This window comes from Centruroides sculpturatus, unplaced genomic scaffold (genome assembly GCF_000671375.1).
Source record: "Centruroides sculpturatus isolate CEXI.00-Female unplaced genomic scaffold, Cexi_2.0 scaffold118, whole genome shotgun sequence".
Taxonomy (NCBI): Eukaryota; Metazoa; Arthropoda; class Arachnida; order Scorpiones; family Buthidae; genus Centruroides; species Centruroides sculpturatus.
The window spans coordinates 143673-215761 of record NW_019384377.1 but is presented as its reverse complement, the minus strand read 5'-3'; the positions used below and the strand labels follow the sequence as shown (position 1 = coordinate 215761).

Here is a 72089-nt window from a genome sequence, read left to right as displayed (position 1 = left end):
AAATAATCAAAGGTACGCCTATATTAAAATATGAATTAAAAAAGAAATAAAAACAGCATAAAAATATTAAAATTTTTTTAAAAAAGATCTAAATTTATATCTAAAAAAGTAAAGCTTAAAAAAAAGAATTTCTAAAAGCAGAAATTCCTCTTAGAAGTACGAATTAAACGTGATTAAAATAACAGAATTGCATAAAAAATAAATATTATTTTAGAAAAAAAAAGCGAAAATTACTATAATAAAAGTTTAAACTAAACGTTTAAAAAAAGAAAAGAAAAAATAATCTCACTTCACTGAAGTAAGTTTGCACCGTGTGATCTTGATACATCCTTTTTTGACTTTTACAAACAGAATTAATCAACAGAACGCAGATGATTGCAATAAATAAATTAATCTTCATCCTGAAAGATATTTTAATTAATTCTTAATATATTTAACAATTTAATTAATTAATAATTTGCTCAAATTTAATTAGAATCACGCGCAAAAAATTAATAATAAATTCTTTCTTCACCCCCTTTAACAAACTCATTATTGTTATTGCTAAGTTATATCTGATCTCCCTTATCTAAGGAGAATTGATAGTACAGTAATTAAATTTTTCCAAAATATTGCAATAAGAATTTAAAAGAAGAAGAATTTAATCGGAAAAGAGGATGAGAAGATAACAGATATATTGTAAATATAATTAATTTCTATAATAATATTACTCCAATTTGATCGATAATATTATAATGCCATTAAACATAATATAAAAGATCTGAAAGTATAAAATTAAATATTTATTTAATAGAAATAGCTTTAAATATTTACCTGGCAATAATCGATATAGCAAGTAATTTTCTAGGAACGGCAGGAAGAAAACAAAAAGAAAAAAGAAAGTTGAAGATGTTGATGATAGACGGTCGCAGTTAAAAATCCTTTCAGTACTTGTCACGTGGTTACGTACAACTCATCGCATCTGAGAATATGTAAAGTATACAAATATTTATAAGTGATAAGTAAAAAGACAGTTTATAAAATAACATTTTATCGATTTATATAAAATTTTGGCACGTTTCCACCACTAAAATATATCAATATACGAGAAAATTAATTTTAAAGAAATTCTAAATGTTTTAAAATATCTTACCTTAACATAGAAGATATGATTCTTTTACGAGTTCTTCACGCAAACTGTCTGTGTGTGTAGCTTGGGTTTACGTACTGTGGTTAACGGCGCAGGTGCGTCACTTAACACGTGCTCACCTGCCATACGCTGCCTCAACTTACCTGGATAAAATTAGTATGTGGGACGAAAAACTATACTAATACAATTCTGAACATCTCTTATTGTTTATCACATGTCACTGATGTATAATTGATCATGTATGCTAATTATCTCAGCAAAAATTTTAGAATCATCTATCTAACTGTTCTGGAAAAAAATTTTTGAATTAAAATAACGTGACTTCCGGTCCAAACCGAAAGTTTATATATAATTAATCGGACCTCCGGCTCCTAAGCTTTCCCTTTTGATCTCGACTTTCATCTATCTAACTCCGTTCTTGAAATTAAAGAATATCAGACAGACAGACAGTGGGAATTGGGCCCAATTTTTAAATTGCAGCCCAATCATTTTAGTAACAACGTGTAAATCACGTGACATTTTCTGATTTTTATTAACACTTAAAGTTACGTATATGACTGTATATTAGAAAGATATTTTTTTTTTTATTAGTCATAAGAAGGTATAACGATATAGAGAGGAATATAAAAATTTGTATTACACGAAAATATTCCATTAATGTGTCGAAGAAATTCTTCTTCCAGTCTACAGGATAAACTATTTAAAAATACAGTACATTCTGTATATACAGATTTTCATCTATTGATGTTTATGCAACGAGCGCATGAAGCATTAAACATGACGAATCTTATACATTATCTAATGCATAAAAATCACAGGCTAGTCTTTAATTTTGCGACTTTTTACTAAATTTTATTANATTTCAAATTGTGAAGACCATTTCCCCCCTTCAAAAAATATCTCTATATATGCATTTGTGAACTGTTATTTACGATATTTGTAATAATTTTTGTTTAATCACTTTATTTCAACTTTTTTTTGCTAATTACGTAGTCGCTCGAACTTCGTTAAAACCTTAACTGTATCCCGAACAACAACCGAAGTTGTAGGAAGAAATTCGCGTATTTTACCGATCTAGATATCCCCCTTTTTCCAAATTTTAATATCGACTCAAAATAATTTAAAAACACAAATTACAATAAAACGGTTTATTATCCAACTATCAGAAATTTTACAACGCACCAAGGAAGAGAGGAAGGAGCAATTAAATAATTACAATTATAAAGGATTAAAATATATATATATATAAATGGGGAATATCGCACTTCTGACAATCGCTGCCAGTGTGTGAGCTAAATTTGGAGAATCCGTGCTTCTCGCATGGACAACTGTATGTAGCCGGCTCACGCGTCGAAAAACCTTCTGATTTATTCGTGTACGCACCTGACGGAAAAACAAAAAGTATCGTGTATCCACAAACACTCCAATAAATAAATAGAATTGAAACGACACTTTGAAATGTTTTTCCGATGAAAATGAATAATAATAATAAGTTTCAATAAAAATAATAAAATGTAAATTGAATTTTATCATAACGAGTTTGCTTGAATTTCCTTTCTTCTGAGATCGCAGCAATGCGCGACGGGTAAGCTAGTATATATGTATAAATGGACGTGTATGTCCCTATATGTCCTTATATTTCACTTTCTAGCCAAAACTACACATCGCACATGAATGGTGTTTGTATGTGGTAGTAGCCCCAAGTCTCCATTCGTGCACTATGGTGGTTCGATAGCTATAAGGGTGCGGGAGATATGGGCTTGAAAGTGGTTGACTTCGAAGATGTGTAACAATGGAAGTGTCAACAATGGAAGTGTTAACAATGGAAGTGTTAACAATGGAAGTGTTGAGTAACAAAGGAAGTGTTAATATAAAGCGGCATGCAAGATTTACAGGCGGTTTTTTGCGTTTTTGCGGGTCCTTGCAGCTAGATTCTAGATTACTTAGAAAAACAGTCTTTTATATATATATATAAAAACTATATTACATACAAATAAAAACCCAGCGAAGCGGGTCCTTGTAGCTAGTTGATAATATTAATAATCCAGCACAATCGTTAGAGCTTCATGGAGTTAAAAAGTAACTGTATATTAAAAAATATTACGGGAGTGTGAGACTTAATTGTAATGTAAAAAATAGTTCACATGCTAATTACAAGCTATTAATAGCCGATAAACTTTTTATATTTATTGTGTTCGTATTTACGTTATTTCGAAGTAAAGAAGAGCAGTTTAAAAAATAGTCTAGAGTGTATTGTTTAACATGGATTGTACTAAGCCAAAATTCGATTGTTTCAATAAAAGTTTGCTTCCAAGTTCTTGACAATGCCTTTTATAATATTAATCATCATCGTTACTATCACGAAAGCTGATAAACTATCAATTTTGAAGTAATGCAGCAATTTTTAAGGAATTTTTTGAAAGAGATTTGTTATTTTTAGATTATTATAACAAAGGGTAACTTTATAGATATTCTATTTGTTATAGTGAAAGTTCAAAGTATTTTCTGTAGATCGGATATCATGCAATAGATCTTATTTTCAGAAAAATATAAAGAACTAAAAAGCAAATATGTCTGGTTAGGAAACAGAAAAAAATTCTGTTCGTGATGTTGACAAAAATTGTTAAGATCAACTTTGTGAATGAAATGAATTCAAACAAGTAGACCGAGATGCTGACAATACTTTTACCAAATACTCGTGACTATTTTTCGGATAAGCTTAGAGTATGTTTTCAACAACATTTTGGCACGTTGCCCGGTACAACAAAAATTGGCAAAGTAAAAAATTTTATTCTTCTATGTTCTCTCTTTTTATTCAATACTTTATATACTAAACCTTACTTTACTTTTTTATCATTTTTGTTTTATTTTTATTTTAATGACTGCTATAAACAAAATTAAAACTTACCACTATTATCAGTATTACTATTTTAAAATCTGAATAAAATTTATTTATTTTAAAATTTACCGATTATAGAATTTTTTTCTTGTTAGAAATAAAAAGAATTCGGCTAGAAAATTTCATTATGATTGATTTTCGGGTGTAATTTTAATGTAAAAAAATGCTGGACACAAAATCGAGATAGACAAGATAACTCAAAAGTCAGTTAACCAATCATTAAATAAATAACATGCAGCTGTTATTTATTTGATGGTTTACTTGTTTCTAACGAAGAAACTGAATTGCGAACAAATCAGCATGCAGCTATATCAAACCGGTGTTTACTGTCCTTAAATTAATTTTAAAATAACCTCGGTTAAATGATTTTTGGGCCACACTATACGTATTTTGGTCTGTGTATTTGGTACATATATATCTAATGTATATGTACAGGTCTGTAATGTAAAAACAAAAGTGCTGTTTCTATTTTCCCATTTTTAGTTATAATTTAGAATGGAAAGAACAAAGATAAATTTTTATCTGTAAATGGCTTATATATTTAGAAAAATATATGAAAGACTGCACATGTTGTATATTGAGTTAACAGATATTTATGAGAATTAGGCAAGATAATGTACTGTACATAAATAATAGCTAGTAAAAAGAATGGCGATTTAGTCATTGAAAAAGAATAGATTATATAAAAAAATGTGAATATCAAAGAAAAATATTGATAGTATACGATTATGTACAAGTTAAGTATAAAAAAGTATACCCTATGCGGTATAAATGCATGGACATATTCGCCATGCCAGAATCCTCGCCTTATTAGGAGGTCTCATCTCGCTAGTGAAAGCTACGAGGCAGGAAAGCTTACGGACAGGAAGTCTCGATTAACTATATAAGAACTTCCGGTCCAGACCGGAAGTCACGTTATTTCAATTCAAAAATTTTCTCCTGAACTGAGTTAGATGGATGACAGGCATGACTCCATTGTTAACAGGAAAAGTATGATGTACAGGGGCAAGTCACTACTAAAATTGAGAGCATTGTGATGAAAAATTGCAGCCTAGCATTATGATGATATCACAATAAATAATTGCTCTTTACTAATATTTTTATTTTACACTTGTATTTATAAAATGCTTCTATAAAAATTGGGTCAGAGGCCTAAAAAGTGTTTAAAACGTCCTTGAATATAGCACCGTATGGTATTGTACAGGCTAATTTTTTTCAAAGGACTAAATATGTAGTCTACTACATAGTGACGTACAGTACAGTATATACAAATAATTTGTGCAAAATGTACATGGTTATATTCTGTGTAATTTCTATACAATGCATTTATTCAGACGATAAATATGCAACTGAAAGAATGAATTTATAATCATATATAGGTTATATATATATGTTTGTGTGTACTGTACAATAATACATGTATTTATTATTTGTATGAAAAGTTACATATAATATATTTTAGAAATGTAAATAAATTTAGCATTGTATACATAAAACACCTTATGTTTGTTGTCGTTATAGAATTTCAATAAAGCTAAAACTATCCACACGAAAAGAGAGAAACGTGTATTGCTATTAAACTGAGAGAAACTGTTTTTTTCTTAAGTTCTGTTAACAAAATAATATATAAATGTAAATAAAAATTGTTCAAAAAACTATTTTACAGCTAAAAATATACAGATTTTAGTAAAAGTATTGTTCTGTACTTAAAAAGATATTTGAATGCTTAGAATATATTTACATAATTTTATTTTTACTTTATAACAATAAAAAAATAAATTTCTTTACGTATTTTTAAAAATCGATCGAATGTAAGTGATGTAAGTGACGATGCGTACGTAACTGAATTGTCTAGATAATGTTTTTAGGTCGGAGCTGACTTGCATTACTTTTTCAATATCCTCTCTTAATGTTTCTGTTTTATTTATTTATTTAAATTTCCAAAGAAAAAATTTTTATCTTTTCTCTTTATCATGATAAAGATGTTTATGTTATATAGATGTTATCTTATTTTATTTTATTTTTTGAGGAATATATATGAGAAAATTATTATGCGCATGAAAGAATGTGATGTAAACAAATTGGATTGTACACATGTTCATATTATAAATTTTAATATTGGTTTTATGCTAAGTTGGTTTAATTCGATTATCCATTAAAGTAAGAAGTATAAAAAAAAAGTTTATATCAAGAATTTTAAATTATATTTTTGAGAGAATTTTATTAAATTTAAATTTTTCAACATTTTATCTTTTAGTATTTTGTCATTTTTTGTTTATTTATAAAAATATTACTGTTATTAATTTTTATATAAATTATCTAACAATTTAATTTGAATTTTTTAATTAGAAATTATTAAGTAAAAATAATATTATCTAAAAATTCTATCGAAAAAAGGAGCTAAACTTACAAAAATAGAAATCGATACGTCATTGAAAGGTACTAGAAAATAATTAAACTCGCTCAGAAGGAAAAGTAATTTATGAAAAAAGGGCCTCTGCATGATTAAAGAAAGACGAAACTGTATTAAAAATTATTAGATATTAATAAAAATAAAGAAAAATAATCAAAGGTACGCCTATATTAAAATATGAATTAAAAAAGAAATAAAAACAGCATAAAAATATTAAAATTTTTTTAAAAAAGATCTAAATTTATATCTAAAAAAGTAAAGCTTAAAAAAAAGAATTTCTAAAAGCAGAAATTCCTCTTAGAAGTACGAATTAAACGTGATTAAAATAACAGAATTGCATAAAAAATAAATATTATTTTAGAAAAAAAAAGCGAAAATTACTATAATAAAAGTTTAAACTAAACGTTTAAAAAAAGAAAAGAAAAAATAATCTCACTTCACTGAAGTAAGTTTGCACCGTGTGATCTTGATACATCCTTTTTTGACTTTTACAAACAGAATTAATCAACAGAACGCAGATGATTGCAATAAATAAATTAATCTTCATCCTGAAAGATATTTTAATTAATTCTTAATATATTTAACAATTTAATTAATTAATAATTTGCTCAAATTTAATTAGAATCACGCGCAAAAAATTAATAATAAATTCTTTCTTCACCCCCTTTAACAAACTCATTATTGTTATTGCTAAGTTATATCTGATCTCCCTTATCTAAGGAGAATTGATAGTACAGTAATTAAATTTTTCCAAAATATTGCAATAAGAATTTAAAAGAAGAAGAATTTAATCGGAAAAGAGGATGAGAAGATAACAGATATATTGTAAATATAATTAATTTCTATAATAATATTACTCCAATTTGATCGATAATATTATAATGCCATTAAACATAATATAAAAGATCTGAAAGTATAAAATTAAATATTTATTTAATAGAAATAGCTTTAAATATTTACCTGGCAATAATCGATATAGCAAGTAATTTTCTAGGAACGGCAGGAAGAAAACAAAAAGAAAAAAGAAAGTTGAAGATGTTGATGATAGACGGTCGCAGTTAAAAATCCTTTCAGTACTTGTCACGTGGTTACGTACAACTCATCGCATCTGAGAATATGTAAAGTATACAAATATTTATAAGTGATAAGTAAAAAGACAGTTTATAAAATAACATTTTATCGATTTATATAAAATTTTGGCACGTTTCCACCACTAAAATATATCAATATACGAGAAAATTAATTTTAAAGAAATTCTAAATGTTTTAAAATATCTTACCTTAACATAGAAGATATGATTCTTTTACGAGTTCTTCACGCAAACTGTCTGTGTGTGTAGCTTGGGTTTACGTACTGTGGTTAACGGCGCAGGTGCGTCACTTAACACGTGCTCACCTGCCATACGCTGCCTCAACTTACCTGGATAAAATTAGTATGTGGGACGAAAAACTATACTAATACAATTCTGAACATCTCTTATTGTTTATCACATGTCACTGATGTATAATTGATCATGTATGCTAATTATCTCAGCAAAAATTTTAGAATCATCTATCTAACTGTTCTGGAAAAAAATTTTTGAATTAAAATAACGTGACTTCCGGTCCAAACCGAAAGTTTATATATAATTAATCGGACCTCCGGCTCCTAAGCTTTCCCTTTTGATCTCGACTTTCATCTATCTAACTCCGTTCTTGAAATTAAAGAATATCAGACAGACAGACAGTGGGAATTGGGCCCAATTTTTAAATTGCAGCCCAATCATTTTAGTAACAACGTGTAAATCACGTGACATTTTCTGATTTTTATTAACACTTAAAGTTACGTATATGACTGTATATTAGAAAGATATTTTTTTTTTTATTAGTCATAAGAAGGTATAACGATATAGAGAGGAATATAAAAATTTGTATTACACGAAAATATTCCATTAATGTGTCGAAGAAATTCTTCTTCCAGTCTACAGGATAAACTATTTAAAAATACAGTACATTCTGTATATACAGATTTTCATCTATTGATGTTTATGCAACGAGCGCATGAAGCATTAAACATGACGAATCTTATACATTATCTAATGCATAAAAATCACAGGCTAGTCTTTAATTTTGCGACTTTTTACTAAATTTTATTAAATTTTCTATATATATTGCTCATAAAATGTTCCCAATGTAAAGCTATTTTAACGGAATTCGAGTTAAAATAAATTATTATAAAAAATGATTAGTCTACATTGTCTTTATGATAAATATTTAATAAAATCTGTAGAATAAATATAATTCTTGTTTCATATACTCTCGAAAATTCATAAAATATTCTCCTTTCTATATATTACCTGTCACAAAACATTAATGTTCTCTGTAAAAAACGGAGAACATTATATTTTAATGTTTTATGACAGCGATTCTGATCGACGATTTCTCGAATCTCTTATTAAATTAGAATAAAAATTTTTATAAATAAAAAATGTAATATCTTCTACTTAAATTAGTGGTATTATTTATTAATATTTAACTACAACATATATATTTAATTATTTAATTTAAACTAAATACCCTTATAAACATGTATATATAGCCTATATATATATATAGGTTATATATTTATTAAAATAATTAATTTTGTAAATAATCATTGTAAGTAGAAAAATCACTGAAATCGGATTAAATGAGGATATGAAAACAATTATAATAACGGATTTTAAAACATAGGCCTATATACTTTAATATAATTTTAAAATCATCATATTTAATTTAATTACAGCGTTTTCGGAGGAAAAATACCTGGGTATTATCTGTGTTTAAAAGACATTTGAACGGGTTGCGGATTATATATAGGCTAATTTTTGAATTCGATATTTTAAATAAAGATATAACTTAAAGAACGGAATGAGTGTTTATTTCGAACAAAATTCTGTAGAAAAGATGCATTAGTAACAATGCTTCGTTTCAGATAATATCAAAGAAAAGAATATTTATATCAGTTTGACAAATGAGATACAATATATTAGAAGAAAATGAATAAATGAAGCACTGTGATGAATCAAAGGCGAATAGAAGACTTTTCTGTGCTTGTATGCAGGAATAGAGAAGATAAGAGCTACCTTTTATGCTGTATCAGATATAGAAAGTGAACAGATTTACTTGAAAATAAAAAAAAGTAAAAATGGAATTGATCAGAATAAACACATTAAAGAAATCTATTCACTGATAGAAGTAAAATGTCGGGAACTAAGGAAGCGAATAGAAATCTTAAATCAGACCAATATAATATAAAATTTGTTAAATTACTAATTTAAATATCTTATTTTAGAATATAGAGAAATATCAAATACAGATTTTCTTAGATTTTTAAATATAAATAATACATTTTTAATATCTATAAATACATAAAATGATTTAGTTAATATTTAATACCGTTTCAATATATTATTTCTTAAATTCAAATGGGATTTAATTTAAAAATACTTATTATTCCTTTTCAACGTTATAAGAAATATTTTATAGTTTTGTAAATAATTGACAAACACTTGCAAAGAATATTAAGTAATATTTAACAAACTAAATGTCCGGAAATGGCAGAAAATAGACTTCAATATATGATGCCGTTCAGAATATTTATTATTTTCACTCATAACTTTTTATATTTTAATGACTTATAAAATTCTTCCAAATCAAAATTTTAATGTTCCGTTTTCAAATTTAAATTCCTTATAAAATTTCGAATATTCTAATGTCAAATATTATACTGTACACCACATTTAATAAAGGTAGAAACGTTATAAAATGTTGCTACTATAATAACATTATTGCATCACTTTCCAAATTCTTACACTAGAATATAATCGTTTTATTTTAGCACTAAATTCTTCACCCATTTCAAATGAATATCAAATGCACAGTATAAATGTTAAAAAATACTTATTTTACTGTCTCTTTAAAGCTTTCTCTCAGATAATTGCGATAATCAAATAAAATGAAGTTTTACAACTATAAAATTTATTACTTAAATAACAATTCCTCTTTCTTTATTGTTTTATGTGAAAGTTCTAAAGCAAAAGTTTCTTGATATTTACGTTATACAAATTCTAAACCATAAAATGTTCTTATATTATTTAAAATAAATCCAATTGTAAATCACCAGAAGGAACTGAAGTAAAACCAATAAGTGAGAAACCAGATTTTCGATCATGCAATCCATTTTCAACTCTAAGTAATATATTATCTGGTTTAACTTCATCAATCTTTGTTCCTTCAACAACATATTCTTTATTTACCTTCATTTCTTTATCTAAATATTCTTATTCACTCCGTTTTTATGTGTAGAATTTGTAATATTATCTCTTTCTATAGAATCACAAGCACCATTAACTAATTGAAGAATTTTACACCCTACCTCCTGAAGAATTTTACACCCTAACTCCCTTATCCATTTTTTTTTTAAAGAAAAATATCAATGATTTAAATTTAAATTATCGACAATTTTCTCCAATTTAATCCTATCTGTAAATTTAATTTGATTAATTTTTAAAAGTTATTTATATTTTCTTTAATAAAATTTTAAAAAATAATTATCGAAATCGCAGATTAAATTATCTTTAATTTCCAATTTAAAAAAAAATTTCCTGCATATTGTTTAGTTTTATAGTATCTTTATTATCTAAAATAAGTGTTTCAAACCTCTTTTGCTTGTCGATTCTTTTCTAAAATTAGATTTAATTCTTCTTTCTATATTAATGTAGAGATAAATTATAAATAGGATGAATAAAAACTCAAGTAAGAACTAATAATTTCTAGATTTAAACAACAATTTTATATCATTCCAAGTTCGTTTGTAATTCTCTGAGGCTAAGGTAGCAAAATAGTGATTCTTCTCTGATACACGACTACTCTAGCAATTTATTGACCTTCAAGTAAATTAATTGACTCCCTGGAGTTCATTCACTATTATATTGGACATCTTTGATCTATAACACATCTAACAATGTTTTAAATCATTATTTAGTGTATATCATAATTTTTGTTATCAGCTGATATAAATCCAAAATTTGCAAGATCCTGGCTCCTACAATTGAAGTTTGTTATAATTTAAAAAAACATCCATTTATTACTTTAAAAGTTATTTTAATATTTGGAGTTCATTTTTGGTCTTTTTTCCTTAATTATGCAAGAAAACACCAAAATACGTAAACATTCTATTAGAATCTATCAATTCGGACACTATTCAAAGCTTTTAGCATAAACAATTCTAAATTGAAAACAATATTCTATAATTCTAATAGCTTCCTATCGATTAAATTTCATAATTAATATCATTAAACTGGATTCTATAAACATATAACTCTCTTCCTTAAACGTTATTCCATAATCACCTGATAAGATTTTTTGACTGCTAATTCCAAAATAGCATACTAACTGAATATAAATTTAAAAAAATAATAAAATTATTCCTTATCAACATATTGATAAATTACAAAGCAAAACTTCTCTGATATGCAAATTAATGAAAAAACTAAGATCTAGTTCCTAAAAATGAATTGTTGCGCTTTTAGTCCCTACTACTATAACTCGTGTACTTCTTTTATATTCTTGATATTAATTGGCAATTCATTATGATATGTCTAAATATATCCTAATTATTGCTTTTGCTGTTTCTATTCTCTCTCTTTTCCTCATTATGCAACCTAAAACCTCTGAGTATGTTCTTACGCTTCGCTATGTATCGTTTCATATCTTCACAAAAGATTCTTAAAACGTAATTAATTCTCTCTACAAAATAATAAATTATAAAGATGTTAAGACATTGAATTATTAACAAAGATATATCAAAAACAAATACTAAATACAGTAAGACCCCGCTTAACGCTGATTCGATATAACGCAGTCTGCTCGAAACCTAAAAAAACGCTCGAAATTTTCGAAGATTCAAATTATCGCGGCATTTCATTGATTCGTATATAATACGATTATTCCCAAACACGAACCAATCAGCAAAAGGTGGCAATTCGTCGTAGCGCTGTACTTTCCTTAAATCTATGTTTGTTTTGTACAATTTTGGAAAAAAATACATCATGGATGCCATAGGCAATATCGACTTCTCTTGGAAAGAATTAACTGATAAATGCATGAACGGAGTGTGGAAGAAGTTATGGCTGGAGGTATCCAAGAATTCTCAACGAGAAGAGCCTATCGCTGTATTGTTAGGTTGACCAAATTGTCAACCTAATCAATACAGTAGGACTAGGATATGAAGACGAGCAGGATATTGAGGAGTTACTGCAGGTTTCTGGTGAGAGCCTTGCCAACGACGATCTTAAAGAACTGGCAGAACATGGAATTCGTGTAGAGCTGGAAAATAGAGATTCTGAAAACGAAGAACCCAAAGAATTTCTCTACAGATTTCCTTAGTAAAAGTTTGGTAACGATAACCGAAATCGTTGATCAAATTGTAGCGAATAATCCAGATTTTGAAAGGAGTGCAATAGCAAGACGAGGCATTTTGGATGCGATCGCCTGCTACCGACATCTGCTTAAGGAAAGAAAAAAGCGATAAATGAAACTGCACGACTTTATCGCAAAAAACAGAAGAGCCAGGACCTTCATCACAAAAAGTGAACTTTACATTTTCTGTGTATATATATTTGTGTTATTTAACATATATTATTATGCAAATTAATATAAAATAACTTAAGATTAAAGTAAAATCTGTTTATTTTTGGTCGTGTGTTCTCCTTTCCCTATTTACTCTGTGTTAAAATGACCTCGTTTAACGCTGTTTCGTTTAGCGCTTTGTCGTCTAGGAACCTATCCCCGGCGTTAAGCGGAGTCTTACTGCACATAAAATGGAAGATAATTAAAGAAAAAAATCAAAACTGAAGAAGGGTCTTGAGTTTTGATTTTTTCAAGATTTTTGACTTAAGTGCTTGAAGATATTAAGACAAAAATTATTGTAATAAATTTGTAAATTCGAAAAGAATAAAGAAAGTTTCTTAAGAAAACTGATTATCTTGCAAGATTATTTTTGTAACAATCTCAATGAAGAACGACATCGACTGTTACAATCATCTGACATAATAAAAAATCTCACAATTGGATACAATAAGTTTTCTACATGCTTGACATATTTAATATTGATATGTACAATACTTACGTTTTGTCAGTTTTTCCTTTCGAATTATCCTCTTTAAAACAGAATAATAATAAATATCTGTCATTATAAAATTGTTGTTTGTGCTTTACGTTAGAAAAAACTGTACCGCAATGCAGAAAAACTCAGAAATAAAGCCACCTTTACAGGGAATCTGAAAGTATTAATAAAAACAACTGATAGAATTTTAACTACCAGAATTCAAGTGGCAATTTCGTCAGATATATTTAAATAAAAGTATCGGAATTGTATTCATAAAATCGTGGCCACTATGCAAAAGACGATTATCCACTATTAACAGTCCAAAAAAGTAATTCCTTGCTTAAGAATAGGTTTCAAGTCATAAGGTACATGATATAATCATGAGAGCTTTATTTTCTCCTTTTTAACTATATCAATGGTAGATGCATTTTTTGAAAAAATGCCGAAAAGTTAGGTTAGATTTTATTTCTATACTACCGTTTGTGAAAATTTCAACACCTTGAAGAAATTATCCGATTACAATGAAATTTATACCACACATTACTGATATGACTGTACATAAGTGATTAAATTTTCAGAACAATACAAAAATTATTACTTAATAAAATCAGTATATTTTAAAGTCTCCGCGAGCTGCAATATGAGCTGCTACATGTCGTGACAATGAATTGAAAAAGATTTGGATGGTGTCCCGAAAACTTGTTTGCCAGGCGGCTTGTATGTGTGTTCATAGTTCATTGGTACTGACCACTGGAGGACTTCAAGGAGTCAGTCGCCGAGTGACCATATCGTGAGTGAACATGTCTATCTCAGAGTTGTTCAATAAGCGACATGTCTAGCTACGGGCAGGGCAGCAAAAAAGTGGTGTCTGCCGTGCCTCGAAGAGATCATGAACATTCCTGACAACCTTGCGGGCATTGTCTTGCTGGAATATAGCGCCTGCAATGTTCTGAAGGAAGGATATGATTTCTGCCTCTACAACTTCCCTGATATAGCGGTCGTTGTTGAGATTGCCTCAAGTCGTAGCAAACGAAATCGTGAATGGTATCCAATGACACCCCGTACTATCACACTTGACGTTCGCTAGTATGACGCTCTAAAACGCATGCTAAAAGATGACATTTTTCACAATACCTTCTATGAAGACATCATTGTAATCCAAGTTAAACCGGGACTCGTCTAAAACACGACTAAACATGAATACAGACAATTGCTTGCCAATCAGCAAACAATTGTCTGTATTCATGACCTCATAGTAGCCTGAGGCATCGATGGTTTAATGTCAAAGAATCCGTCGCAAAGGGACGCATGCAATCGGTTCGCTTCGAAGCAGTCAGCGTCAAACTCTGCTGGCAGACAAGTGTTAGCACAACAGGCACAAGGCCGTACAGTACCTGTTGTGCTAACACTTGCGATGACACAGAACAGTCCGTCACTGCCATGCAGAAAAGGTCTATCATCCCGCGATATCGACACATTTTTTTGGTTTTTCCGAATGTTCGATGCATCCGGTTTTCTTTGGTCCACTGCTTCCACACAAGCATCATTCTTGTGGTATTATGCCCAGTACGAGCAGCAATGTTGTGGTATGAAAATTCGCCTCCACGCAGGCCAATCATTCATCCATGTTCAAACTCTATCATTTGTTGATATTGGGCCCTTCGTCATTGACAAGGCCATAGTTAATCCTAAAAACACTCTTATAGCTCATTATCCACTTGTGTGGTTCCTAAACAACCATGTATTTATAACCTTAACTTGACAGCTAAGAGGGCACTACTAAGCCTAGATATGTGCAATCACTCTACAATTTGCATACCACGCCCTGATTTACGTATCCTGTAAGTTTCAAATTAATATCATGATTTTTTCATGGTGTTGCAATTTTCATAGACGGTAGTGTATTTAAATCATGCGATTATATCGATAGATTATATCTTCATCCCATAATATCGATTTATGGGATGAAGATAAAAATGAAAACTTTGAATCTGTAATTTAAATGAACTATTCCAGAATGTGTATACAAAAATTAACCTGTTATATAGCCTAAGATATTTATACTTATTTAATAAATTATCCATTCGTATATTCATAGGAATCATTAAATAATTAAAACAGTCTCGAAGTTTAAAATTACTTTCAATCAGCCTTTTATGCTGTTATTATATCCGTTTAATTGCTTTTGCTTTTAGTAAATGGAAAATACTGTAAACTCTCCCATATCCGAACGAATGTGGCTGGAGTGATTCGTATATTAGAAAAATCCGGATAAGAAATGTGGTAATTTTTAAATAAGGTTGTAACATTCTTACTATATGTATGAAAAATGTTTATTTTGACTTTGACGCTTATTTTTGACAGATATAATTCATTTTGAAAGTATTGTGTTAAAGTTGTTTGCTTTGTTCTTCTCGGTTTGTTGACGAGCTGCTACATCACGTCAATGCCTCATCATTATCATGTCAGTGGTGGTTGATACATTGTGCTCTTCTATTAACTTCAAGACAGCCTTAAAGACAGAAAAAATTAAAAATGTACACACCGCAGCATGAAAAGGTAATATTCAGAAAAGTATACACTGTACAATATTTTCGAAAATTTTTGGTTGCCGTTGATCAGTTTGGATAAGGAAGAGTCCGGATATGGGAGAATCTACTGTTCTGATGATGATATAATTGGGATGTCTTTAGTTTTCCGAATTTAATTTATTATTAATATGTTANCAGCTAGTGATAAAGGACGGGACCAACATATCTGGATCAATTCATCCATGGAAATTTCTGAATCGGCCCAAACTCCAATCTGGATTTTCCTCAGTGGCATGCTGATTTCTATACTTCCTCCTCCAATTGTCCATCTAATATATCCTATTAGAATAAATACTAAACAAACAATATTCGTTTTTGGGAAAAGAGATTCAAAATAACAGTTTCTTTTATATATATATGCATATATACAAAAGAGAAATATAGTAAAAATTATATTCCAAGGAAATAATGTACAAAATACTGTATACGAAAGCGCTTGAGACCTGTTATGTAGTTAGTTGACCAGAATTCAAATTCGATTTTATTTATGCATAGTCTTTATGAACCAAATATTTTATCAACGATTTTTGTTAGAATGAACAGTGATATTCTGGCAATAAATAATAAAAAATATATAATAAGATCCAGATTCTTTAGACAGTATTTACTTTCACATTAATTTCTATCAAATGACAGAGACGGAGATTAATGTGGAAATACCAGTAAATCCTTAATTGTTATCTCTACAAACAAATGTAGAAAAATGATCATTTACTATTAATGTTAAATAATAATTATTATGGCTTAAATAATCTGAAACAGTGTTCGTTATATAAAATACCAGTATCAAAGCATTAATCAGTTTATTTCGCCTTTCTTCATTAGGCTATTACGAAAAATATAAAAAAAAAACATTTACTTTATTTTATAATGTTGTGATTATGGCAATTCGTTGCAGTTTATAATTTTTCGGCAATTTTTCAAAAAATATGCTCACTGCTAGAATATTCGTGAGTTAGCTTTGCTTTCACACGTATTTTAAGATCGACGTCATCGTTAAACCTATCCATTCGAAAGTCCATCTGAGAATTATCCTTCCGCATATCCATTTCAAACATCGTGACATCCGAGATAAACTGTCATAATCGAATAAAATTGTCGAATCCAAGTAATTTAGTCTAAACCAGGAGAAAAGTCACAAATCGATAAATTACATCTTTCGTCTTTCTTAGCTGAGAGATCGTAAAAGATTTGTTTCGTTTTAGACTCCATCTTTTCCAATTGTTTCTTAAATTCCTCTAGTTGTTTATTCTCTGCTTCAGTGAGACGAGGTCAATATATTTTACACTCATTGATAAAAAGTTAAGAAGGAGGCTTTGGAATCGAATAAAACTTTATTATTGAGAATATTATGACTATGGTAATAAGTGATTATAATATCATAGCAAAAGAACAATTTCCTGTGACCAACGGTACAATTTAATCGAACCTATTATGCCTCGTAGGACATCTCATTCTTGGACATATGCGGCGATACGATCGGCCATAGAGGCTTACAGGCCGTATGCGAAAGAGTTACCCACAAATGTTGTAACTATCGCTTTAAATCCTGAAACTCATCCTAAAAATGCTTAATGGGAGACAGATACGGAGACCAGGCAGCCCAAGGAAGTGTAACCATATGACAGAAATATTCCCAAAAAAACCTAGCTGTGTGCGGTCGAGCATTATCTTGTTGGAAAATGCCGTTTGCCGCCCTGTCATAAAAGGCAATACATATTGCGTTTATACTACTATCAGGGGTCATACTGTCATACGAGGTGGCTACCAGGTATCAGCATTCCAGTAGTGGGAACAATGTTACACTCAATAGTAAAGGCAGGATTAAAGCGCTCACCAGTCACGGTGAGCACCCCCACAGTATCACGGTTGTCATTCGTTCCTAAAGATTCGTTGCCAGTCCGTAGAGGTGTGTGCTTCTCTGTAATGACACCATTACAAACAAAGTCGATAGTGTTGGAATGCTAATGGCAGGACGCGAAAAAGTCATTGTGCATGCAAATTTGTCTCTGATAGTCGACCGCCAATAGTCGGAAAGGTTGGTTTTGTTTGGTTTGGTTTGTGAGATACTGGCTCCAATTCAGATGTTACAGACGTGAAGAAAATCCGAAAACTTTACGGCCAGTGGTAAAATGATAAAGCGTGAACTCGTGACCAGCTATCAGTAGTCGATAGTTTTATCTAATCGGCTACTAATGGGCACGGTACGAAAAGAGACAAGGTTCTGCAATGAGGCACCCATCTGTATCTAGATGGTAGACAAAGATGTCGTTGCAGCTATCACTGCTTGTCTGGCGATTAGATGGTCTGTTTTCTGATCCTTGGTCTGATTAATCTGATTGACTCTCCTGGTCTCAGAGGTGTGGGAAGCATTTTGGGATTGGTTTGGCATAGCGCTTAAGACCCCAAGGTAATTGAATCTTGAAAAGAAAAAGTTTGTAATAAATTATTCTAAAATAAGGATTATTTCTTGGTTTAAATAAGTAAAATAGAATAATATTAAACGCACAATTTATTTACTGTTTTCATTAACGCCTCTAGAAATATTAACAAAATAACAATATCAAAAGAGCTCAGCAATTAAATAAACAGAAACAAAACACCTTTTTTGCCGAGAAATACATATAATCGTAAAAAACAATTATATATATTTCTCGTATATCTCTGTATATTATATGTTTTTTACAATTATATGTATTTCTCGGCAAAAAAGGTATTTTGTTTCTGTTTATTAACAAAATATTTGCTTTTCAATAATCTTTCATTATACAGATACAGAATCCAAGAATTTCAACAATTTATTTCTAGATAAATTGTATGAAATTTTTTATTTTCATTTTAAATCGATTTTATATTCTTCGTGTTATTTTATGATAAACTTACTGGTTAAAAGAATTTAATTCAGAATTTTTTAATGCACAAAGAAAATGCATTATCTTCAATGTAAAAGACTATACACGCAACTAGAACTAGATATATATAAATTATAGTTACAAATGAAAAATCGGTAACAAATTAATTCTAATAACAAATACTGATTAATTAGAAAAACTAAAGACAAATAAGATATATCATCAAATACTTTCAAAATATGCGTGTTTTTATATAGAGAAACCATCGATTTCTCGTAAATTTACTTTTTAAAATTCTAATTAATTTCCAGCAATCAATTAAGAATTTCAACTATTCAAAAATTTAGTTCGAGTTGCTCAATTAAATTTTCCAGATAAAGAAGGGAAAAAAGTATGTAAATTCAGCTTTTAGTAATTTTATCATTGCATAAAACCAATACATTTTTAATTATTGCTTCTATCAGCATTTCTTTCCATGCAAATTTCTTCTCACATAGATTTTCAATGAGCTTTGAAGTACACTCATCGATCGAAAACTTGACTACGATAGGCTGTTTAATGAGAAAATAACTTTGAAATTGCTAATTCTCTACCCCTGAGCAAAAACTTGTTCTTCCGGAAGAATTATTTACTTTGTTCGTGTTACTAGAAATTTTATTGCTTTCTTTCGTATATTAAATTGTATTATTTTATTGTAATATCGCGTTTATTTATAGTTACAACAGTAAGCTCTGCACGATATTTAAGAAATGGCTGCGCTAAGTTTTGTTGAATCTGAAATGACAATTTAATCATGTTTCTTGGTAGATTATATAGAAATTTTATAAATACATTACTATTATTTATCCGTTTTATGATCAAATATATAATATATTCTTTTGAATATGCAAATTAAATATTTGTTCAAATAATATTTATAATTGAACACATTTTTCTATTCTTATTAGAGTTAAAAATAAATGCTTCATCTATGCTACAGGGTGTTACAAAAGTTACTGTGTACACAGTCATTTTTACTTTCCCGGCTGTTATAACAGAGTGAAAGTATAGGGATCCGGCAAAAAATGACCCATTCCCAACTTTTTACATTTTGTACACTTTGAAACGTCAAGAAACGAAAAAAAAAATTTGAGGATAATTTCTGTGTGTATAGATGTTAATGTGTGTGTATGTATGTGTGTGGCACGATTTTGTTCATCCTCTTTGAAGCTTAATTAATAACTTGTGCTTTTTGTCGAAAATTTTTGAAACTTTGCAGGGAGGTTTGTTTATTAGGGGAATTGATGCTATTAAATTTTGGTGGGTAATGGTCGAAAAAGTGCGAGTGGACTCCGTCTCCGCTTAATGGTGGTGACCAGACCCTAAATACCGGAGTTCGATGGGGGGTTCGAGCCTCACTCGGACGAGCTGGCAGCAGGAGTTTTTTCCGGGTTTTCCTCCTTGCCAATGACCCCTGAATAGGGGCCAGCTTCCCCCAAGTCCTCCCGGAAGGCATTCTGTCTCCCTTTCTCGCGGGGGTCGGATTGGTCGTCTTCTATAAGACCGACCCCTCCAAGTCCTCCCGGAAGGCATTCTGTCTCCCTTTCTCGCGGGGGTCGTCTCTTATAAGGCCGGCTTTGGTCACTTCGTGACCTCTCTTCTGTCTTCTCGGATTGGTCGTCTTCGATAAGGCCGCCTCTTCGGTCGCTGTGCGATCGGCCCCACTGTTTCTTCCGGAGTGAAAAGCGACGAGCTGCAGCACTCCTCTATCAAAGGTTGAAGGGAAGTGAAGGTCGAAGGAGTAGGGAGATAATGGGAGTCGTGCGTATCTCCAGTAGGGTCGGACTTAATGACGATTTCACTCGTTATTACTATTAACAATTTTTTTTTTAAATATAAAAATCATTTCTACCCTAAAAATTAAACCCTACCATTTTATAATAGTTAAAAATATGCAAATTTAAAAAATAAAATATGATAACAGATGGTGCCACAAAAATTTTAAATGTTGCCGGGAAAATTGAGTAACTCTTTAATGGTTTTTTATAACAATATTTTCGAGTTAAATAAATATATATATATAACTATCTTAGCCAAACACCAACTTGGCTTACTAGATCTTGTGACCTGAGTGCATTGGATTTTTTTCTGTGGAGTACAGTCACTGGTGTAACCAGGCAGGGGCCTAGGTAGACCAGGCCGCTTCTCGTAATGAAAAAATTAACAAAAATGCTACATACAGGAAAAATAATTTAACTATGAAGGTAACTACCGACTCAGTAATTTATATATTTGTTATGATACATTATATTATGTAAGTATTAAAAGCGAAATTTTATTAAAACATGTAGTGATTCATTTTAAATTTTAACTTGGGTCCACCAGTAGCCGAGCGGTTGTCGTTCCCTAAACACCGGGAGTTCGCGCCTCGCTCGGACGGGCTGGCCACGTGGAGTTTTCCGGATTTTCTCCACGTCTGTAACGCCTAAATAGGGGTCAGTTTCCCTTAAAAAGACCTCTCGGAAGGCCTCCCCTTAGGCAGATCGCCCAAGTTTTGCGTTGCCATAATTAAACATAAAATTTAACTTGGGCCTCTATGTCTGATCATTTTACTGGGTACACTAAAAGAAAAGGTTTACGAACACGATCTACATAGTGTTGATGAACTGAAGGTAGTAACTACCACTCATATTCATCAGATCTCACTGGCCACAATACAGACTTTTTTAAAGGTCGAGGGGTGGGACCATAGGAGGGATTTTTAAAAACTCTTTCCGCCCTGTGGGCACTAAGAGGACCTCTTTAAGCAAGCCCATTATGGGTTCGGCTAGATCCACAATGGGACGGCTGGGTGGTGAGGGACGGGGCCCGGCATATCCAGACGGACCACCACCCGAAAAATTCCTAAGGATTTTTCGACCCGTCCGGATGCGATCCTTGGTTCCCCAGAGTGGTAGGCTGCCATCTTGATCGCTCCAGATAGAGGGGCTCGTGTGTCATATCTCGAGAGGGATCGTTGATTTTACTCGTTTTTATAATTTACAATTTGTTTTACAAAACTCATCCCTACCACCAAAATTAATTAAGCTTTTTGTTATTATTATAATAATTAATAATATAATTTTATAATAAAATCGCATAACAGATGGCGCTACATACAATTTTATTAATTATGACTAATAATATATTATTTTTAAATAAAATCTCATGACAGCCGGAAAAGTTATGCAACTCGTTGCTGGATTTTTTAATACTAGATCTGGTCTTTTATTTTTGAATTTATTTTATTTTTCGATTTGGTTTAAAGTTTATTAATTTTTATTTTCTTCTTCATAGTTTTTTCTGGTCGTTTTTGTAATACAGTTTTTACTATATTCACTGAACCACTCAAAACTATAAAAGTAACGGCAGAAATTATTGTTTGAGAATCGTTCATTTTCTAGATCTCGTACTAACATTCGTCGTTCCCTCAACGAACCAATGCGGGAACAATGTGCATGTGTGTGAGATCGCCCAGTTGTAAAGTCAGAACAAAAGAGGGGTGCCGATAAATATGTGGGTGTGATAGACACCGAGTCAGACTTCACAGTTACAAAGAAAATTATCCTGATTTATTTAGACACCAAATCATGCTTTCAGACATAATGCTCAGGGTGTAGTGCACGCCTGTGATACTTCAGTTCCTATTGTTGAGAGATAGTTCTGATGGAAGGACTTGGGACTTGCCGTGTCGACTACCCGGGCCTAATGTCAAAAGTTCACAGAGAAGTTGAAGTCAGTTCAGCACGAGTGTCGAGGGTGAAGTGGAGAATGCAATCAAGTAAGGCAGTGTTTATTCAACGTTTTTTTTATCTCACGGTATACTTGAGATAATTTCCGCGGCACAAATTTTCGCGGAAAAAAATCACGTGGTTTAAAGTTGTGTTGTAAACATTCTATCGTCATATTAGTTGCCATTTAAAATATAGACAAAAAGAATTAGGTTTTGTGAATTAAATAAAACATTATTGCTTTTCCTTAAAATAGCAATAGGTTACAACAATAGTTATTTAAATTAATTATTTTCACTTACACAAGAAAAGCAATTAACATTAAGTCTTAATTTGCATTTAAAAGTGGAATGATAATTGCCTTTAGAAACCTGCCCAATGTCCCGCTATTTCTAAATTATAATAATTTAAACTAAATACGGATAATTATAGATACATTTTCCATTAACAGAAAATTTCATTTTAAGTAAAATAACCCGGTGTTGAGCCCACAAGTGGCCAAGCTGTTCCGTTCCCCGAACACTGGGAGTTTGGTGGTGGGTTGGCGCCTGGCCCGAACGGGCTGGCCACGTGGAGTTTTCCGGGTTTTCTCCACGTCTGTAACGCCCGAAAGGAGCCAGTTACCCTTAAAAAGACCTCCCTAGGCAGATCGCCCAAATGTTGCGTTGCCTTAGCTAAACATACAAACGAATCCCGAAGTAAGGTTTCGTTCTGTCTAGTATTCACAAGACAGAACGAAACCTTACTTTATTGACGATATAACATAATAAATTTCCAAATATTAATTTATAAATCTATTAAAATATTTATGCGAAATTTGTATATTATATTTAAAATTTGCACCGTAGTTGTGGTTGTGTTGACGTTGGGCTTTAGCTACTTGTCTATAGGTTTCATACGGAAAAGCGCCATCTGGATATTACGAAAACAACATCATGTCAAAACAAGCCTTATGGTGATTTATCGCAATATAATTTGACGTTTTTAAATTATAAAAGTTATTTCTGTTATTTAAGATCACAAAGAAACAAAATATTGCGTTCAAATTCGACATATTTTCCATTAAATATGATTTCGATCTTGTAAACGGCATATTTCCCTTCCAGGTGAGTTAAAAACGTTTACTGAATTGATGATAAATCTATTTTATGTAATTATATTAAAAATTGAAGAGAAAATAATAATGAAATCTGTTCTTGATCTGTAACAGATTTAATTACTGTTATCTAAACTTTATAAATTTATCAAATGTATGTTTTTAGATTATATAAAGATAACTTTGAAAAACATATGCTTGATGTTAAAAGTCATATTAAGGTAGTTTGTGTATGTGTGTACACATAAGCAAATTACCCCTACAGGTAACCTCTGCCTTACATACTTTTATATTAAAGTCTACGGCATAAATCTGTAATAAATTTAAATCAGAATTTACCTTTATTACAAGAAAAATTAAAATAATTCTTCCAGAAACTCACAAATATATTTTGCTTCTTCTTTTTCTATAATTAAATAAAAATCGTAAGTAAATGTGAGATTAAAAATATTTTATTATTATTATTTAAATGTATAGCCTCTTTATCCTTTAGGTATTCAAGTACTGTATGTAATAAAGAGTATTTGTATTATATATATTTTTATGTGATTTTTGTATTGCATTGAATTTAAGATGGATTTCACTTTTTAAAATGAAATTAAAAATATAGTTTAAAAGAAATATATGATTATTTTTCTGTGTGCTACTGTACTAGTAGAATAATAATAATAATAATAATAATAATAATAATAATAATCAAATTTCAGTTTAAAAAATTATCTTTTTTGTGAGTAAGCACAAAATTGCTATGTACAGTACAGTTTATTGCACGGGAACACTATTTACAGTCACATTTAAATATTGTTTCGGGTAATCTTATTTTTCTGAGTTTTAACTGTATGTAAGATATAAATAATTGTTAATTTTACTGTAATTTATTCTGCAGTTTTAACAATTTGTATATTAAGGACTGAAGAGGAGCAAATAGCCCAAATGCATATCTTTTCCATTGTACAAAATAAAGTCTATTTTATTCATCGAATATTGTTCTTGTATGATAATTTCTATATAGCAATTTGTGCTTACTTCCAAAGAACAAGAAGCAATCAAGTATTAAAAAATTATGCAAATAAGTATAAAACCTTTCCACTCTTTTTCTAGCAATTTCTTTAATCGAACTAACATTTTTGACTATATTTAATGGCCTTCCTCAGATTAAAGAAATTGCTAGAAAAAGAGTGGAAGGTTTCATAATACTTATTTACAGAAGTTCTAGCTTTCTATGCATAGGAAAAAATTATGCTTTTTATAAAAAAAAGTCATCAAGCTAGTTTACTGTTATTTCTCCTTATAACTGACTTGGTTGCTCAGAAGTACTTGAGGCAATAATGCAGTTATTGAGCTCCAATAAAACTGATTTTTTAGCTTATAATGGTTTTTAATTTTGCAATTTAATTGTTTTTTTATAATTATTGGTCTATTAAAGACGAAAAAATATTAATGAGTTCTTTTAATGGTTAATGAAGTATTTAAAATAATTTTAGTTAGTTAATAGAAAATAGTGTAAAATTGTTGTTACAAATAGATTTTTGTAAAGTGACAGAAAATACTCTGAATTTAGGAAGTGCATTAAATTATGACACATCCCAAATTTAAGTTCAGAAACATCTGGAATAAAATGGTTTCTAAATTTGAAACAATATAGTATATAACAAAGTAATATATATATAAGTTCTTGATGATTTTCAAGTAATAAATAAATAAAGACAACAGATAATTAAACAGCTGAAATTTCAAATTAGTATATAACATTATTATTAAATTTAGTTAAATAGTGTTGAGATGTTATATGGTTATTATAATTTATTAAAATCACAATATTAAAATATTTTTGAAGTGTTTTGTTTCAAATTTTTTTTTATCAAAATCAATTTCAAAACAAACAAAGATACTTTATAAAGCAACATGATACTGAAATGCAATTTTGTGTGACATTATATTTAATATTTACTGGCTATTTATTTTTATTTTTGATATAAAATGATATTATTTTTCACACTACATCCACAAAAAATTTATTTGAAGTAATTTCCAAATATAATAATAACAAAGAAATTTAATATTTGATTTTTCACATTTTAAATTTTTATTATTTATTATTTATATAAAGATGAAATAACTTGACTAACAAATTTACTTTCCTGTATGAACTGAAATTCTGTCAAATCACATTAATCATTTAGTTTGATTGACATGTTTATTTTGTTTTATCAGGTTTAAAGCATTAATATGGAATATGATAAAAAAAATCTGATATGATGAGAGATGCATAAATATTTTGTAGAAAAAAGATGATTATTAAATTTCCTTACCTTACAGTTTATTAAAATAACAATTTTAGTACCAGTATACATTTTATATAATGTTTTTGATGTTAGATTACTTATTAAATTTTTTTGTTAAATTATATATATTATTAAAATATTTATTGCTTATATTTAATTAAAAAATAACATTTACTAATGTTTACCTAATGATTTTTTGATTAGGAAAATATCTAGATTAAATATAATAATGCTTACTTTTATCCACTTTAGTGTAGATAAAAATAGATTTAAATAGGTTATATGAAATTATTATATAGTTAAATTTCTTTTAGCTATATGAACAAAGTGAAATAATTCTTAGAATAGGTTTTTTTTTTTAATTTAATAATTTAAAGTTTGCTATAAGTGTCAAGTTTCTGCTCTTCTGTTTATTCATAGTTTATAATATTGTTCATTGAATACACTGAAGTTTTTTAATTATAAAAGCAAATGATCAACGATGTAAAATTTATCAATTTAAAAAAAAATAAAAAAATAAATATTTCTAATAAAATATAGTTTAATCATTTATTATTAATGTTTCTAATTGCATATTTTTATTGTACTAATTTAAATTTACAGTTTAAAATTTTACATGCAATATACAAATCTGTAATATTTAAAAAAATAATATTCAAACAGTTAAAATGTATGACTTATATGACAGCTAATAAAATAATGCCATTTAGAAATTTAGCTGTTATATAGACTACTGAAAGAAAAGTGAAATTAGTTGCATCCTAAATTTTTGTTATTCAGTTAAATATAAATTTTGGGATGCATTTGAATTCATGTTTTTGTACTTAAAATCTTATTGTATATTAATAAATAAGACAAAATGAGGTCAATGTTCTCATACTATTATTAGAGAATGTTAGCCTTTAGTGTTATAACTTTTGAATAAACTTTATTTATAAATGATGTCAGATAAGGAAATTGTAAACTTACTGTTGCATGAAATATATATTTAATTATATATATAAAATAGTTAATGAGTTGGATTTTTTATACAATTGTTTTGAAAAAAGTAAATCAAAAAATCAGTTATTACATAATATATGGTGTTTATATTAATGTCAAGATTTATTATATCAAATTAGTGAATTCACTGATATAGCATATATTATGATGAAAATAAATAGAGTGGAGAGTTTTATTTTATAATAATACAGTCTTAAATGTTTATAGGTCTGCAGGCAGAACACAGTTTGAAAATAAAAAAATCTTAATGCTTAAATTAGTCTACCATAACCAAATGATCAATCAGTATTGCAGTCATTCATGTTTGAAGCTACATGCCATTTAAAGAACTGAAGCAATAACTATAAATAAATTACATTCTGACATTTCATATGATACTGCAAAATATTGTTTTTATCTGCAAACAGATTTGCAAAGTCAGATTAAGTGAACAAACAAAACCATAAACAGGCATACGTCACTTTAAGGCACTTTGTTTTACAGTGCTTTGCTATGGCATTTTTCATTTGTACTCATGCTTATTATTGCCAGAACTTGTCTTGTTCTCAAGGAATTTTTGGAATTTTTACTAAATAAAGTAATAGTGAAATCTTATCTTGATGTGGCCTAAATTTTTGCTAATTTTCAGACTTATTATACTTTGTAGGTTAATTGATGAAAACTGAGTGAGAGATTAGATCCAAAAAAGTCCAAAATGCATTTCCAATGTCAATAAAAGCATAATAATTTTTCAGTTTTCATCACTTGACCTGCAAGGTGTGATAAGTCTGAAAATTAGCCACATCAAGATACATTAATCACAGACAAGAAGCAAAAATACTTAATAATGAAATTTTTGAGCAATCTATTCTCCATAATAATTCTTTTTTACTGCACAAAGGTATACAGTATGCTTGAGGATATAGCATTTGAATAGTTAAACAAGTTGTGTTTAATGTGTTGGAATTTGTTAGCTGTAATTGGATAATAATAATTTAATGGGAATTGAGTACTTTACATTCAAGTTATGGGCATGTCTTCAGCTTTAATTCATTTCCACATAAGACTAAAGGAGAACATGCAGAAGACATAGAAAACTGCTATTAAACCATAAAAAATTAATTTGTTCTAAGAATTATTCATACAACTACTCTGAGGAAGTGATGTGATAGGATAGGATATGTTCCTAAACTCAATGTTTTTAAAGTGCTTTAGCTAAATTTTCAAAACTCTTGTTACTGATAAATCATTTTAAACTGGTTCATCAAGCTTTTACTTACATACTTCATTGAAACTGTTGTGATTGATGTATCTATGATGCAGACCAATCATTGATGATTTAAATTGATAGCTTATATTATTGGCAGAATTTTATTATGTTAGATATAATATGGTATTATGACAGTATGATATGATCCATAATGATATAATTGTTTGTCTACTTAAATGTTAAAAATAATTTTAATTTGTCAAGTGTAAGTGAAGTATTATTTTATTGGAATACTGCCATCAGTCAGTGGAATCTCAATGAAATGTTTCTAAGCATTACAAAAAAAGTTATTTTCTGTTTAAAGCAGTTTAAACAATGCATTGAGTTTAGGAATGCACATACAGTACTCCGGAGCAGGGCTCCCTGAAGCAGACATGCAACACATGTAGGCACTATCATCAGTGGTGTGTCAAAAGACATTCCTACTTAAGTGTCTGATTTGGATTATGAAATGACAAAATATTGAATAAAACATTATGTTGAAATACAGTAGAGCGTCGTTTATCCGAATCAATTGGGGACTGGGGTTGTTCGGATAATTTATTTTTCGGATAACCGATTATGTACGAAAAAATACATTAACCTCTCCCGTGTTGAAATTTTTCTCCATTGCATGTCACTTCGCGTTGAATTTTTGTTGATGTTAAGCCTAATATAAACTTTTTAAAATAATAATCATGGCTATTGTATCGTTAAAAATTATTTCTTTATTTTTTACAAACAAAATAAATATATTGAAAAATATAAAAACAAAAAGAATTTATACTTTAGAAGTTATCTAGTATCAAAAATGTTCGATTCAGGATGACACACAGTCCTCAGAAAAACACCACACAAAAGTGACATGCTGTCAGCTAAAACACATACACAAACATAAAAAATATAGGAGTAGCCCAAGATATAGGCAAAGATTGCAGCACCACAGCATTAGTGAAAATTTAAATTTGCCGACTGGAATTCTTTTGGATAACTGACTTTCAGATAAACGACGCTCTACTGTAGTAAAATTGCTAGCTTCAACAATCCAAGCATTATATATTTAATCAAAAAATCTTACTGGAACTAAAAGAAATAATATAAATAAATAACATCTTTTTTAATGGTCCAGCAAAAACCTTTAATTCTATAAGAATGTTTTTGATCGATTTTAGCAGCCTTCATCAGTTATCCCAATATTAAAAAGAACAAAGTATTCAAATTTATGTAATACAAAATTAAACTGCATTTGCGCAGCACAACAGAAAAAACCACTTGTAGGTTATTCATATTACAAAAACATAAAAAATAAAAAGTAAACAAATAAATTTAAATAAATAATAGTGCCATCAACGTGGATACATATATCAACTTGTGTTATTATAAAATGACTTCCAAGCAGTGGCTAATCCCTCTACATCTATGTGATTAATACATTCCGTGGCTATATGCACTTTATGTATTTCTATTTTTTCAAGATGCCTCACTGCCTGTAAAGATCTTGTGTCCCTAATGATTTCCGCATGATCCCAGTATACCGTTACATCCTGTTGTTTGGCAAATGCTGCCGGAACCTCACATCAATCGTTCCTACTCACAGAATATTTGTGTTCATTTATCCTTTGTTTTAAGCTCCGCATAGTTGCCCCAATATACACGAGGTTGGAATTAAACCGATGATCCTTTATAGGTATAGAATTTACCCCCGTCAAACTATTTTGATTATCCTTCTTCTTATCATTCCTTAACATTCTGTACACAGTTGGATTGCATTGATATAATATTCGTAGATTACTTTTGTTGGCAATTTTCCTAATTATCTTGTTTAGAAATGGAAAATAATTAAGAACCACATTTTTTCTTTGATTGGTTTCGGGAGGTTGTTGGTTTTGTTTCTGTAGTCTTTTAATAAATCTTTTAATAATTTCTCTTCTGTGGTATCCTTGCTGTGCCACTGTTTTTTGTATGTAATCTAATTCTTCATATATATCATATAAACTCGTGCAGTGGATGTACGCTCTTTTAATTCACACTCTAAACGTTGCATATTTAACTTGCTTAGTATCCATAGAATTCTTTGAGATGATAATAGGCTGATAAACCGGTTTGCGATATATGCCTGTCAATATTTACCCTTCCTTACGTGTGATCGATATATCCAGGAAGTTAACATTCTTCTCGCTTTCTTGGTCCAAACCCAAAGTCAACCCATAGGGGTTATTGTTGACCTTGTCTATAAAATTCTGTGCCTTGTCATCATTTCTCCACAAGACGAAAATGTCGTCAACATATCTGGAGTATATTACCATATCGTTTCTAAAGATGGGTAGGATACTGCTTTCGAGTTGACATAACACTAATTCACATAGGACAGCTGACATTAGGCTGCCCATAAGGAACGCTCCTTCCTTGAAGATATGTCTTCCCTTCAAAAACGAAAAACGACAAATGACAAACCAAATCGGCTAGTTCTAAAATGTGCTTGTGGTATTTCCTAGCATTTTTAATGTTGTTAAATAGAAAGTCCCTCAAAGTACAAAAAACAGGGTGCTAATTTTATTGAAGGGTATAATGCTTTGTAATCCATTACTGTCATATATTCCTTATCTTTAAGTGTAACATCCCTCAGTTTCCGCACTAGTTGTATCGAGCTTTTTATGGAAAAGGGGTACTCCTGAGTCTTATTTTGTATAAATTTGACCAGTTGCTTTTTGATAGCGAAAGTAGTCACAGCTATGCCCAGTTATAGAAAAATGCAATTCGCCTACTTTCGCTTTTTCTCTTTATATGAAGATGAAAGTACTTGCTCAAAAGTACTTTATTCTTTGTTTTATTTTAGACTTTATTAAAGCATTATTAATTTCTTTTAATGTACAATATTTATAAAATTTATCATAACAACAATGAGTAATCTTACAAAAATATTTTTCAACCTACTCCTTTTATTTTTCAATAAACTTGATGCATTATACATAGTCATAATTCTCTCTGAAAAAATATTTTGGCTGAGAGATACACTTGTGCATTTCTTTTAGCTTTTAGTCTGAGGCAAGTTGACAGCATCTTATGACATCTGCAAGTGGACTAAATAAGTGACAGTTTAATTTCATAAAAATTCTGAAACTAAAATTTTATAAATTTTTAAACTGTGAAAGTCTGAATTAGAGTAAATATACAATCCAATGAAATTATATGTATTATATTTTAGCATAAATAACTTCAAATTTTTATATGCTATCAAATTAAAATTTATCTATTGTTAATATCTCTTTGTTTTCTTGTAATCAGAATTTATTATTTTAAAAATTTAATGAAAACTGAACAATTCTGACATAGTTGTCATGTCTGAAATACTTTATTTGAATAAGTTTTAATAAATTATAGGTTATAATTATTTTAGTAATGTAGCTAACTTTTATGTACTGATTTTACTAGCTTAATATCTGGATAGTATTATTTTAAATCTGTTTTGCATTACCAGTTCATGCAGTTTTTACTTTTAGTTTCTTTTCCATCAGTTCATTATACTTTTGTCATAAGTGAAAGGAAATGAAGGAAATTATATACATGTATACAGATTTTAAAATATCATTTAAATTAAATAAAGTTAATGTATATATATATAAATAGATGAAACTGAATATCTATTTTATTCTTTCCTTAGATTATTTCAGTATGATAAAAGATAAATTTTTGTTACTGTTGTTTTACTTGCTTTTGATCCTTATTCAACATATAACTGGAAATGTTCATAGACGAGCAGAACCACCCATGCAAAAAGATCATTTTGCCATAAATATAAATATGCCAAATGTTAAACCAACTAAAGTAAGTACACTATTTTAAGTTATATAAAATTTTCTCCTTTAAAATTAGATAATAATGTTATATTTTCACAGCATGATTCATATATATGTACAACCAAACGTATTGATGCTGATGATGCCTATATTAGTAAGTGTTTCACCTTTAAATTATAACTACACTAAATTCAAATTTTTCATCAATCTTTGTTATCTACAGTACAATTTGAACCATCTGCTGATGCACTTAGGGCTCATCACATGATACTCTTTGGATGCAATTCTTTATATTCACCTAATTATATATATCCTGAGCATTGGTAAGAAAAATGAATAGATTAATTTTTCAATTTTATTATTAGTTTAAAAAATTTTTTCTAAAATCATATATTTTAGGAATTGTATACATAGTGCACTTTGCAAGAAAATGACTATCATGTATGCTTGGGCTAAAAATGCTCCACCAATTACTTTACCTCCAGTTAAGTGAATATTTGAATTTTAATTGCATATTTAGTAAAACTTGTTCATTTTATTATATTCATTTTTCATCAACAGATGTAGGATTTCATGTTGGTGGAAACAGTTCTATTCATTATATTATACTTCAGCTCCATTATGCAAACCCATTACCAGGTTTGATATATTTTTAAATTTATCATATTTATATTGAACTGTTTTTTTGTTTAAATAAATCTAAAAAACTTTTTTGTGTCATTTCACTAAGAATAATTTTAGAGAATATTTTTAAATTCACCTTGTGTGCCAATTTCATATTGAGACAACTTTTTAATACAAAATTAAAATATTCAAATGCAAGTTTGAATACGAATAAGTTTTTTCTATGACAAGTTTTATTTTATGAATCATACTTTTAAAACTGTTAGTATTTCTGAACAATAAATATTTTAAAAATTTTAATTAATAAATTATTATTAAAATTAAGTATTAAAAATTGTTAGTTCTTTCAACTTTTTTGTTTATAACAATATATAAAAAAATCTTACATGCTGTAGTTATGTTCAATAGCAATAAGAACAACACTGTTGTTGTTATTTAATTAAATAGGAATTCAATAAAGTCAAAGTGAAAAATCATTAGTATAACAAAAAAATAAAATATTTTTATATACATATGCAATCATTTAGTCCAGTTTTCCTGTTTCTGTTGGTTTTTTTTCTTACTTTTGGAGCTATTATATCAAGGTTAACTTATGAGGTTAAATGCATTTATAATACTGACAGACTGGAATTTTTAGTTTAAAATATATGACATATGCATGTGACATTTTACATATTAATTAATTAATTAATTAAATTAAAACTATTATAATTTAAATATTTTTAAGAAAAGCTAAGTTATATGTACAAATTTTGTAATTTATATTTATGTACATCTCAGAACATGCTCATAAAACTGAAAATACATTGATGAATAATGCATATTTTTTCCATTACCATTTTCTCCCTAAATTTTTATTTACATATATAAATGATAAGCATAAGGCTTCTATATATAAGCAATTATTATATTAAAATTTGCAATGACAATTAAATATATTTTTGAGTTTGTTAACATTATTGCTATTTTTATTACTTGTCCATGATGTTTAAGAAGATTTAATAAATTATCATCATAAATAAAATATATGTTTCATATTTTATATATGTGACATGATAGCATCTATATAAAACTTAATATTGTTTCATTGCTGTATTATTATTAAGCTTTATTACAGTTGTTATCTTTATTTTAAGGTTTATTACAACACTGCAATAAATTTCTATATTTATTAAAATTTTTTTTACCAAATATAAACAATAATATAAGTTGCAGAAACTATAACTTTTTATAGAACCATGTAGAACCATGCAAAATGAAAAATAATTTTTTAAAATGTTTAAGAAGAGAGAAATAGTATTTTTTAAAATTTTTTAATGCTTCAATAGCTGTATTTAAACAGTTTTGTTATTCTAACAAAACTTTTTATGCACACAAAGGAGGTGTTAGAAGTGTTAATATTTTGTTTCAACTCACTAAAAAGAATTCATGAGGAGAGAATAAAATTAAACAAGTGTTATTTCTGAGATACAATAATAAATAATAATGTTATATAGACACTTATTTCTCCAATTTGTTAAATTATTACTTTTTGTACAGTTAAATATCTGTTTTCAATTTTCAAAAATTCAGAACTATTAAAAAATAAATCTTACTTTCAATTATATTTTCAAAAATATTACTTTCCTGGAGGTTATAGAATATAAAGTAGGGGAAATATGATGATTGGTCAAATTTTGACTCCTCAGTACTTTTTGCTTTTGTCAACATTTTGACACTCCTTGTGTGTTTAGGTGGGTGTTTGTGTTGGTTTGTTGCCTATTTTGCATTATGTTTCAGGATTAGACAAGGTTGAAAAACAAAGCAGTTTTTTAAAAGCAAAAAAAAATAGGTTCTGTGTTTTTCTTTAGTTTTATACTGTTTAAAACAACGTCTTAAACTTTGATTTGTGTTATTTTAACATTCTGTATATACGATTTTTACAAAACTGGGAAATAATTACTTAAGTAATGATTACTGGCTACCAGAATAGTATCACTCTGGCATTGGAAAATAAATTTGAAAAGTTTCTCACGTGTGAACTAGCCAATTATCAGAAAAGGAAAAGAAAGTGAAAAACACATTTCAGTTTTTAAAGTCAAAATATTTGTGATTGGAAAAACTAAAGCTTTATACCAGTGGTCCCCAACCCCCAGGCTGCGGACTGGTACAGGTCCGTGGATCAAATGGTACCAAGCCGCCCAAGGAACATTAATTAAATTACTGGTATTTCCATTTTATTTACTATGGTGTATTTCTCTCAGGTTTGTGTGACTTTTAATGGACGATGGAACAATGGAATAAACTGGACATAAGAAACACACTTCGGTTATCATGTCTTTTATTACCCCAGATGGAACCGTCTTGTTGCAAAGAAACAAGCTCAGGGTTCTCATTGATTTAACGTTCTAGTGAGTTAAAATGTTAAATCACGTTATATTCATTTTTTGGTGTAACTATATTTTATTTTGAAGGCATGTTTAAATACAATTAAATTAAAATTATTAAATTAAATCAATCTAAAATATAAACTATCAACATCCCTCCTCAGTGGGACGCGGTAAAATATCAAATGTTGACCGGTCCATGGCGATAAAAAGGTTGGGGACCGCTGGTTTATATCACTTTTCTGTTTTAAATTTTAAATTAAGGCAAAAAGTTGCAAACATTTGTTACAATTTTTATTCTTGATTCAAAACATGAACAATTGAAAACAAGATCCTATTAGGGAACATTTTACTACATTACCCTCAGAAAAAATGAAACATTGTGGATTAGATGCCAAGTCTGCAAAGTGGAATTAGTTTCTTTGGTTCAATGAATAAAAAAACCACATACAGAAATTTCATCATAGTACACTATCCAGTGAGCAGATTGTTGAGACCTTGGAATATGCCAGTATTTTTTATATCAAATCCAAGATCAATGTTGTTAACTATCAAGCAAGAATAAGATCTTTCAAAATTATTTCTTTGGAAAAGTCCTTACTATATCCATCAAACCTCTAACTGGTGCTTCCTTTACAAGGCTTGAATTTAGAAACAATAATCCTTGTTACCTAGCTGCAGCTTCATTGGCCAGAATTGAATGGATTCTTTCATCCTTTGGGTTTGTTCAATCTAAAATAATAAACAGTTCAAATCCAAAAAGCTACCAAGCTGTTGGTAATGTTTAACAAATAAGTGTATGGCTGAAGAAGTGAACTAGGCATTTAAAGCCAGTTATAGCCATATACATTGAACAATCACCATATTAGGAACACCTGGCTAATAACAGATTATTCCACTTTTCTGGGTAATCATGGCTTGCAAATGTCGGGCATGGACTCTACCAGATGCTGAACATCCTTTATGCTTAATAGACCCATGCCTGCTCAAGCAGTTTTGTCATTTGGTACACATTTCATGGAGGATTGGGTGACAACCTCACCACATGTTCCAGCATATCCAAAACATATTCAATAGGGTTATAGTTGGCAGTGTGTGGCATTCATTGTCGTGTTCTTCCAATTATTTCCGAGTAGTCTCAGTGCATTATCATGTCAAAACATGGTATCATTGTCAGGTAATATTGCATGGAAATTACATGATTGTAAAAATTCATATATTCAAATATGACATCAAATATAAGGAAGAAACTGAATATAATTTTTCTTCACTTGAGGATGACATTTTGAAATGTCAAAAGTTCTTGCATGTATTTAATTCATCAAGTAAATAAATCTAATACCAATAGGCAGTACAATTTTTTCTTTATGCTTGGAGGTTCTGGTACAGATGATGGCTCGTGATAAAAATCAAGGCCAAACGAGAGGTCTTGATTTTTATCACGGAAAATAATTACTTTCGGTTCAACAGGAAAATTTATTTACAGAAACAAGGGGTACCTATGGGCTCTCCGCTCTCTGCTATATTAGCAGAATTACTCATGAGGTGAAAGGAGGAAAGAGTGTTTACCTTCCCTCTCACCATAGCATACCCTCTATTATATCTTAGATATGTGGACGATATCTTAGTAGCCTGGCAACACACGGAAGAGGATTTCCATATTCTCAAAAGTTATCTTATGGAGGTTTATTCTACCATCAAGTTTACCTGGGAAAAGGAAAAGGGAGGTGAAATTGTGTTTTTAGATCTAAACATCACCAAAGCCCAGGGTGCGATAGTGTTCTCCGTATTCCATAAGTTCAACAGCATACCTCCTTTAATCCCTGCCACTGCGTACCAACTGTGGCACTACATCAACGCAGCTATCACCCCTCTAATTAGAAGGGCCTTTTTGTTGTCTTCCAATCAAGCTCTTGTCAACATTAAGCTTGAAGCTATAAGTGCAGCGGTAAGTGCAGCGGGTTACACTAGATCTAAGTACAGGTACATCCTTAGAAAGGTTAAAGGTTCTCTATTTCTGGACACAACCTTGCAGGCCTTGGAAGAATGTATGATAATCCAGCCCCCATTACCATTCTGTGGCTGTATTACTGGTCGCATTTGCCGTATTTTTAGTCAGCATGCACTTTTCCTGCCAGTGTCGCCGCGGCAAAACCTTAGAAGAATGTTATGCAATGACAGGGATCCTTTTTCTGTGCTAGAGCAGTCTGGAGTGTATTCCATCCCATTGGAAAGCACAACATCTGGTACTCATACCCAGTATATTGGAGCGATATCTAGAATGTTGTCTTGCCACATCTCTGAACACAAACAATCTATTAGTACGGGTAGGTGCGATACTGAGTTGGCAAGATTGGTGTTGCAACACCAATACACTCCGATGTGGGACCAAGTGGGGATACTCAAACAATGTGATAGCAGGAACCTCTTGTATATATGGGAGGTGCTATTTACCAGCGTGCTAAATCCATGCAATACCCCCACGCTGGATGTGCCTTCATTATGGGTCAACTTATACAACAGATTAAAACAACGTCGCTAGCTCCGCATTCTCGCAAAATATTCTATTGCTCATGCGTGTCAGCATTGAGCGTGCGTCTTTCAAATTCTCTGTTTTTGTTCTACAGGTATTTTGATTTTATTCTAATGCTGGTTTGCCGTTGCTGTAATTTGAATTTGAAGGTTATTAACTGTTCTTTCAACCTGAAGAAGACAAAAATAGTTTTGTTGAAAGCACTAGTTGTTTGTAGTGATAGCTGTAGGTTGTTAACGCCTAGATGATAATTTTCTCAACTTTACACATTTTTCATATTTAAACAACAAAGTAAAACTTGCAATAGACAATCTGCTAAACTTATATTCTAATTTAAAAACCTCCAACTTATCTATTCATATGAAACTATATAACTCAATTATTAATCCAATCATATATTACGCATCCCCAATATGGGGCATCGATTATCTATATAAACTAGAAACCTTTCACATTTACTTTCTTCGCAAACTACTTCATCTAGAAAGAACTATCCCAGGATATGCAATTCCCCACGAAACCAACTATATCTGCTCTTATCCACTGTTTTTTTAAAATGAATTATTAAATTCTACTATCATTTAAAATTCAAGTGTGACAGTGATATCGTCTTTCCGCACCATGAAATAATTAAATGCAGCAAAAAATCTACCACAATACAACTCTGGCAAATTAAATAATATATTAAATTCTTTTGGAGTATCAGACCAAAGCTAATATTCAAGACTGGAAATTTGGATATACTATGCTAATGGAATCAGCAATCTCTCACTCTATAAATATGGATGAAAATAGCTTAAATCATAATACTTACCATCCTTGGTACTTAAAAATTTTACAAATACCTTCCTCACAACCTTACATGATAAAATCAATCAGCTTCAATGTGAAAAGACTAATTGCACAACTACGTTTAAATAAATACTCCCTCTATATTAACAATATTTATATTGATCTGTAAAACAATTATTGCTCATGGTGCAGTTCCGGTGACTTTTATATTGAACACTTACTTCAGAAATGCCGAAAACTCTCAAATGTACGTGACTTTTTCAACATCTCGAATACTCCAAAGTGATTCATCCAATGATTATAGAAATTTGCTAAATAACCTGAATAAAAAAGAGCTTTATACCTTGTATAACTATTTCACTAAGATTTCAAAAATGTTATAAATCTATTTCAGTATGTTTTACTTTACAACATTGTATAACTTGACTTTCATTGTATAACTATATTTACTGTGACTATCAAACTAAAATTTATCTGTTAATAATGAAACAATATTTAAACTATTGTATAATAATGGTTAAATACTAATATCCTATTTACTATTTTAATAATATGTAAACTTACAAGTTAACTTTGCACAATCCCTTGTAACAGGGACAATTTCCTTTTTGTTAATAAAGATATTAATTAATTAATAAAAATTATTTTTTAATATAATTTCATAACAATGCATCATACACAATTATTTAAATTTAAATATTCTTTTTGAAAAACAGAAAAATTTATTGTAATTTAACAAAATTGCTCTTTTAAAACTTTTATTATTATTTAAATTTTATAATTATATAATGAAGATTATTGTACTTCTTTCTGGTCTCCTTAACTAGTAGAAAAAGTTATTGATTTATTCCATTAATAGTTAGCACACACATGAAAAATGCTGTAGACAGCATGCTGGTTATTAAAATAAATATGGTATTTACGATTTTACAATTTGTTATATTTAAAATTTTTATATTATGATTCAAATAATGATTTATTTTTGAGTGATTCATGAAAATATCTGAAATATTAATGCTACAATATGAAGATAAAAAAAGTAGTTATAATGTAGTCTTTAATAAATAAAATAGTACATGGAAAGTATAGGTCATTATAATTGGTTATTGTAGAAACATTATGTAGAAAGGGTAAAAGTTACAAGATTGATTATCCACTGTTTTAAGAGACTTTTTAAACTTTTTTTTTATTAGAACTAATTTGCTTATGTGAGTCATTAAAAGTGAAAGTGGTGTAAGTCACTTTTCATCTATATTTATACCTGAAGTTAATTACCAGTTTAAAAATTACTGTGGATTTATTATTCACTACTTTGTAGTGGGTAAGTAATGTAAATATTCCTATTTCTTTACAATGAATATTTAAATAATGCTGTCAGGAATTGAAACTCAACAGCAATGTAGTTTTTTTGAAAAAAATGACTTAACATCACTTTCACTTTTAATGGTTCATATATGCTACAATGAGTTATAGAATTCTTCAAGGGAAATTCTAAAAGAAATTCCAGATCAGCATATCAGTTAGACAAGTGAAAAAATGAAGTATATGCTTAAATATATCACAGATTTGTTATTTGTATTTCTTATAGAGCCATAAATGGAGAAAATTTAGTGAAAGAACTCCAAGAAAAATAGATATCTTTTATCTAAAAATATTTCTTGAAATTAAGTTGTATCAGATGTATCTTTCAAATGATTTAAAATCGATAAAGCTGTGATGTAAAATCAATAATTATGGTACTCAGGATATTAAATATTACGTTGTTTGGTTTTTTTTAATATGATTTATATTATAAATGAAATAAAGATTATTGATCTCTGCAAAGATAGACCAAACATTTAACGAGTATAATGGTTTTCACAATATCATAAAATAGATTACATTAATTATATCTTACATTAAAATGGCTATTGGAAGAAATCAACAATTTTTAATATCATTCATATTTTCAAAGATAATTTTCTGTCCTCAGAAAAAGAAAGTTCAAAATAAATTTTTAAAATAGAACATATAACATTAATTGGGATATTTCTTTGTAGATGTTGGTAAGGACTTTATTGTAAGTAACAGGCAGAGATGACTTGTCTCCCGATAGTGTTGTTTCTGCTGGATGTTCCTGGTGTGCAATCAGAGCATTAATAAGGCATGTAGGGTATCTATTCTGGCTTGCTATGCTTGAAATGTACTATGTCCAGTTTGATTTTTCTATTGTCTGCCATTGAACAATGGGTGTAAGCCCTTCTTACAAGGGCCTTAAAAGTGGAGATCTTATAATTATAAGGATCATGTGATTTTGCATGGATGAAGAACAGAGCACACGAGGTCTTACGGAACACCTTTCAATATCCAGAAAGTGTATGTTGGTGCAGCTTTGTTATTCTGTCCGCAAGGATTGACCATAAGTGTTATTGTTGAAAGCCTTTATAAAGGCAGACAGATTCGATTTTCTTCTCCAAATAATCAAGACATCATTGACATATCTTGCATACAATATGCTTTACCAGTAATAAAATCACTTATAGGAGATCTCCCATTGTTTTCTCTTGTATCAGAAATGATAAGGACACATTGGACTAAAATAGTATCCCAGGAGTCTATAAATGCTGAATACTACAATGATGCGAGGATCTGGCCAACATCAGATATCTCAAACAACTGAAGATATTTAAAGCATTTAAGAGGGGAACAGCAATTAATTTTAAAGAAATAAAATCTACTTATTCAAGCCTCTAACTGGTGTGAAGAAATACAATAAAATACACAACTTTGAAGAAACAAACGCTTTCCGAACACCTTCTGTGTCCTTCCTCAGGGAAAACAGCTGGATTCCTTATTCTAAAACACCATGACTAGTGAGACAACTAGAAGCCAGGACCTTACTGGGATTCATGAATGACATCATGCTTTATGGACAATATGTGGATGATATTATTATATGGAAAACAACACTGAACTTAGCACAATTTATGGAAGAGATGAATGATAATCCCTATGGTTTGTCACTCAAAGTAGATCAACACAGTGACTCTAATGTTCATTTCTTGGATATTCATATCAAAATTGGGACACCCAACATCCATGCCACAGTATATCGTAAACAGACTGCAAACCCTATGTACATCCCGAGTGACTCATGTGACCCATTTCAGTATAAAGTAGCCACTTTTAGATCCTTGGTCAGAAGAGCGTACACTCATTCATCCACTCGAGAGGCACTGGATAATGAGTTAAACCATATTGAAAGGATTGCTAATATTCATGTCTACCACAATCTTATTCTGAAAATCTCAGACTGCCACAAAACACTAATGAACCACAACACACATACGAGGGCACATGCAGGCAACCAAGATATAGATGTAGAAAGAATACCGATTACATACAAACTGGCCTTGAGATCCATTTACGCATCTATTGCCAAAAAACGTAAGATCAACATTGCATACAGGAGAACTCCAACTGTATTTGACATGTTACATAATGGAAAGGACCCATCTGACCCGAGTAAATGCCAGGCATATACCAAATCCCTGTGAGCGGTGAGAGATTCAGTAGGGATTTGATCTACATAGGATCAACGAAACACTCGATGGGGACCAGAATTAAGGAACACAAAGCAGATATACAATACAACAGAGCCACCACGTCACTCGCGATTTATGCGTCAGAACCAGGAATCACTGCAGACTTCGCAGGGGCATCGTTAATAGTCAAAACAATACACATGGACCATCTCAAATGGCTAGAAGCAATAGAAATATATAAGGCGCATACGACATCTATGTGCATTAACTCCCAGGAAGAAATGGCTCTTTCGATAGCTTGGCAAGCCTTATTACATAATGATTACAAGGGATTTAGTTGGTGTAGGAGGATGCATGAGGATATGTAACAGTCATAGTAAAAATAGTGCATCATATACGTATGAGAAGAGTGAGTGCGATTCTGAATGATGGGGACACAACAGATACAACGCATGCGCAGTGGACATCGCACAATTGAATCATCGTTTGAATTTTGTTCTTTTTAAAATTGCATAACAGTGTTTTAGAATAAGGAATCCAGCCATTTTACCTGAGGAAGGACACAGAAGATGTTCGGAAAATGTTTGTTTCTTCAAAGTTGTGTATTTTATTGTATTTCTTCACACTGGTTAGAGGCTCGAAGTCAAGGTTAGATGCAACCTTGACTTCATCCCGGTGTGCATGAAGAAGTTATAATTTTAAAGACATGGACACATTAGCAGTGGCTTGGAGGGCAACCTTTGATGAACGATAGATGTCAAGTTTGTTTTTTATATATTTTATATAAACTTAATATTTTAAAACTGGAATCCAGCTGGAAGACAAATTTTCTAAACACATCACTGAGCATGTGCATATCTTCATGACATGCGACATTTTAAATTTTTGGAATTTTACATTCTTTTGCTAACATTCCATTTACATTGAAACCTGATGATGACCGTTTAAAACGGAACAAAACATTTGTTTAGATGATAATTATTGCTGGTTTAATGGTAATTGCTGATTTTTTCTTTTAAATTATAAAAGAAGTTTATATACTAATGATTAACAATTTAAAACATACGTTTAGGATTAAAAATTTATAACAACCTATATAAAACCTACATACTATATTATGTATGTATGTATATGAATCATTTAAGAACTTCTATTCATAATTCTTTTGTTGTAAAATTTCCATGATTATTTTTCAATATTTTAAAAATTGTAATTTTGAATTTTCTTGCTCCTAAAAACATAAACAGAGTTTTGAAAATGTCAAAGACATTAGAAGTGTTGACTTTCAATATTCATTATTATATCTTATTTAGTAAAATGTAGATATAAATAATAAGTACAGGAAATCCTTGTTAATTCAAACTCAGATAGTTTGAAATCTTGTTAATTTGTAAGTGTACTTTTGTCCTATTTAGGGACAAAAGTACACTTACAAATTATCAAGATTTTTTGATAATTTGGCCTTGGCCTTACAAATATCTCAATCTGGTCCACAGATTGAGATATTTGTAGGGCCAAGGCCAGGAATCACCAAACTTTTTTCTCTGTGGACCAGATAGCTGAGTGAAAGATGAGCATGGGCCGCCTAACTATTTTATTTATTTTTTAACTTTTTCCACTCTGTGGGCACTAAGAGGGCCTGCCTATTTTAGCAAGCCCATTATGGGTTTGGTCAGGTGCACATTGGGATGGCCAGATGGTGAGGGACAGGGCTTGACATATCTGGATGGATCACCCTCTGAAAAATTCCTGGGGATTTTTCAACCTGTCCAGATGCGATCCCGATCTCCCAGAGTGGTACGCTGCCACCTTGACTGCTTGGCCATCCGGCCAGTGATGCATAACCTTTTTATTCAATACAGTTTACTGAATACACAAAAAACAAAAACAATCAATTTATTTATTTATCAATACACAAACATTATTGGTGCAGCAAGCTGGTAATTGCTTTTGTTAGAAACTTCATTGCAGGTGATTACACAAAAGGTGCTCTGATATCCAAAGTTGCCAAATTTTTTTTCCCACTGATTTTCCTAAAAATTATATTACTGTCAGATGCAAAAATTACATTGGACCAATTTTGGCATTTTTAATTTTTTTTACATAGTAAGTTTATCTACAGTCAATGATATTTCTATATAAATAATTATATTTCAGCTCATTTATGGGAGAGTATGGCAGCAGGCTGGATGAGCTGACCTTGCAGGCCATAGTTTGGTGATCCCTGCTCTAGGCTATTACATTTGGGCCACTTTGAAAATAAGTTGGGCTACATTTTAAGGAATTCTGCTTTACTTTTTTAAAACCTATCTGGTGACCTGCAAGGTTCTCACCAGACAAGCACTGTTTACTTGCAGTTTATTTATATTATTATTATTATTATTTATTATTATTAATTAACAAAAATAACATTCTGTATAAGTAGCTGTATTCCGTTTACTTAATAAATTACATCAGTTACATCAGTTAATAAATTACATCTGGTATATTATACAGAAATATGTAAATTTTGGATAATTCAAAAACGAATAATTTGAAGTTGCAAATATTTCGTTCCCTGAATTTCAAAGTAATGAGGATCTCCTGTATATGTATTTCAAAATTAAATTAATGAAGCAAAAAATTTGGTAAAAAATTGACATATCCAAATTATGAAGTTTTTGAGAAAAAAGAGGATTTTTGTTTCTATTCACCAGTGCTCTAATATGCAATGTTTTATTAATATAGGTGTACAAACTGTTGGACATACAACTGAACCCTGAAAGTTTATTAGAGGACAGATTGATGATATACAAACCCAAATTTGTAAATAACTTGATTTTGTAGTTTTGCAGGATGCATCATTCACTTAGTCTTTCAATTACTAACAACAAAAAATTATTTGACACTTCTATAAAACAAATTAAATTTAACCCTTAACTGGTTTATTGGGGGCCGCGCGGCCCCCACGCGTCATATTTTTACGATTTTCTAAAAATCTAAATATTGTGTGCAGCTGCCATTTTATGTAATCTCATTACGTCGCGACTCTTAGCGAGTGCCAAATGTTCGGCCATGTAGCACTTACAAGGGTGGAGCTACGTACCTTCTGGGGGCCGCGCAGCCCCCATGATACCAGTTACGTTGGTTTTTTGTGGAAATGTGTTTTTATGTTTTTTTTTATTTTTACAATTATTTTGCAAAGAGATCTCAACCTTGCATCAAAAATTCAAAATGACTACCAAAGAATCATTTGAACTGCTAACAGATGATAATATCATACAAATTGCTAGATCAAGCCGAAATCTCCTGAAAAGAGTATGTTGTCATTTTGTGCTGGAAAAAAAGATGGTAAATATGCTACTAAGTGCAACAGTTGTTTGAAATTTATTTGCAAAGTGCATAGTACTACAAAAATACTATGTGATAACTCTCAAGACTGAACTACGTAATTGCGTTAAAATGTTCCTGAGTCTTAAAAATAGAAGTGATTATATTACCTGTGGTTTTTTAACAAATGATAGTTAGAGGCTATAAGAGATACTTTTTTATACGATTAGTTTCTTAAGAACAAGAAAAAAATATATCTTTGGTAAAAACTTACAATAGGGTAGATTTTTGTATTGTTAAAAAAAGCATACACCAAAAGTTGTAACAATTTTGTGATCTCTTGTAATAATTAAGTAAAGAAAATTATATAAATAAATAAAAGTTGATTATACTAAAGAAGGGTTCCATTTAGCATTTATGCATTTTTGAACTGTCACATTGTTAAACTTGCTCTCTAAAGGCAAATTTTGCTTGGGGGCCGCGCAGTCCCCATGATACCAGTTACGTTTGAAAAATTTACGATACCAGTTAAGGGTTAATATTATCATTATAGTTCCTTTTGAGATTCATTATCATTCAAATAAATTAATTTTTTGCTAATTGCTTTATTGATACATAATCTCTTACATAAAATGGTGTTCAAATATATTTTCATATATTTGAATTCTATTTTAAGTAGGACAACTGCTATTTAACAACTGGTTGTTATTAGATAACAATGAACACTACAACTATGAACGCTATGAATAAACCACATTTGCTGAAACATCTAGAACTGGTGGAAATTTACAAGACCACCCACGATAGTGTAGCTATGAATTTTTGAGATGTTGACTCCTTCCCCTCTGCATGGAAGTCATTCTACAAACCGTAAAACCCCCTCCCCTCTCCTTACATCATATACCCCACCCCTTCACATGTGTTTGGCAACTCCCAGTGTTTTTTGCAGCAGTTTGCTTGCCTGATGATGTCCATTTAACATGAGCAAAAACATTCACACTTCATGTTTAATTTTCTTGCTGGTATCTTAGGTATTTGTAATGTTCATTGTTATTCTAAATAGGACTGTAATTTTTACATAACTGAAGACAAAATCTTGATGGTAATTTGATTTTATATTTGTTAATATTTATAAATAGATAAATATTCTCTTTCATGTTTTATATATTTTGTGAATACTTTAATATTATACTTTAATTCTATTTAATTGGTAAGTTAGATTTTAATAATGATATTTGTTTAAATAGAGGGAGCAAGTGATAATAGTGGCATAACTCTTCACATGACAAGAAAAAGGTGAGTTTCAAACATACTTTTGTAACCTGTCACATGGAGTTATTAATTTATTTCAAATAATAATTATTTTTATATAATAGTATATATTTTTATTTATCAAATTCCAAAATAACTTTTTAGAATAATTTATTAAAATATTAAATAGCTGTTCTTCTTGAATATAACTTCCATATAACTAAGATGAATAATTTAACTTTAATTTACTGTCACATTGATTCTTAGCAAGTTAAAATTTTATATTAAGCATTTCAGATTTTATTGAGCTGTAATTTGAAAAAATTGTAGACCTATAAATTCCCACTGTCGTTTGTCTGTCTGTCTGTCTGTCTTTTCTTAATCTCAAGAACAGTGTTAGATAAAGAAAGTCAAGACCAGAAGTATAAAGCTTGGGACATGAGGCCCCAATTAACTATATATGAATGCCCAATGCAAACTGGAAGTAATGTGATTTCAATTCAAAAATTTTCCCAACAGGAGTTACATAAATTACTGGCATGACTCTTGTTAACAGGAAAAGTATGTTGTACTATACACTACTAATTTGAGATGGAAAACATAAACAGTATTTTAAATTAAATAAATTAAGAATATGATTAAAAATTGCAGCCTAGCATTGTGACAATGTCACAATGAATAATTGTTTTTATTACTACTAAAATTGTACATCAAAGCATTTATAAAATACTGAAACAGGAAGTCACATTATTATTTTGAAATGTATGATCAAAATTTTTCTACTTTTTTTTTATAAAATTTGAAGATGATATTACTTTTCCAAAATTTAGAAGTGAAACTTTTTAATTGTTCATAAATTTTCTTGATTATACATTAAAATTTAAATGAAGTTGTTAATCAGTTTAATAGTATGGAATTGAAGTTTGAATTTTTTCATTAGTTGATACACATTTAAATTTTTCTGATTATTCACAGAATTAACAACATATTTGTGTTAAATCTAAATTTTTAAGTTTTCTAAAACATCAAAGCAAAGATATACAATAATTCAACACTGAAGTGAAAATAAATCAGGAAATTATGTTAGAAATTTTCCAGTTGAATAAATCATATTGTAAGAAAGAAATTCATTATATCTTTTTTAGAAATGCTTTAATTTATGATTCAGCTTTATATAATGGCACATTAATTAAATGGTTAGCCTATTAGTTATGGCTATAATTAAAATCACTATTCACATCTTGATGTGATAAGCCCGTTTGATTATAACTATAACTAATGGGCTAACTGTTTAATGTATAGTTAACTTTGGGGCTAGAAGTGTATTTAATTTAATTCATATAACGGGGTTAATAACTAATTTTGTAACATTATTAGTTTTAGAAAATTAGTAATTATTGATTTAGATAAAGACAACTAAAAGTTTTCTAATTATACTATTATAAGTATGTATATTTTAATTTTTATTGTATAACTATTCTAAAAAAAGAAATAATTTATTTATAAATTAATTTTATAAATATATTTTCAGACAAAAATATATTGCTGGAATACATCTTTTATTATCTGGAAGTGCCATGATTCCACCTAAAAGCCCAAGTAAGCATATAATTTTTTAACTACAAAGAATTAATCTAGAATGGGTTAAAGACTTAGAATCAAAAGTAAGAAAAAATGAATTAAAAATAAACTTTTGAGCTGCAATATATAATTTCAAATAAAAAATTATATATTATTTGCAATTGGTAAATAAAATATTTACAATCATACTTAAATGAATATATTACACACTTCAATTTCTTATAAAAAATTTTTATCTTATTCTAAGCCAAATTATTCAAATTTTGATATTTGGTGTTTCTTAACTATACTAAAGCTTTCAATTTTTTAATCTGTTAAGGCTTGTTCAGACACATCCAGTAATTTAGTCAAGTAGTTAGTATCCTGTGGGCTTGAGTCTGCAGGAGTTGTGAAGTTCAGATGGAAGTTGGATAGTGAAACTGGCAACACAATTGCATGATATGTGGGAGTTGTGGGTTTGAGTCCTTTGGGCTAATTCTTTCAGAATCTTTAAATTAATTATTAAATTTATCAAAAAATGGCATCTAACACCTACCTCTGTGCCAAATTATTTAACATTTATTTATTAATAGTAGCATTAATATAGCCTGAAATAATCTGGCAATTGTTTGGCATTAATAATTTTATCAAAAAAGACTTTTTATTTAACTAACTAGTCTACACTTGTTGATTTCACATGCTTTATGCTATATGTAATGGAAGCAGTGGTGATATTCAGCGGGTTCGCACAGGTTCGGCCGAACCCGTTGTTAACATTTTCAAAGTTTTCCGAACCCGTTGTTAAACACACGTAACATTTCTCAGTGGTTTTGTTTCTTTTAAAAAATATATTAAAATATACGTATTATACTCTGTAACACTACTAAACTAGAGCCTTATACCCCGTTCGCCATGGTGCAACCTCCATCGACCGTTTCAATCTCGACTGAAACGAGATTTAATCGCGATCGACTCAAGAGAGTTCTTGAAACTAGGTCCAGTCATACGAGAGATCCCACAATCCCACGCGCGCGAGAAAATACAAGATGGCTGCGGAACACGTGTCGGGCTATCGACAGCGAAATAAAAAAGATATTGTATTTCGAGAGACGATGACATCTGTCTATTATTATAATAATACCTAATGATAAAATAAATGATTTAGAAAAGTTTTTTTTTGAGGAAAAGTCATAGGGAAAGCAGTTAAACCTGACTTTTTCTGATTAAAAAAAAGCCAATTTTTATGTTTATAAAATACTTCGAATGAAAAATATTAAAATATGTACAAAATAAACCATTTTGAACACTTTTTTTTATTATTTATCAATATATATATAGTTCTGGCATAAACAATGTTAAACTTTAACTGACTTAATTTTGCGAACGCATCTTTTTTATTTATATGGGTATCTTAAGGTCAATTTTTGCACTAATGTTGCTAATGCACCATTTAAGCGAAAAAAAATTGTTAAGGAAAAATTTTCTGTTAGCGAACCCTTTGTTATATATTTCGAATATCACCACTGAATGGAAGTAATTGACTTGCTCAAGTAAATAGAACTGATTTCATATTACTTGACTAAACAAATCACCAAATTTTATGTTTGCTCAAGTACTAAATGAAACTGTTCCCATGATACAAATAATTAAATTTAGCTACTCTACTCATGTAAATCAGGAATAAGTGTTTGAGATGGACAGACAATAGATGTATTTGTGTAGCACTAAATAACACTAAAGGAAATATTCATCTAATGAACTTTACTAAAAACAACTCTACTCAGACAATGGCAAGGCTATTTCTTGATCAGAAAAATAGAATTAAATGGATGTACTAAACTAAATAGTTTTAGTAAACTACTTGATTAACTTTCACTGTCCACACACAGTACATTACTAAATTACTTGCCACTCCATTAAATTACTAGACATGTCTGAACAAGCCTTTAGTCTACATAGTGTGCCGAATAAGTAATGAGACACCTAGCATTACATCCAAACTAAGAACTTTATTTCAATTTTGCAGTTACATGGATTCAAAATAATCCCCTTGCACCTCCACACAACATTTACATCAATCATACAAGTTGTTGAAAAATGCTGGAAGTCCTGATTGTGTACCTCCTTCAATCTGTTGGTCACAGTACATTTGATGTCCCTAATGTCACTGAAATGTTCCCCTTTTAATACACATTTAATTTTCAGAAATAGAAAAAAGTCTGTAGGTGCCAAATCAGGTGAATAGGGTGGGTGTTCGCGCACACAGATCTGTTTTGATGCTAAAAACTGTTTCATGGGTAGTGCACAGAGAGCCGTGCATTGTCATGCAGAAAAACCCAACCATGGCTTTGGAACAGATGTGTCTTGACACGATGCATGTGAGCAAAGAGACGTTGTATGACTCCAAAGTACTACTGTCTGATCACTGTCAGTACTGATGTACTCATAATAACATAACTTCATCAGTACTAACTAGTACTGATGAAGTCGCGTTGTTCATCTTCTAAGGATTCTCTTCCATTCTTAAATGCTGAAAACCAGCGGAACACTTGTGCACGACTAAGACAATCATCCCCATAAACAAATAGCATGTCTTTGTAAACTTCTGATGCTGTTTTTCCTAATTTACAGTAAAATTTTATCACAGCTCTAATCCATAATGCTACAGTTGACTGCCACTATTTGCACAACATTACTTTCATGGCTGCTGTGCATGCACTGACTGAGTCATCGACATGATCGAAGCATCTGCTGTTCAGCACAATCTAGCCAGTGAAATGGTAACCACATTTGGTGCATTTCTTGAAAGTATTCATGAAAAAAAATCAGTCTCATTACTTGTTTGGTGCACTGTGCATTTTAGTACCATGTTTTCTTGATTCTAACATGTCATCAAATGTAATGCACACTCAATTTTTGAAGATGTTGAAACTTGAAAAAGTTAGCTTGCAAATGTAATGCACACTATGTATCATCAATGACACAACTGTAGGAAATTAATGAATTCAAATAGTAATAAACATATTTTTGAAAAATTTTTTATTGTCATGTTTACAGTTCTTCACAGTGTTCACGTTTCCAAATATATTTATTTATGACTCCATTTACAGATATACTGGATCTGTGGACTTACAAAATCAGTCAAAATTATTGTACAATCAATGTTTTAACAGTGAGATTTCATGTCAATAGGCATAAGGATGAAAGTTAACAGATACATAATATCATACTGATTTATCTGTATACATATTCTTCAGTTAACAGACTAAATCTTGCAAATAATTTTTCACTTAAACTTAGTTTCATAGAGATCATCAACTATGAAGCTAAATTTAAGTGAAAGTTTTGGAATGGTAAACTATTCCAAATCCAAAACTAAAATTCAAACTGAAGTAGCAAGAGAGATGCTACCTCATCTATACCAACAACATAATATACACAAATGTTGAGTGAAGTGAGAAACAAATGACACAAAAGTGGCTGCATCTAATGTGCACTTCAATTTTGGAGACCAGAAAAGTCTAAAAAAGGTTTGCATTACAATTGAGAAAGCATGGTAATTTTTTTTGTAAATAAAATTTATGGATAAGAATAATAATAAGTTAAACATCAAAAACAAAAGATTATTGTTATATTATCAGAAAATTTAAGAAATTTTTTATTTTATTTAGTTTTAATGAGCTACAGCTTTTGTTAATTTTAATAAACTGTACATGACTTTAAAGTTCCTGATTTCTGATCTAAATGATTTTCAATATAATAAGAATTTTAGCTTATAAGTAAATGTTTCAATGACATTAAAATTTTTTGTTTAGAATACCATGTGGATGTAAATTGTTATTTTAGAGGTAGACAACCTATTCATACTTTTGCATATCGTGTTCATGCTCATAAATATGGTGTCGTTATCTCTGGATATAAATATAACATAAAAGATAATGCTTGGACTTTCTTGGCAAAAGGAAATCCACAGTGGCCTCAAGTTAGTATATTTATTTATTTTGTTTCTTCAAAATAATTTAATAACTAAAATTTGAAATTGTACATTGGGAAAATATATGTGAGTGTCCAACAGGTAAGAGCTGATAACCTGTAAATAAAAAGATTAAAAATATTTCTTTATTGCCATCTGTTTACACATGTATTAATTAAGTTACTTCTCAACATAACTGTATTTGAATCTGAAACATATCAAAATATTATTTTCTATCCTATTCCTCCCATTTTTCTATCCCATTATTGACATAGTCTGCTTCCAATGTTTTGATACCATCTTGAATTGCTCTTTTCACCTCATTATCACTGCTAAATTGCTGTACTGCTAAAAATTTCTTCAGGTTAAGAAATGAACAGTTGTTACTGGATGCAAGATCAGGATTGTAGAATGAATGTTTTTATGGAACTTTGCATTGTTGTGCAGCAAAACTCTTGAGCTAAGTAAGTCTTTTCTTGTTTTAGATTGCCTGTTATAATTTCAGTGGCAGATTTGTCTGCAGGCAGTTTGCTAAAATTAATTTTTATGGTCATTTGAAAGAAATTTGTGGACTTTTGTGAATTTTTCTATAAAATACAATGAAACAGATTTGTAGGAAAGTATGTAAATAAAAATAAAGATAATTTTCCAAAAAATTTGGAACAAAAGAAGATGAAATTCAGCAACACCATGAATCCAAACACCAACTTGTCTACAAAGGCCTCACACAGATACAGTGCTGCCACAAAGTTTTCCTTTTATTTAAAAGATTTCTTTAAACATAATTGACTATCTGTGTTCATGAATTTGTTAATAAAATGCTATGATTGATTGATTAAAAATATTGTTAATTTGAGGTGTAATACATCTAAACAGTGTTATTGTGTTGTATTATATGTGCACAGTAATTAATTACAATATACATACATATATGGTATTACATAAATGAATTAAATAAATGTATTACATAAATGTACAAAATTGTGCTGTCTTGAGAATCACATTTGATTTTCACCATTATTTTTTTTATTTCTGACTTATAATCAGGATTCCAGAATGGAACTTAATAAGGACTACTTGTATGTATATTCTCTCTAATGTTTGCTTTTGATGATCCACTACAATGTCTTTACATTGACTATTGTTTACTTTCTGATGTTACATGAACAATGCAAGTTTCATCTCCTATTAGAAATGATCTAAAATTCATCACTTTGTGATACAGTTGTAAAAAAAATTCAATGTTGTCAAAATATGATTTGTTTTATGAAATTGTCAACATTTGTGATAGCCATTGTGCATACAATTTGTGAAATTATGTGTGATTTTGTGCTGTAAAGAACAACAAATTTATAAGATGTTTGTATTCAATCCAGAAATGGTAACTCATATTTTTACCCAAATCTCGTTCTCTTAATCAAGCAGAGTAGTAGTGACAACTTATTGTTCATATATGTGAACATTTCATTGCACACTTTTATTCTTTCTTCATTAAACAATCTACATCATTTTCTTGTATTTCTCATCATATTTTGTCTGTAAATTTCACAAATTTGCCAAATAAATTTTATTAATTTTAGCCAAATAAACATTCAAAACTCTGATCATTGACTGTCTCTCACAATTGATGGGATGTTTTTGTTTATTTGAAGACAAGATGATAAACTAATAAGCAAAGAATGAGAATTGAGGTCACTGTTTGTATGCATCCTGGTCCTACCATTTATGCAGTTATAGTTAGTATATGTAACTAATTCTTATTTACTGAATGACTCTATGTAATATAATAAACTTAATATAGCCTTAATAAGAATATTTAGTTTTATATATAACTAGCAGATGAGCCTGGCATTGTTTGGACAAAAAATAACAGCAGCAAAGATTATTAGATTATTTTGCACTTCTAATCCTTGTATTATATTATATTATAGTATTTGATTTATATTTACAAAGCTTATCTTATGTAAGAGTTTATCACATTAAGTAACCAATCTAACACATTTAAAAAATTTTTTAAATTGTGTGCATTATGAAGAATAAAGAATTTTTAAAATATGTTAGATTGGTTACTTGATGTATAAACTCTTATGTAAGATAATCTTTGTAGTTATATAAATCAAATACTATAATATAACAAACATTAAAACAAAAACCATATAAAGAAAGTTTGGTATTTCAGCCCACTGTTGTCATGTTTCAGATGGTACAAATATTCAGATGGTACAAAATGGCACAATTTCATTTGTTAAGTAGACTCCAATTGATATCTTAAATTTTTTAATGGTTTAAGTGGTTTTTGAGGGTGCAGTTAACAATGAGGAAAAAATATCTTAATATATATCTTAAAAAATCTTAATATAATATAAAATCTTAATAAAATATCTTAAAAAATCTTAAATTTTTTAAGATATCATATTTTTAAGATATCACTATTCCATTCACAGCTGAATATCAAATGGTAATCTGCCAATGAACCAAATTTTGGAAAAAAACAGACCAAATATTTACACTCAGCACCCTCAAAAACACTTAAAATATATTTTGTGCTTATTGGTAACTTTGTATTATGTAATTTTCCTATTGAATGCCACATACTGCTAGTCTGATAGAAAGAAGGGACTGTTGCAGAAGGGGGTTGAAGTAATTCAACCAAAAGTAGTTGTTGACTTCCTCCTTGAAGACAGGATGGTCAATGACAACTAATTATTACTGGTCTAGTATTAATATTTGGAAAATGATCCATATTGGATAGGTTGTGATGGCCCCCGCATATGATTAAAGTTGTTAACCTTAATGTCCGAAATACTTCATTCGACTTGTTTAAATAAAAAAAATCTTGTAAAAATGCTAGAATAATTCCTTTTATGTGATAATAGTGTTTAAATTTTGGCAACAGATTGTTTAAACTGTGGGAATTATGTTCTCATAAATATTGAGTTTATAGAAAAATTATTGGACTGCAAAATTGTAAACCTATAAATTCTGACTTTTGTTCACCTGTCTGTCTGTCCTTCCTTAATCTCAATAAAGGAGTGGGATAGATAAAAGTTGAGACCAGATGTGGAAAGATTAGAGGCAGGAGGCCCAGATTCACTATATACGAAGTTCTGGTTTGGAATGGAAGTCATATTACAGTAGAGTATCAATTATCCAAATACTGATTCACTGAAACTTCGTTTAACCGAAGGCATTCCAGTTGGCAAATTCAAATTCTCACTAGTGCTGTGGCATTGCACCACTCTCCTACTCCCTGCCAACCTAAACACATGTAGGCCTAGTTTAATGTACTATATTATGTAAGATGTATTTGTAAGACATGTGATACAAATTATATACAGTACAGTTTTGTGTTTAATATATTTTTTCATAAATGATCAGTTATCCAAACAAACCCAGTCCTGAATTGTTTTGGATAATCGATGCTCTAATGTACTTCGATTCAAAATTTTCTTCTGAATGTAGTTAGGTGACCAGCATGGAAAAGTATGATGTACAGGGGCAAGACACTGCTAAAAGAATTGAGAACATTATAATGAAAAGTTGTAGCTCTGCATTGTGACAATGTCACAATAAATAATCACTAACTAGAATTAGTTTGGTTATGGCAATGCAACACGTGAGTGATCTGCCAAGGAGGGGTGCATCCCAGGAAAACTTTTATAGGAAGCTAGACCCTATTTAGGTATTACTAACATGAAGAAAACCTGGAAAACTCCATTGCCAGTGACCTGGCACATGGAAAACTCCATGTGCCAGGTCACTGGCAATGTGTGAACCCATGACTAACTAACTGCCAGTGTTCAGTGGTTTTATCCACTCAGCTATTGGAAGACACTTATTAGAATTAAGAAAGTACTGTTCAGAAATGAAAAAAAAACTGAGTTGTTAGATGTGGAAATTAAACCTATATATAGTTCCCATAGGGTAACACTTTTGATTCCATACAGGCAAGTGCTATATGCTACCTATCTCAGTAATGATGTAGCAAGGTCTATTTTGCACTTCAGTGAGTGATCAGTATAATGAATATAATCCGTTCCAAAACCGTGTTCACTACCTGAATGTTTGTTAACTGATTATCGATTTACCATAGATTTTTGTGGGAATTTGATTAATTCATTGTGGAGACCCCAAAAAATAAATAAAAAATTATATACTTTCTTACTATGTTTATTTACATGTAATAACAAACTAAAAGCAATCTATCCATTTTTTCATGGATGGTACATCTTTGTTTCTCAGGTGCATTTTCATTACTCCTTTATCTGCTTGAGTGTTTTTGATTATATCTTTTTTAGCTAAGATTTTATCTACTGTAGACCTGTTGAAGTCATCTGCCTTCAATAGAAGACATCTTCTGCCCACTCTCTTACCTTGGCTATTATCTCTTGTTTAGTTCCTACAGTGAACACAGTTCTTGACACTTCACTTTTTTTAGGCCCTATAATATTATCAGGTTTTTAAGTAAAAATTATAGGTGCAAATGGTGGAAACACTAGGTGCAAACCATGGGTTGCAAGAAAATTTTTTGGGGTCACCAAATTCAAATAAATTTATTTGACAATAAAAAATATAAGGCTTTTCTTCAACAAATATTAGGTACTAGTAAAATATTGAAATAAAATTATATTATTTATAAAAATAGAACAGCATATCTCACATTGAATTCGTATGATGTAAAGTTTTTTAAAAGTATTTTTCATTAAATAAATATTTATACCCACATGCATAAATAAAACCATTGTTTCATAAAATTATGTATTTTATTCACACCTCTAATAAGGCAGAAACATAAGTGCAAATTCCAGAAAGAATTTCACTTTAACTACATTGACGATTAAAAAAAGGTGTTGTGACAAAGTACACAAAATGGGGGTTGGAAATGAAAGTAGTTTGTGCATCACTGCCATACAGCATGTATAGATACCATTAAAATATAGTTTTACAAATCTTAAATGCAGTGTCACTTCTTCTTGTGTTTGTTCTGTCAGGTGTTTGTTATCTGAACATGTGTTTGTTGTCTGAACATAAAAATCTTTTGCAAAAGTGTTCAATTTTCAATTTGTTCATAGTCCGAACTGTTCGTTAACCGATCACCATTGTATATCATTGTCACAGTAATTAAGTGAATATAATATATATATTTTTTAAAATTATATCCTTTTTTGTAAGAATTATATTTAGTTTATTATTTTGTTAAATTTTTTGCCAATAGATGGCACTACATGTAAATCAGTAAATTGAATGTAGATAGAAATGAATTGATGTTTTGGAGTGGTTTGTATGGCATTATCAATGTTAGAAGTAATTGAATGTAACTGCTGAGTTTTGTAGCAATTGGTCGAACAGCCTATGAGTGTATAGCAAATAAACATCCTCATTTATATATATAGATTACATAAATACAGTTTTGATATTTTAGTTTTGTTAACATTGAATCAGTATCTTACTACTTTTTAACTGATTATAATATATGATTTTTTTAGACATTTTATCCTATGGATCAAGTTTATACAGTATCAGAGGGTGATGTATTAGTAAGTAAAATATTATCTAACAAGTAATTGAAACTTAGTTTTTTTATTTGCCTTTTATATAATTGCAGTCTTCTAACTTTTGTTTTCGTTAAATCTTATTAAAAAAAATATTATTGTTATAATTAATATAAATAATTTAATAGAAAATTTTTTTATTAGGCTGCAAGATGCACCTACAATTCAACTCAAAGTAATGAACCAATATATATGGGGTAACACAAAAATTTAAACTTTTCTAACATTTTATTTACTTACTAATTTTGATTATGAGTTATTTTTTTATGAACAGGTCAACAGCAAACGATGAAATGTGTAACTTATACATAATGTATTATACAAATGCAAATGATGGTAGTTCGTTTGCTCGTTGCTTAGATATAGAGATTCCTAAATTAGTTAATGAGCTTCCTGCTGATAGTGATGTTCCACTTTCTCCTAATCCTGCATTAGAAGAAAATGCTCATACCAATCAATGGAATCAAAAGACTTCAGTTTCTAAAAAAGGAAACAATGCCTTCACAGATGCTTACTATAGACCTTATCCAATACAAGAAATAGAAAATTTTCATTCCAATAAATATTATCAAGATGATGATGATTACAATAGTGAATTCAGTAAGAAGTGTTTATCAATTTTTCAGAATTAATTATATGTTATAAAGTTATGTTAAAATTATTAAAAGAAAAGAAAAATAATTAAAATTGTTTAAAATTAGCTTATAAAGAAGTTGCAAGTTGGCCAGCAGAAGATAGAAAATTTGGTCAAGTAACAGCAGTTGATATTGATTCAAATAATAATATAGTGATATTTCATCGTGGAGATCATGTCTGGAATGGATTGTAAGTTATTAAATAATTGAAACTTAATAAAAACATCAGAATGTAACAAAACTAATTTATTATACTTTAAAAATAAACTTCTTATTTAGATCATTTGATGTTGAAGATAGATATTTGTTAACTGAGAAGGGTCCTATTGCAAGTCCAACAATTGTTACTCTTGATTCTGTAACAGGACATGTTCTCCATCAGTGGGGAAGCAACATGTATGAAATATTTAAATCTTACATTAAATAATTGTAACTTATATGCTTAAAATAGCTTTAATTTTTTTCAGATTTTATATGCCTCATGGTTTAACTCTTGATGGGGATTATGTTTGGTTGACTGATGTTGCTATGCATCAGGTATACTTTTAATTTTTTTTGTCTAGTGATTATTTAAATGCTGATTTATTTTGTATTTAACTATATTCATTTAATCCATTCTGAACAAATAATTTACTATAATTATTTATGTTTATATATAAATGAATTTATTTATTAATAACTTTTCCAAAACTTATAAAAGTTTTTAAATTACTTTTGCATTTTGAATAATAAATGTTATAAATAATTAATACATTGAAAGTATTTTAAAAATCTACATAAAGTAATTACTGTCAAGCTTATAAAAAAGTTAAAATAATAGTTTTTAACTATAAGCCATATTTTCAGATTTTTAAGTATCCTTTATCAGGAGATATTAAACCAGCATTAACCTTTGGAGAGAGATTTGTACCAGGAAATGATGATAAACATTTTTGCAAACCCACTAGTGTTGCCATTAGTTCAAATGGTGATATTTATGTTGCTGATGGGTAAGGTTATAAAATTTATAAAATATTTCTATTTTTATCTAAAATTTTTTAAATTGTTTTATTTTATGTTTACGTATTAGTTATTGCAATAGCCGTATTGTTCGTTTATCATCATCAGGAAAATTTTTAAATCAGTGGGGTCAGAGTATTCAAATAGGTACTTTTGAGAATAAAATTAAATTTCTATTTATGTTATACATTATTTCTGTGTTTCAAATTTACTTTTTATTCTTTTAGGGAATTTTCCACCTGGACCAGGAGATTTTGCAATTCCTCATAAGATAACTTTAGTTGAAGATAAAGGTTTAGTATGTGTTGCTGATAGAGAAAATGGACGAATACAGTGTTTCACGCTTATGTCAGGAAACTTTCATTTTGAAATTGTTCATAAAGAATTTGGAGGAAGATTATTTTCAATAGACTATAGTCCTAGCAAAGGTAAAAACTATTAAAATTCATTCAGAAATTTTATGCTAATAAAATTAATAAAATCAAATATAATATGTACAGAATCACCATTAGTAATTCAAAATATTTTTAGTACATAGTGAAAGTTTTAAAACAATTTTTATTTTATAATAAGATAAATGAACAACACTATGTTGCAATATAAATGTGAGGGGCTAGCAGGGGGTATCAAGTCGGGAATGTACTCAATGTCACTTAATTAGCAGTCCTGTTGCCAAACATGCTTGTGGTTGTCAAAGGATGGCTTCCGAAGATGTTAATGAGAAACAAGGATCAGTGACGATCCCCTGTAAGTTGCTTTTTCCTGACACCAGATAGTCAATTATGCGGACTATCATACATTTGTGAGGAATTTCGAGGGGGAGGGATGTGAATAAGTGGAGTGGACAGAGACTTTGGATTTAGACATTAATGAGACCATATTATAAACAAGATATTTAATAAAACAAAATAAAATAGCAAAAGGATTACAAGGTTAAAGCTCCTAACTTGCGTGAGAGAGAGAGTTTACATTCACAAGAAATTATACTACCTTGAACTTAAGTGGTGTTCGTAGTTGTAGTCTTCTATAAGTGGATTGGATAATTAATCTTCTATGCGTTTCTAAATGTCTTCTATATGGGATCTTTGATATCATGGGAGGCGATCTTTAGTCTATACGGAGATCAACTCTTATGTGGCCAGTACTTATCTTCAGGGAACTCCGCAATTATTATGTGGCACATCCTATATCAGGAAACTGCACGCAAAGGTGGGAAATCTAACTCTTTTTATAAGGATGGCTGACTCATCTGCATGGGACAATGAGTAGCTCTAGTCGGTAACAGAAAGGAAGTTCGTTTCCTCCCTTTTTTCAGAAACGAAAAATGTACATCCTTTGTGTTAAAATCTCTCCTTGATAATAAGATATGTTAATAATATTTTATATTAATTAAAAACGATCCCTCAGATCTCACATAAACTTTAGAGCAACCGAACATGATACAACAGAATTAATAATTGAAATTTATGAAGTCATTTTAATGTCCTCATATTTTATTGAAATGTGAATACTCATTAATGATACTTTAAAAATAGAAGTTTAATTTGCTAACATTTGATTTGACATTAAAAAAAATAATAAAGTCAAATAACATTTACACAGGATCACAGTTAATAGTTGAATGAATGTTTAGCACAAGTAGAAATTTTAAAACAAACTTATTTTAACCTTAAGTGCATCTAAAAATAAATTATAAAAATTTATATAAATTTATCTTCAAATTTGTTGTGTATTATAGAAAACCCTTAATGTTTACTTTGTTTTATTAAAAAAAATCTATCAAAATTTAAGAAAACAATAATAATTCTTTATTTTTTAGTTTATAAATTTTTTTATATTTGTAAATTTATTAAAAACTAAACAAGAAACAAGTTTATATGTATTATATTATATTTTTGTCTTTTGATTACGTATGTTTTTATGGTGCTAATTGTTATTTGGGATATTGATTCCATGCTATATAGTAAGCTATATAATAATTAAAAGATCAAAAATTATTTCAGGAGGATTATTTTTTGCTGTATGTGGTCCTTCCATCTATTATAAGCATCCTGTTCAAGCATTTGTCTTTAACTTCACTAGTCGGCAGCTACTTAATTCTTTTAAACCAAAACAAGGAGTAAGACAATAACATTTTAAATACAGTTATCAATATAAATATATGGATAATAGTAATTATTTATCATAATTTTAAAAGTAGTAATTAAAAAATTTTTGTATAATTTTAGACATTTACTCAACCTCATGACATCGCAGTCACTCATGATGGTACCGAAGTTTTTGTCTCTGAGATTATGCCAAATAAAGTTTGGAAATTTCTTAAAGGTAAACATTCTATTTCATATTCAGAAAATTATTTTTAAGCTTAAATGTTTTTGAAAAATAGAAAATAGTTTTTACTTTTGCACTAAAATTTTAAGTTTATTTTCTTTTCAGTTACTCACAAATCAACAAAAAAAGTTTTAACTGATATGCCTCCATTACAAACTTTATCACCATCATTATCGTCGCAAAAAATAACACCTGAAAAATCTACTCTCTTACTACATACAACAAATAAATATTCAACAACAAAGAAGAAAGAATCTGATATTGATAATTTCAAGACATCAATGATAATTATGGCACTTTTGGCTATTCCAGTATTACTCTTGATAATTATAACATCAGTTATCCGTCTTAAAAAGAGAGGTAAAAATATTAATAGAAAAATAAAAATTATATCAAAAAATTCATGTATTGTAATTATTTTTTGTTAAATAATTTAGGAAAGCTCCAAAACTGTTCTTTAAGTCATCTGAAAGGATGGTTGGGAGGATATCGGACACCTCATCCCCAAGATAAATTTAATATAGGAACATTGCTAAATCCTCATAAAGGATTTGATCGAGTTGCAATGGAAGAAAGTGACATTGAGGAGGGAAGTGGCTCAGAAGTTGAAGAGTTCAACGTAGTTGCAAGGAAAGCTTAAATTTATAAAGTTATATTAAAAATTTTGAAGCTATATAAGAGCAAATTGACAAAGAAAACTCTACTTTAGTTAATGATTTCAGTGATTTATGATAATTAAATTAATAAAAAAAGGCAAAATTGCAAAAAATATATTACAAAGTAAATAAACAATTCAAAAAGAAGCATAAAGCTCCTTCAAAGTAAATTAAATTACACTAAAAACATTGAAAAGAGAATTAAATAATATTTTTTACTTTAATAGTATGGTAACAAATATATTTTTATGCATNAAATTCATTTATAAAGTTTCTATATATATATATATTTATTTTTATATATATATTTTCTTTTATTTAATTAGAGATCTTAAATTCTTCCTCTTCACACTAATGTATTACTGTGATAAAAAAAAATTGCTTCATTGCAGTTAGTATGTTACACTTTGAAACGTTTATATTGTCATAAATATGGTTATGTTTTTCTTTACAAAACATAGCCTATAATTTATGTTACTGTATGTTTGTAATTGTCCATAAACATACACAGTTACAATTCGGTATAGAGTTAATTATTTTTGCTACAACATAAAATTTTCTTATGTTGTACCAAAAATCTTTACAATTCATCAGATGTTTATGATTAACTGCTCATCAGAGAGTCAAAGAGAAAAGTTGTGGATATTGTACAGATAATAGAAGAAATATATTTTATAATCACTTATATAAATTTATTAATTATAAAGATGTTTTAAATATTATAAATTTTTATATATATGTATAGTTTATCATTTCTCCCAACTTTATTTATTAATAAAAAATTTTTATTATACAAATGCAATAATAAATTAAAGTTGTTTATCATATCTTTAACATGTTTATTGTTGTAAAAAAATGCAATGTCAAATTATTTTAATTCAACACTATATCAGTTCAGGATAAGCTATTGTTTTGTATATCATTGTTGAATAATCTCATCATCAGAGCTGTATGTAAAATGTTTCTACAAATTTACAAAATTAGATATTGATTCATTTAAATTATGTAATTTAAAAAATAATATAGAAACAGGATATTTAATATGTGCTTTTTTCAGAATTTAATAATACTAAGAATACAGAAATTTTAATTTTTAGATAAAGATACTACAATTTATGAAAATTATATCAGAAATTTAGATAAATGATTTTTATTTGTGCATATATTCTAGTTTGACATTATCAATATTATTTCCAAAACAGCACAAACAAAGAATTATAATTCAGGTTTTGATCAAATTATCAAAATACTCTGTAGCTTGCTGTGGAAATTGTTGATTTGTTTGAAAATTCAAGGATGTATTTATGATTTGATACTTAATGAGAATTTCTTAAATAATCTTAAAAGACTTCAATTTGCAATTGATAATTTAAAACATTCATTTATATGATTGATATGTGATTTACCTAGACAATATTATCAATATTGAATGCCCACAGATTATCAAATTGTTATTAATTTTACTAATATAACATGTTTGTATTCTTTTTTAATTATAGATCATGACAAATTTTATTTTATTTTTTGCAAGGATATTGTAATTATATATGTTCTTCCTATGTTTAGAGTATGTAGGCAGCTAGTACTTTGTATAGCATATGTTAAATGTTGCATGAAAATAATTTTGTTGTTGTTGTATATATTTTAACTTATATATTTAAAAAAGAAATGAAAAAAGTTTATTGTAATTTGAATATTTCAAAGAAACAGAATTTTGATGTTTGATGGCAAATAAAATTTCAGTTATAAGAATGATTCATTATTTAAGTGAAATTTTTTATATTATTATTTGTAAAATTTCACCTTGGCAAAGTTTCAAATAATTGCCTTAAATATGTGAAAGCATTCAAAATATTGCCAGAAAATATCATAGCAATTTTTGGAGAATTGGATCTCTTGTTTTTGACATTTGTATAATATACTTTATTTTAAAATTAGAAAAGCATGCAAAAAGCATCAGAAATAACAGATTTTTTCTAATATACTTTTGTGGGATTAATTGATATTTTTTCAAGTATTCAAATGATTAATAAATGTTTTCTAATAATTGGTTTTCTTTAAATGATTTTAAATTACCATACACTCAATATAATTATATAATTGCTTCACGTGACAACTGTATTTATTACATATAATTAATTGTTAACGTAGAATAACTTCTTTTAATCATAATTTATGAATATTTTTCTAACAAAACTGGCTGGGGTCTTGACTTTCCCATCACACTTGAACTTGAGGTTCAGGGAACCATTAAGACCGATAATCTTTAGTTATACTAGGATATAAAATTTAAGCAATAAGAAAAGCTTAAATGAGTAATTTTGTAAATTATGACAAAAATTACCAGTTAAAATAAGTTTAAAAAACACTACGACGCTAGTTCAAAGTTAAAATTGTGTGTAGCGCCATCTGTTATGAGATGAATTAGCAAAATGTTATTTTTTAATTTATTATAAGAAAGCAAAACAAGGCTTGGAGTTCATAAATTATTATATAATATTTAAATTAGTCTTTAGGCTTGTTTTATTCTATTTTCGTCCTACAAGTACTAACGGCCTTTTTTTTTTTAAATCAAGGCCGCCATTGGCTCGGCCTAGTCCACAATGGTATGACCGGATGGTAAAGGAGGGACACGACATATCCAAGATATAACATCCCTAAAAAATTTGTGAGATTATTTTGAATTGCTGGGATTCAATTCTAGGTCTCAAGCACTGTTGGCTGAGGCCTTGACTGCGTCGGTCATCCAGATTATTACAACACATTTATGGTATCAGTGGTGGAATTACAATAGCGCAAAGTGGTTTGGCCAAACCAGAGCCTGATGGCAACGGGCCCAAACATATGCAAAAAGCCTAAGCTCTATGAACAAACAATTATTTTGATTATAGGTTTGACAGAGCCTTAATTTTTACTGATAAAACTTAAAAGTTCTATAAAAGAAACACACTTAAAAATGCAACAACGAGTTGTGTAAGTTTTGCGCAATATTTAGAACTGTGTGTGTTACGTTTCTGTTATATTTTATTATTAAAAACTTTATATTTTTAATTATTATAAAATGACGAAAAATTTAATTTTGAAGGTAGAGATGGGCTTTATAAAAATTGTAAATTCTAATAACTAAGTCTATTAAGTCCGATCCTACCGAGATATGACACACGACTCCCTGTATCTTCCATCTCCGTCGAGCCACCTTTAGTGATAAAAATGTAATAGTATCGATCCCCCGATACGCAAACCTCCCTGCAAAATTTCAGAAATTTTCGACAAAAAGCACAGAAGTTAATTAGCTTCAAAGAGGGTAGCATCCTCACACACATTAAGACCCATGCATACAGAAAAAACCGAACATTTTTTGCATTTCTGGACGTTTCAGGGACTGAAAAATAATAATAAACACCAAACAAATGTTTGGTGTTTATTATTATTTTTATTATCTTTTATTAGTTTGTATTCCTAATTTGTGATTTAATTTGTACATAAAAATAAATGTTTTTTCTTCCTATTTTCTCTCTGTATGTTTTTTCCCATAATAACAACTGTATACCTACTTTTTGCACCCTCTCGTATGTAACAGAAGCGGGAAAATAATTGCAAAACAACAATATTGTACTAACATCAAATACTTAAATTGGACAATAAATAAACAAATAAATAGACACACTTAGTGAGCTTACTTCTTTATTTGCTAAGTGTAATTAGACGGAAAATATTTCCAGGAAGCAGGTAGGCCCTAGCTATACAGTCTCCTAGGATACAAAAAAATTTCAGGTGCGCCACTGCCAACAACACAGTATCAGTTAAAGGTCTGACCGTGGCGCCAAAAACCTTTGAGCCGGCCTTCCTAGGAAATTTTTACTTGTTGTTTTTACTTACAAAAAAGAAAAGGAAGGTTCGATACGACTACATTGAGCAGGAAGACTTTTATTTGAAAATGTGGACACCCAGGTGACCAAACCAGTTAAGGCTTCAATCTACCGCTCTGGAGGTTTAGGAATCCAATCAGGACAGAAATTTTTGGCGTGGTCTGTCCCGAATATGTCAGGCACCGTTTCTCCCTACCCATCCGATCCATTATCGGCTTGGCCAAAACCATAATGGATATGATTATAAAAGAGATCCACAGGGTGGAAAAAGTAATAAAAACTTCAGGAATATTTTGGGTACCGTCCTTCACCACCCGACGCCTTTATTATGGACCTGTCCGAAGTCATAATGGGAATAGGAAAGCTCTCTTAATACCTACAGGGCTGAATGAGTAAAAAATAAGTGAAATAAAAATGCATTACCTCAATATATTCAAATCTCTTAATAATTGGATTTGGAAAAGTATTTCATTATTGTAAGAAGTTGAAATTTCAATTCCTTCTTTCTCAAAAAACAGACGATAAAATAATTTATTTTAATAAAACGTCTGATGATAATTTTCAGAATAATTAATCAAATGAAATTATATTGATTTCTTTCTTCTTAAAAATAAGTTACTAAATAATTTCTATAATTTTTCCAATATGCCAATATATATATTACATTCGTATGAAAATTATCGTGAGTTATTAAACAATAATGTACATGTTTTAGATAATTTGTTAAGTTTTGATAATTTTTCTCATTATATATAGGCCCGAGCTATACAGTCTCCTAGGATACAAAAATTCAGGTGCGCCACAGCCAGCATCACAGCATCAGTTAAAGGTCTTTTAAATGATGCTGACCGTGGCGCCAAAAACTAAAATAAAAATTTTCATTTGAATATTTACGATGTTTGCGTAAAAGATATAGTAATTTAAGCAATAAATCAAAAAGGGGACTTGTCAATGATTTTGGGATATATGAATTAATACCAGGGCTGTGGATCGCGTAAAAATTTACCGACTCCGACTTTTCCTTACCATCCGACTCCGACTCCGTTTCATATACATAAGTTGGTAAGTAAAAAGGGAGTCGGAGTCGGCGGATTTTTTGACGACTCTGACTCCGGCCAAAACACCAAAACTCCACGACTCCGACTCCACAGCCCTGATTAATACGTAAACCAGAGATTCTGGTGGCCGAAGCGATTAAGGTGCAGCCTGCTGTTTTTGGGAATTTGGAATCGCATCTGAATGGTTGAACAAATCCCCAGGAATTTTTGGAGAAGGTCTATCCTAGACCCTTTCTCACTACCCCCTTTTTGTTTTTGTTTGTTTTGGCAACGCAACACTTGGGCGATCTGTCTAGGGGGATGCCTTCCGGGAGGTCTTTTAAGGTTAACTGGCTAATGTTTAGGCGTTGAAGACGCGGAGAAAACCCGGAAAACTCCACGTGGCTAGCCCCTCCTGGAGCGGCGCGAACTCACCACCGAACTAACAGTGTTTAGGGAATGGAACCGCTTGACCACTGATGGGCCTTCTTAATACCCAACCGCCCCATTGTCGGCTTGGCCAAACTCATAATGGATACGATACGATTATAAAAGAAAAAGAAAGTAAACTAAGAACCTGTGAACAAATACTGTACGTTCGTATCAGCTATCATTTAAAAATTCATGGTTTAAAATTATATTTTTCTTATTCGAATTTTAAAAAATATTGATTTTATTAAAATGAGAAACTTATGAAGCTTTTTAAAATAACTTTCTGGCTTCCTTCAAATTATATCAAACTATTTGAATTGAATTATATTCTAAACGCAAATCTCTATGATATTAAGAGATCTTATCTCTAATGAACTAAAATAATTTGAATTTAAATATTTATTTTAATTAAGATTGTAAGCAAAAATAAGAAAATTTTTTATTTCCAAAATAAATAAACTTTTAAATTATTATAATATATTTAGTATTAGCCCTTGGAATATACAGAGCAAGTAAAGAAATAAAAATTTCATGTTTAGTCCTTTTAACTGTATAATGTTTATAGTTTATAATTTAAATTATCTATTAATTTACGAACAAAATCCAAATCAGCAGAAAAATAAATATTTTTTAATATAAAATATCATAATATCTAATACTTAAGAAATAGAACAGTAATAACTGGACTAAACATGGCGGATCGCCAATTCAAACGAATACGATATTCTACGTATCTAGATTATTTCATATAAGTACACAACACCATCTACGGGCGAATAAGTGAAATACATGTTTGGGGAGCATTTTATCATTAATTTAATAAAATAATAATAAGATGCTATTCATTTTAATGTTTTACTTGTAACTCGATAAAATTGCGCTATATATAAAGAAAAATTAGGGCTTAAAACATTAGCGATTTTAACCGGATTTTATAAGAATAACTAGTAAACATTTAGTAAATATGTTTATAGAATGATTACGCATTTCGGTTGTTCCTGTTACGTCTCAAAACATCTTAAGAAATCGCTGTTTTTTCTTTTTTTAATATTTTAAATGAAAGTTTATAATTTACCACCTACGCAATGTTGCGCGTTTGTAGCTTATATCAATACTTCAACACTTCACCATCTACATATGTTTATTTTTGCATCGTTCCCATGTCAGAATACAGGAAATAATTTTTAAGTGAAGGGAAGAATGAAGTGTTGTTCGTTTTTCTGCACCATTCTCCACTTGGTAGGATAAACATTCTCCTAGAGGTTATTGGTTAGATGTGAATTTAATGTCGCGGGTTATCTATCTTAACTCGAGAGTCTTTTTAATTTATATAAATACCAAGCTCTGATAATTTTAACTCGAAGTTAAAAAATAAATAAATAAAATATGGAATTATCATTACTGATTTATGTTGCGTCATAATAAAACTTAATGATTTATTCTTCTCCAAAGTGGAAACCATCTTTGATTGAAAGTTTTTTAGACGAAGAATTTTGACTAAAATAAACGTGAAAACTCCTAAAAGGTTATTCGGTAGCAAAATATGATAGCTTCTTTTCATCATCAATCTCTTTAGAAAGCAGAAAGATGGTCGACTTGGCAGTCGCCATGATGTTTTTTTAAACTAGTAAGGCGTGGGTGTCAATTGCAAATAGAAGACGGTGTAATGTAGGCCAAGCTTTATATAGCTAATACAGAAAAAAAAAAGAAAAAATGAATAATTATCATTTAGATGGTTTATTAGAGCTAATTTTCTACATTTAAATCTTGAAGTTGTAAAAAAATATAATAAAAAAAGAATTAATTGTTACATCTTGTTAATAAATCGAAAATGATTATGTTTACTTTCGACATCTAGTTGAGAACCTTTATCTTCGCTGATATATTTTTTTTCTTGTTAAAGACGAGTATTTTTACTGCTAAAAATAAAATAAATTCTTTTTTTTTTTAAGTCAAGATAATTAAAGTTTTTATAAATTTTAAGTTACTTTAACTCAAAATAAAATGTAATTGTAGCCATGTACAATTTTTAGTAAGTTACTTATAAGGACGTACTTATATAGGAGATGTTTATTTTAATCGGGCGATAAAAAATGCAAATTTTTTTTAAAACTTTTTTAGAAAAATTAAGAATTTGTTTGATTGAACAAAGACAAATGAGTTTTAGAAGAGAAAGTGTTGGTAAAATACATAAAATATGTTTATTTAACACAAGCTACTTTTAGGAAAACTTTTTTCTTGGATAATCGGATCCATCCAGAAACAGTTCGTCCTTTCTATATCATTTGAAATAGTTAAGAAATTGCCAAAATTCTCCAGAAACTTTTTTTCCTGTTAGTTTTCTTTTGGCATAAATCACTTAGCATTTAGAAGATGGTTCCAACTTGAATACTATATCCGTCTGTGAATAATTATAAACCCTTAAAAATTTTTCTGGCATACCGAAAAGAATTCTTGTTCCAAATTCGTCAAGAAGAATATTTTTGTTCATTATTAATCTCTTAATTCTGGCAGTGGTATGAGTCTATACAAAGTATTTAACAGTGCAAGGTTCTAAACTTGCCTTGTGTTTTCTTTATAAGAAGCTTTTAGATATGAAAAACTATGAAATTTTTTTTATTCATATAATTCTAAGAAAATTATTAAGATAAAAGCTAAATAAACAATTTAAGTGTACTTAAAATTCCTGTATTTTTACGAACAGATGATTCACATAGGTTATTCTGCTTGAGGATGTATAAACTTGTATATTTTATAAATTTTTAAAATAAAATTCCAAGAATTTTTGCATATTTGGTTACATATTTCCAAGAAAATAAAGGAGGTACGGATTGTTTCTGGTGAATATCATTCATCACATCCTTTTCTATTTACTAATCTTTGTCAACTAGTGAGAAACTGATCTTAGTCATCCATAATCTAAAATAGTCCTATAGAATATCCCTTTAATAATAATAATTTTATATATTCTTCTTTCATAAAGATAATAATTTATATTTATAACTTTACTTCATTCCTTTAATTAAACATTTACATTATCGACTCTATAGAAACCGCATTACTTTGATATGGTTAATTGAATGAAAAAAAAATCAACAATATACTATTGTTACGGATAAATACCTTATCAATCTAACTAACAGACGTCATTGTTTGTAACTAGACAAGGCATAGAAGGTGGAGTGAAGTACTCATTCTTTTTGTGGTCTTTTATCCACGAATAAACCGTGACTACTATATATAGAGCGTGAGTTCGTTCGAGTGATTTGTTGTGAGCTTGTCAACGGCTTCATCGCTCCGCAAATGCTATGACTGACTCATTGGCATTAGTATTTCCTTTGGCTGACATCCACATCTAGACCATTCATCCATTACATTTTGCTTTACTTATTGTTTGATGAACTTCCTTTGACCAGGGTCAAATAACTACATCTATGTTATAATTCAAATGGCCTATATGACGTACGATGTGTAACTAAAAGATTAAACAATTATTTACTTTTTTTTTATCGGAAGTGTTTTTAGTTGCTGAATTTGGATCGGTCGTGTGTGCTCACCTAAAATAGTCACGAATTGCAAGCTTGTTTACTTGTAACTTTGTAATGTCGAGATGGAACTAGTAAAACTTTTTGATATTTTTATAAATAGGTTATTAAATAACAAATATGTTTGAGTTAAATTATTATTCTTTCTCTCTCTATAATACACAGCCTATATTTTTTATTTACTAAGAATCTATTCCGAATGAAAAATTCGAATTTTTTCATTTAATACTGTATTTAAGCTAAAATATGTATATTATTATGAGCACAATAATATCAACAAGTATTTTAATGTTCCTTAATATAAATTCTTTAAAAAGAAGAGAAAACATGACGATAAATTAAGGAAATAGGAAAATCAGAAATATATATAAACATATTTTTTTATAGTTCTTGTATACAAAGTAAAAAAATTGATAATAGTAAAAACTTTTCACTTTCTTTAAAAATTAAAACAAAATTCATAAAACAAGCCGACTGTTTACCATAAAAATTAAAAGTAAGAATATCGCTTGATTCTGTAATTACAGATATGACTTTACCTATCATAGTTTCTATAAATGTAGTGATTTTTTTCATTTTTTTTCTAGACTTTTTAATATAATTTAGACGCATTTAACAGATATATATATATATAGGCTTCATATAGGCTATAGGGTATCCCATTTGTAAACATTTATTCTTGTTTTTAATTTATTTCTATCGTTTAAGTTAAAAGATGTTTACATCCTAATTTTATTTCCAATTGAGACGGCGCAATAAAATATAAAGGAAAAAAGCGCAATTAATACTTTTATCTCCAAGAAAGTGACAATTTTCATGTTTGAAATTCTTAATATTTACTAAATAATTTTATTGTTTTATATTTTTAAAATATTTTTATTAATTCCACATTATATAATCTAGTATGGTAAAGATAATTTTATTTACAGCTA

General features: G+C 29.4%; 1 protein-coding gene and 2 long non-coding RNA genes across 3 annotated transcripts in view; 1 reads left to right on the top strand and 2 right to left on the bottom strand.

The window, feature by feature from the left end:
* LOC111617441 overlaps nt 1–1467 on the bottom strand; it is a 7799-nt gene extending 6332 nt beyond the window's left edge. The window contains exons 1-3 of the long non-coding RNA XR_002755413.1: nt 1133–1467; nt 814–961; nt 290–401 (exon numbers count right to left, since the gene is read on the bottom strand). This is a non-coding gene — a long non-coding RNA (uncharacterized LOC111617441). The remainder of the gene's footprint in view (nt 1–289; nt 402–813; nt 962–1132) is intronic.
* A 5410-nt stretch (nt 1468–6877) lies between these two features.
* Nucleotides 6878–8055, bottom strand: LOC111617433. Its single transcript, XR_002755411.1, has 3 exons — nt 7721–8055; nt 7402–7549; nt 6878–6989 (listed from the first exon to the last, which is right to left on the bottom strand). It is a non-coding gene; the product is annotated as an uncharacterized LOC111617433 (long non-coding RNA).
* Nucleotides 8056–23644: 15589 nt separating this feature from the next.
* LOC111617460 (peptidyl-glycine alpha-amidating monooxygenase-like) lies at nt 23645–62328 on the top strand. Its single transcript, XM_023358746.1, has 22 exons — nt 23645–23867; nt 32034–32197; nt 32269–32323; nt 32393–32492; nt 32569–32654; nt 32731–32808; nt 46565–46613; nt 48100–48167; nt 51944–52110; nt 57588–57638; nt 57798–57850; nt 57928–58253; nt 58355–58478; nt 58568–58684; nt 58756–58825; nt 59135–59277; nt 59358–59434; nt 59515–59715; nt 61291–61406; nt 61516–61612; nt 61724–61978; nt 62056–62328. The coding sequence occupies exons 2-22, from the start codon at nt 32045–32047 to the stop codon at nt 62256–62258; spliced, it is 2589 nt and encodes an 862-aa protein (XP_023214514.1). The 5' UTR covers nt 23645–23867; nt 32034–32044; the 3' UTR covers nt 62259–62328.
* The last annotated feature ends 9761 nt before the right edge of the window (nt 62329–72089 follow it).

Bases quoted from the DNA above. Each gene is read 5' to 3' on its own strand.
- LOC111617460 (XM_023358746.1), top strand. From the start codon at position 32,045: ATGATAAAAGATAAATTTTTGTTACTGTTGTTTTACTTGCTTTTGATC. The intron at 32,493-32,568 runs GTAAGAAAAATG...CATATATTTTAG, and splicing joins TATATATATCCTGAGCATTG to GAATTGTATACATAGTGCAC. The intron at 58,685-58,755 runs GTATGAAATATT...AATTTTTTTCAG, and splicing joins CATCAGTGGGGAAGCAACAT to ATTTTATATGCCTCATGGTT.